Here is a 72,089-nt window from a genome sequence, read left to right on the forward strand (position 1 = left end):
CTGGGGAAGATTGGGTGGATTATAGTAGGGTAGATTAGAGTGAAGTGAGTAGATAGGAATGGAGTGGGGTAAATTTGAGTGAAATAGATTGGAGTAGGGTAGTTTGAGTGAGGTAGATTGGAGTGGAGTGGGATTGATTTGAGTGGAGTAGGTAGGAATGGATAGAGTGGTGTGGGGTAAATTGGTAGATTGAGTGGGGCAGATTGGGTAAGGGTGGGATGGAATGGAGTGGATAGATTGGAGTGGGGCAGATTGGATGGGGTAGGTTGGAGTAAGGTAGTTTTTGCAGTGGAGTAAAGTGGGGTAGGGTAGCTTGGACTAGTGTTGAATGGGGTGGATTAAGGTGGAGTGGGTTAGATTGGACTGGAGTAGGGTAGATTTGAGCAGCATGTGGTAGTATGGATTGAAGTGGAGTGGGGTAGATTGGGTAGAGTAGAATGGAGTGTGATAGCTAGAGGTAGAGGGGATTGACCCACCACAGCTGCCAGGGAACCTCTATTCACTGGCGGTGTTGCAGCAGTCAGGAGGCATCAATGTGCCTGGCAGGACTGCCGCGGTCCGTCCTAGCATATTAGGTGTTTCCTCTCCACCATGGTTTTCATGGCGGTTCCCACTCCATGAAAACCTTGGCGGAATGGAAATAGAAGTGGCCCTACAGGGCCTTCTTATGCCTCTGCACGCTGGGGTCCATGCAGAGGAGCACAACATGTACCCCCTGTGTGCATGCACCTCAGTTCCTGCACAACATGGACCTTTCAGTCCATGCCATGCACAAATTGATTTTGGCGATCCCATTGTTAGAGGCACCGCTGTGTGAACGACAATAAAAAAGTCCGCCAGACAGAAAGAAACTCCTAATCTGGCAGGTTGCCCGACCACAGCTTTGGAGGTGTGGTGGCAGGTAGGACCTAGAGTCGCACCGCCAAAGTCAGAATCAGGCCCAAACGCATGGCTGTTAAGAGTGGTAAGCATGTGCGTGTCATGGTTAGTGAGATGGTTTGGGCTCACCGCACCACTGTAAATTCTGTCATCGGTGTCACACCTTGTGAAAGGATGTGTGGAAGGAAACCTGGTACCAAACTTGTTCCATCTTGGTTGGCTTCTCCCAAGTCACAAAACCTCCAGGTGAAACGAGACAAACTCAACCTTGGGGGTGTGCTTGCAGGAAATTGGGTGAAAGTGAGGCATGGAAGACCTTGTAAAGGGTTATCAAAGTTCTGGGGTCCTTTTAGGGTCAAGCAGGTTTTCGACACCTATGTGCTTCTGGACAATGGTAACAAGTGGAACAAACGTAAGAATGCTTTGTATCGCAGGTGTGACGTTATGAATCCGGTCACACGGAAACCTGTCACTGTCAACTCTGAAGTACATTTAAATGGTTTTATGTTATTAGTGATGCAGAATTTGCGTCTCCTGGTTCTGTGATTTGAAGAGAGAGAGGTTCTGGGGATGCCTCTTGTTCCTTTTCTTCTGATCTTCCATCTGACGGTAAGAAGGGGTTGTTTCCCGACCTTCTCGTTTGAGGAGGGCTCCTCGTTATTTGGAGGATTTTGTTCAGTCATGATTTTTTCATATCTTCTGTTCTCAATATGTTTAGGGTTTACTTATTTATTTATTTGTTTATTTATTTTGATGTTCGTTTTCTTTGTCTTTTGGGTAGAAGGGAGGGGGGTTGTTGTCATGTGGCACTTGCCTTTAGCAGTGCTTCTTGGACCTTCTCTTAGGGTTCTGTTTCTGTGTCCTATGTGGATTCCATGTGGCTGGCGTTGAAGGGACCATGCTCCTGTGAGCCCTGTCTTTACCAATAAAGACGTGTTATCTCCTAATCTGACTCCCATGTCATTCACCACATTTTGCCAGCTGTGAAGAGCCATTTTTCATAAAGATAAAGATCAAGATTTAAATTTCTTTAGGGATGCGCTGAACAATTTTTTAAAGATAGCCACCAAAGAAAATGCTCTACTTCATCTTCCTACAGATATTTTGTGAAAAAAATGAGGACCCTACTATTCGATGCTGAGGGTGCTTTAACTAAAATCTGAATCAAATTAGTCAGTCTACACCTGAATTCAGACGTGTATTGACATTGTAATTATTTTGTTTCAATTGCAATATTCCTATGTGTTTACTAGTGTTTTTCTTGACTCAGGCTAAGCATGACTCAATTAGGGTTCAACGCCATATTTGCTTAAAATGGATGCCTCATCATGACGTACATTCTCTGTTTATATGTTCTCTGCTGACGCTACATGCAGCAAGATGTGTGGTGTTTATTCTGCATAGCATGTTGTTCTTGAAGAGCTTGCTGTCAGAAGCCTTTTGCTACATTCCAAGGTTTTCCTAATTGCACACTGTACTGCATTCATTCACAACTACTTTCTGTTGTTTATGTAACTAGTTTGTTTTAACATATTCAGATGACTTTAGGTCAGAAGGAGCGGATCAATATTCATGTAGTGGGTTAGAGCTAAAATGCTGGGATTATATGACGTTTAGAAATAACAAACTTTGATTTGTTGAAAGATGTTCACACCATGCTGACTTTGCAGTTTATCTTGTGTTCTTTGCTATTAGCTATGTAAATCCTCGGATTTGGGGGTGAACCAGGTTTCTTTGGATCTCTACTAGGGATGCTGCCAAATTTCTTATTGATTTTGTTGCAAACTTGAGACTTTGAGCCTCACAGAAGTGCATTTTGCAGCATATGAGGGCAATAAAGAATAAAGATGGGACATACCCTGTAGCCTGAGATTTCGAAACTGTGCACTAGGAAGACTCTAGACTTTTGATATGCAATTGTATTGCTTAGGCCACATGAGAAGTTACATCTACATGGCTCACCATGAAAGATGTTTTTTTCGATGCAAAAAAATGTAAAGCTTGCAAGAATGGCAAATATTGAAATGTGTTGAAGACCCCCTTTAAGAACACTATTAGGTGCACTGTACATTCTTAAATGCCCAAGTAAGAAAGTCTGAATGGGCAGTACAACGTTGCCTGATTATAAACGCATCGTGCAGCATATCAGGGCGATTCACAACAATGACAGAAACTACCCAGTAGCACGCCATTTTGAGAAAGTATACCAGAGCGACCACTCTTTGATGAAATATAGCTGTATAGCTCAAATTCCTAGGCGCAGGAATGGTGGGGGGGAGAGACAAAGAAAGAGAACTTAGAAAGCTTGAAACATATTACATTCTCACGTTTAATAGTAAGGAGCCAAATGGATTTAATGTGGAGTTAGAGCTTTTTATGACCTTATACTAGACCAACACATCTACCCCCCTCAGTGCACAGTCTCGGGATGTTGTTTTTTCATACAATAATAGTTAGGAACAAGTAAGAACCCACACATAATTAGGGCTCGCCTGCTGATGCGCTTGCGCATAGCTGGAGCTATATTGTGGCTTAAACAGAGCTTAACCATCCAGGCGATTTGTTGCAGTGCCCGAGAAAAAAAGCTCAACGCGCAAGCGCATTGGCAAAAAGCGCGTGCACATCAAGGCCACCAGCACATCAAAGCCTCCATCCCACAGGCATCTCAGCTTCCCCCAGCCCGCATTTCTCCTCCCCTAATTATTCACTGCACGGCCGGCGGCAACATCAAAGGCTGCTGCCGTGACACGTATTTCTCCTCCCTCCTCCCCTTTCACTGCCCAGACTGGCCGTACTTTTACTTTACCGTGTCTCGCGTTTATTTTAACCTGGCAGCTTTTATGTTTGTATAGTCAGAAATGTTTTTGTCATTTATTTCCATCAAAACCTAAACAAGAATACTGAACTTAAAAGTAGCCTTTAATTGGTGCATTAGCTAGTATCTAGTCTCTCTGAAATCATATAATTGCAGGAAACACCTCTAGTAACCAACTCCGTAGTCAGATACCAGGACACCGAGGTACCCACGACACAGCTCCACCAATGCACCCACCACTCAGCTCCACCGACACAGCTCCACCGATGCACCGACCACACAGCTCCACCGATGCACCCACCACACAGCTCCACTGATGCCCCCACTACACAACTCCACCGATGCACACAGCTCCACAGAGGCACCCACCACACAGCTCCACCGATGCACCCACCACACAGCTCCACCAATGCACCCACCACACATCTCCACCGATGCACCCACCACACAGCTCCACCGATGCACCCACCACACAGCTCCACCGATGCACCCACCACACAGCTCCACTGATGCTCCAACTAAGCTCCACCAATGTACCCACCCCACAGCTCCACCTATGCACCCACCACACAGCTCAACAGATGCACCCACCACACAGCTCCACCTATGCACCCACCACACAGCTCCACCGATGCACCAACCACACAGCTCCACCGATCCACCCAGCTCCACCGATGCACCCAGCACACAGCTCCGCCGACACAGCTCCACTGATGCACCCACCACACAGCTCCACTGATGCACCCACCATACAGCTCCACCGATGCACCCACCATACAGCTCCACCGATGCACCCACCACACAGCTCCACCGATGCTCCAACCAAGCTCCACCAATGCACCCACCACACAGCTCCACCAATACACCCACTAAGCGCCACCGATGCACCCACCACACAGCTTCACCGATGCACCCACCACAGAGCTCCACCGAGGCACCCACCACACAGCTCCACCGATTTACCCACCACACAGCTCCACCAATACACCCATCACACAGCTCCACTGATGCACCCACCACACACCTCCACTTACACAGCTCCACCAATGCACCCACCACACAGCTCCACTGATGCACCCACCACACAGCTCCACCAAGGCACCCACCAAACAGCTCCACCGAACGACCCACCACACAGCTCCACCGATGCACCCACCAGACAGCTCCACCAATGCAGCCACCACACAGCTCCACCAACACAGCTCCACCGATGCACCTACCACCCAGCTCCACCAATGCACCCACCACATAGCTCCACCGACAAAACTCCACCGATGCACCCACCACACAGCTCCACCGAGGCACTCACCATATAGCTCCACCAAGGCACCCACCACACAGCTCCACCAATGCACCCACCACACAGCTCCACTGATTCACCCATCACACAGCTCCACTGATGCACCCACCACACAGATCCACCAATGCACCCACCACACAGCTCCACCGATGCACCCTTCACACAGCTCCACCGGTGCTCCAACTTAGCTCCATCAATGCACCCACCACACAGCTCCACCAATGGACCCACTAAGCTCCACCGATTCACCCACCACACAGCTTCACTGATGTACCCACCACAGAGCTCCACTGAGGTACCCACCACACAGCTCCACCTATGCACCCACCACACAGCTCCACCAATGCACCCACCAACCAGCTTCACCAATGCACCCACCACACAGCTCCACCTACACAGCTCCACTGATGCACCCACCACACAGCTCCACCAACACAGCTCCACTGATGCACCCACCACACAGCTCTACTGATGCACCCACCACACACCTCCACCGCTGCACCCACCACACAGCTTCACTGATGCACCCACCACAGAGCTCCAATGATGCACCCACCACACAGATCCACCTACACAGCTCCACTGATGCACCCACCACACAGCTCCACCGATGCACCCACCACACAGCTCCACTGATGCACCCACCACACAGCTCCACCGTTGCACCCACCACACAGCTCCACCGATGCTCCAACTAAGCTCCACCAATGCACCCACCACACAGCTCCACCAATGGACCCACTAAGCTCCACCGATGCACCCACCACATAGCTTCACCGATGCACCCACCACAGAGCTCCACAGAGGCACCCACCACACAGCTCCACTGATGCACCCACCACACAGCTCCACCAATGCACCCACCATACAGCTCCACCGAAGCACCCACAACACAGCTCCACCGAGGCACCCACCACACAGCTCCACTGATGCACCCACCACACAGCTCCACCGAGGCACCCACCACAAAGCTCCACTGATGCACCCACCACACAGCTCCACCGAGGCACCCACCACACAGCTCCACCAAACGACCCACCACACAGCTCCACCGATGCACCCACCACACAGTTCCATTGATGCTCCAACTAAGCTCCACCAATGCACCCACCACACAGCTCCACCAATTCACCCACTAAGCTCCACCGATGTACCCACCACACAGCTTCACCGATGCACCCACCACAGAGCTCCACAGAGGCACAAACCACACAGCTCTACCGATGCACCCGCCACACAGCTCCACCAATGCACCCACCACACAGCTCCACCGATGCACCCACCACACAGCTCCACCTACACAGCTCCACCGATGCACCCACCACACTGCTCCACCGATGCACCCACCACACAGCTCCCCCAATGCACCCACCACAAAGCTCCACCTATGCACCCACCACACAGCTCCACCTATGCACCCACCACACAGCTCCACCTATGCACCCAACACACAGCTCCACCGATGCACGCAGCACACAGCTCCACCGACACAGCTCCACTTATGCACCCACAACTCAGCTCCACCAATGCACCCGCCACACAGCTCCACCAATGCACCCACCACACAGCTCCACCAATGCACCCACCACACTGCTCCACCAATGCACCAACCACACAGCTCCACCAATGCACCCACCACACAGCTCCACCTATGCACCCACCACACAGCTCCACCTATGCACCCACCACACAGCTCCACCTATGCACCCACCGCACAGCTCCACCGATGCACCCACCACCCACCTCCACAGATGCACGCAGCACACAGCTCCACCGACACAGCTCCACTTATGCACCCACAACACAGCTCCACTGATGCACCCACCACACAGCTCCACTGATTCACCCACCACACAGCTCCACCGATGCTCCAACTAAGCTCCACCAATGCACCTACCACACAGCTCCACCAATGGACCCACTAAGCTCCACCACTGCACCCACCACACAGCTTCACCAATTCACCCACCACAGAGCTCCACCGAGGTACCCACCACACAGCTCCACCAATGCACCCACCACACAGCTCCACCGATGCACCCACCACACAGCTACACCAATGCATCCAACACACAGCTCCACCGATGCACCCACCACACAGTTCTACCTACACAGCTCCACCGATGCACCCACCACACAGCTCCACCAATGCACCCATCACATAGCTTCACCGAGGCACCCACCACACAGCTCCACCAAACAACCCACTACACAGCTCCACCGATGCACCGACCACACAGCTCCACCGATGCAGCCACCACACAGCTCCACCGACACAGCTCCACCGATGCACCCACCACACAGCTCCACCGATGCACCCACCACACAGCTCCACTGATGCACCCACCACACAGATCCACCGATGCACCCACCACACAGTTCCACCGATGCACCCACCACACAGCTCCACCGATGCACCCACCACACAGCTGTACAGAGGCACCCACCACACAGCTCCACCGATGCACCCACCACACAGCTCCACCAATGCACCCACCACAGAGCTCCACCGATGCACCCACCACACACCTCCACCGATGCACCCACCAAACAGCTCCACCGAGGTACCCACCACACCGCTCCACCGAGGCACCCACCACACAGCTCCAGCGAACGACCCACCACACAGCTCCATCGATGCACCCACCACCCAGCTCCACCAATGCACCCACCACACAGCTCCACCAACAAAGCTCCACCGATGCACCCACCACACAGCTCTACCGAGGTACCCACCATACAGCTCCACCAAGGCACCCACCACACAGCTCCACCGATGCACCCTCCACACCACTCCACAGACACAGCTCCACCGATGCACCCACCACACAGCTACATGGATGCACCCACCACACAGCTCCACCGATGCACCCACCACACAGCTCCACCGAGGCACCCACCACACAGCTCCACAGATGCACCTACCACACAGTTCAACAGATGCACCCACCACACAGTTACACCTACACAGCTCCACCGATGCACCCACCACACAGCTCCACCGATGCACCCACCACCCAGCTTCACCAATGCCTCCAGCACCCAGCTCCACCGACACAGCTCCACCGATGCACCCACTACACAGCTCCACTGATGCACCCACCACACAGCTCCACTGATGCACCCACCACACAGCTCCACTGATGCTCCAACTAAGCTCCACCAATGTACCCACCACACAGCTCCACAAATACACCCACTAAGCTCCACCGATGCACCCACCACAAAGCTTCACCGATGCACCCACCACAGAGCTCCACCGAGGCACCCACCACAAAGCTCCACCGATTTACCCACCACACAGCTCCACCAATACACCCATCACACAGCTCCACTGATGCACCCACCACACACCTCCACTTACACAGCTCCACCAATGCACCCACCACACAGCTCCACTGATGCACCCACCACACAGCTCCACCAAGGCACCCACCACACTGCTCCACCGAGGCACCCATCACACAGCTCCACCAAACGACCCACCACACAGCTCCACTGAGGCACCCACCACACAGCTCCACCGATGCACCCACCACCCAGCTCCACCAACACAGCTCCACCAATGCACCCACCACACAGCTCCACCAATGCACCCACCACACAGCTCCACCGAGGCACCCACCACACAGCTCCACCAATGCACCCACCACACAGCTCCACCAATGCACCCACCAACCAGCTGCACTGATGCACCCACCACACAGCTCCACCAAACAGCTCCACCAATGTACCCACCACACAGCTCCACCGATGCACCCACCACACAGCTCCACTGATGCACCCACCACACAGCTCCACCGATGCACCCACCACACAGTTCCACCGATGCACCCACCACACAGCTCCACCAATGCACCCACCACACAGCTGTACAGAGGCACCCACCACACAGCTCCACCGATGCACCCACCACACAGCTCCACCAATGCACCCACCACAGAGCTCCACCGATAAACCCACCACACAGCTCCACCTACACAGCTCCACCGATACACCCACCACACAGCTCCACCGATGCACCCACCACACAGCTCCACCGAGGTACCCACCACACAGCTCCACCAAGGCACCCACCACACAGCTAAACCGAACGACCCAACACACAGCTCCATCGATGCACCCACCACCCAGCTCCACCAACAAAGCTCCACCGATGCACCCACCACACAGCTCCACCGAGGTACCCACCATACAGCTCCACCAAGGCACCCACCACACAGCTCCACCGATGCACCCTCCACACCACTCCACCGACACAGCTCCACCGATGCACCCACCACACAGCTCCATGGATGCACCCACCACACAGCTCCACCGATGCACCCACCACACAGCTCCACCGATGCACCCACCACACAGCTCCACAGATGCACTCACCACAGAGATCAACAGATGCACCCACCACACAAGTACACCTACACAGCTCCACCGATGCACCCACCACACAGCTCCACCGATGCACCCACCACCCAGCTTCACCGACACAGCTCCACCGATGCACCCACCACACAGCTCCACTGATGCACCCACCACACAGCTCCACTGATGCTCCAACTAAGCTCCACCAATGTACCCACCACACAGCTCCACAAATACACCCACTAAGCTCCACCGATGCACCCACCACAAAGCTTCACCGATGCACCCACCACAGAGCTCCACCGAGGCACCCACCACACAGCTCCACCGAGGCACCCACCACACAGCTCCACCAAACGACCCACCACACAGCTCCACTGAGGCACCCACCACACAGCTCCACCGATGCACCCACCACCCAGCTCCACTGACACAGCTCCTCCAATGCACCCACCACACAGCTCCACCGATGCACCCACCACACAGCTCCACCAAGGCACCCACCATACAGCTCCACCAAGGCACCCACCACACAGCTCCACCAATGCACCCACCACACAGCTCCACCGAGGCACCCACCACACAGCTCCACCTATGCACCCACCATAAAGCTCCACCTATGCACCCACCACACAGCTCAACAGATGCACCCACCACACAGCTCCATCTATGCACCCACCACACAGCTCCACCGATGCACCCACCACACAGCTCCACGATACACCCACCACCCAGCTCCACCGATGAACCCAGCACACAGCTCCGCCGACACAGCTCCACTGATGCACCCACCACAAAGCTCTACTGATGCACCCACCACACAGCACCACCGATGCTCCAACTAAGCTCCACCAATGCACCCACCACACAGTTCCACCAATGGACCCACTAAGGTCCACCGATGCACCCACGACACAGCTTCACCGATGCACCCACCACAGAGCTCCACCGAGGCACCCACCACATAGATCCACTGATTTAACAACCACACAGCTTCACCAATGCACCCATCACACAGCTCCACCGATGCACCGACCACACAGCTCTACCTACACAGCTCCACCGATGCACCCACCACACAGCTCCACCGATGCACCCACCACACAGCTCCACCGAGGCACCCACCACACAGCTCCACCGAACGACCCACCACACAGCTCCACTGATGTTCCACCACACAGCTCCACCGATGCAGCTACCACACTGCTCCACCGACACAGCTCCACTGATGCACCCACCACCACCAATACACCCACCACACCGCTCCACGGACACAGCTCGACTGATGCACCCACCACACAGCTCCACCGAGGCACCCACCACACAGCTCCACCAAGGCACCCACCATACAGCTCCACCAAGGCACCCACCACACAGCTCCACCGATGCACCCACCACACAGCTACACCAATGCATCCACCACACAGCTCCACCGATGCACCCACCACACAGTTCTACCTACACAGCTCCACCGATGCACCCACCACACAGCTCCACCAATGCACCCATCACATAGCTCCACCGAGGCACCCACCACACAGCTCCACCAAACAACCCACTACACAGCTCCACCGATGCACCGACCACACAGCTCCACCGATGCAGCCACCACACAGCTCCACCGACACAGCTCCACCGATGCACCCACCACACAGCTCCACCGATGCACCCACCACACAGCTCCACTGATGCACCCACCACACAGATCCACCGATGCACCCACCACACAATTCCACCGATGCACCCACCACACAGCTCCACCGATGCACCCACCACACAGCTGTACAGAGGCACCCACCACACAGCTCCACCGATGCACCCACCACACAGCTCCACCAATGCACCCACCACAGAGCTCCACCGATAAACCCACCACACAGCTCCACCTACACAGCTCCACCGATGCACCCACCACACACCTCCACCGATGCACCCACCAAACAGCTCCACCGAGGTACCCACCACACCGCTCCACCGAGGCACCCACCACACAGCTCCAGCGAACAACCCACCACACAGCTCCATCGATGCACCCACCGCCCAGCTCCACCAATGCACCCACCACACAGCTCCACCAACAAAGCTCCACCGATGCACCCACCACACAGCTCTACCGAGGTACCCACCATACAGCTCCACCAAGGCACCCACCACACAGCTCCACCGATGCACCCTCCACACCACTCCACAGACACAGCTCCACCGATGCACCCACCACACAGCTACATGGATGCACCCACCACACAGCTCCACCGAGGCACCCACCACACAGCTCCACAGATGCACCTACCACACAGTTCAACAGATGCACCCACCACACAGTTACACCTACACAGCTCCACTGATGCACCCACCACACAGCTCCACCGATGCACCCACCACCGAGCTTCACCAATGCCTCCAGCACCCAGCTCCACCGACACAGCTCCACCGATGCACCCACCACACAGCTCCACTGATGCACCCACCACACAGCTCCACTGATGCACCCACCACACAGCTCCACTGATGCTCCAACTAAGCTCCACCAATGTACCCACCACACAGCTCCACAAATACACCCACTAAGCTCCACCGATGCACCCACCACAAAGCTTCACCGATGCACCCACCACAGAGCTCCACCGAGGCACCCACCACACAGCTCCACCGAGGCACCCACCACACAGCTCCTCGAAACGACCCACCACACAGCTCCACTGAGGCACCCACCACACAGCTCACCGATGCACCCACCAACCAGCTCCACCGACACAGCTCCACCAATGCACCCACCACACAGCTCCACCAATGCACCCACCACACAGCTCCACCGAGGCACCCACCACACAGCTCCACCAATGCACCTACCACACAGCTCCACCAATGCACCCACCAACCAGCTCCACTGATGCACCCACCACACAGCTCCACCAAACAGCTCCACCAATGTACCCACCACACAGCTCCACCGATGCACCCACCACACAGCTCCACTGATGCACCCACCACACAGCTCCACCGATGCACCCACCACACAGTTCCACCGATGCACCCACCACACAGCTCCACCAATGCACCCACCACACAGCTGTACAGAGGCACCCACCACACAGCTCCACCGATGCACCCACCACACAGCTCCACCAATGCACCCACCACAGAGCTCCACCGATAAACCCACCACACAGCTCCACCTACACAGCTCCACCGATACACCCACCACACATCTCCACCGATGCACCCACCACACAGCTCCACCAAGGCACCCACCACACAGCTAAACCGAACGACCCAACACACAGCTCCATCGATGCACCCACCACCCAGCTCCACCAATGCACCCACCACACAGCTCCACCAACAAAGCTCCACCGATGCACCCACCACACAGCTCCACCGAGGTACCCACCATACAGCTCCACCAAGGCACCCACCACACAGCTCCACCGATGCACCCTCCACACCACTCCACCGACACAGCTCCACCGATGCACCCACCACACAGCTCCATGGATGCACCAACCACACAGCTCCACCGATGCACCCACCACACAGCTCCACCGATGCACCCACCACACAGCTCCACAGATGCACTCACCACAGAGATCAACAGATGCACCCACCACACAAGTACACCTACACAGCTCCACCGATGCACCCACCACACAGCTCCACCGATGCACCCACCACCCAGCTTCACCGACACAGCTCCACCGATGCACCCACCACACAGCTCCACTGATGCACCCACCACACAGCTCCACAGATGCTCCAACTAAGCTCCACCAATGTACCCACCACACAGCTCCACAAATACACCCACTAAGCTCCACCGATGCACCCACCACAAAGCTTCACCGATGCACCCACCACAGAGCTCCACCGAGGCACCCACCACACAGCTCCACCGAGGCACCCACCACACAGCTCCACCAAACGACCCACCACACAGCTCCACTGAGGCACCCACCACACAGCTCCACCGATGCACCCACCACCCAGCTCCACTGACACAGCTCCACCAATGCACCCACCACACAGCTCCACCGATGCACCCACCACACAGCTCCACCAAGGCACCCACCATACAGCTCCACCAAGGCACCCACCACACAGCTCCACCAATGCACCCACCACACAGCTCCACCGAGGCACCCACCACACAGCTCCACCTATGCACCCACCATAAAGCTCCACCTATGCACCCACCACACAGCTCAACAGATGCACCCACCACACAGCTCCACCTATGCACCCACCACACAGCTCCACCGATGCACCCACCACACAGCTCCACGATACACCCACCACCCAGCTCCACCGATGAACCCAGCACACAGCTCCGCCGACACAGCTCCACTGATGCACCCACCACAAAGCTCTACTGATGCACCCACCACACAGCACCACCGATGCTCCAACTAAGCTCCACCAATGCACCCACCACACAGTTCCACCAATGGACCCACTAAGGTCCACCGATGCACCCACGACACAGCTTCACCGATGCACCCACCACAGAGCTCCACCGAGGCACCCACCACATAGATCCACTGATTTAACAACCACACAGCTTCACCAATGCACCCATCACACAGCTCCACCGATGCACCGACCACACAGCTCTACCTACACAGCTCCACCGATGCACCCACCACACAGCTCCACCGATGCACCCACCACACAGCTCCACCGAGGCACCCACCACACAGCTCCACCGAACGACCCACCACACAGCTCCACTGATGTTCCACCACACAGCTCCACCGATGCAGCTACCACACTGCTCCACCGACACAGCTCCACTGATGCACCCACCACCACCAATACACCCACCACACCGCTCCACGGACACAGCTCGACTGATGCACCCACCACACAGCTCCACCGAGGCACCCACCACACAGCTCCACCAAGGCACCCACCATACAGCTCCACCAAGGCACCCACCACACAGCTCCACCGATGCACCCACCACACAGCTCCACCGATGCACCCATCACATAGCTCCACTGATGCACCCACCACACAGCTCCACCGATGCACCCACCACATAGCTCCACCAATGGACCCACTAAGCTCCACCGATGCACCCACCACACAGCTTCACTGATGCACCCACCACAGAGCTCCACCAAGGTATCCACCACACAGCTCCACCAATGCACCCACCAACCAGCTCCACTGATGCAACCACCACACAGCTCCACCTACACAGCTCCACCAATGCACCCACCACACAGCTCCACCAACACAGCTCCACTGATGCACCCACCACACAGCTCCACTGCTGCACCCACCACACAGCTTCACTGATGCACCCACCACAGAGCTCCACCGATGCACCCACCACAGAGCTCCACCGATGCACCCACCAAACAGCTCCACCTACACAGCTCCACCGATGCACCCACCACACACCTCCACCGATGCACCCACCACACAGCTCCACTGATGCACCCACCACACAGCTCCACCGATGCACCCACCACACAGCTCCGCCGATGATCCAACTAAGCTCCACCAATGCACCCACCACACAGCTCCACCAATGGACCCACTAAGCTCCACCGATGCACCCACCACACAGCTTCACCGATGCACCCACCACAGAGCTCCACCGAGGCACTCACCACACAGCTCCACCGATGCACCCACCACAGAGCTCCACCGAGGCACCCACCACACAGCTCCACCGATGCACCCACCACACAGCTCCACCAAGGCACCCACCACACAGCTCCACAAAGGCACCCACCACACAGCTCCACCGATCCACCCACCACCCAGCTCCATCGATGCACCCAGCACACCGTTCCGCCAACACAGCTCCACTGATGCACCCACCATACAGCTCCACCGATGCACCCACCATACAGCTCCACCGATGCACCCACCACACAGCTCCACCGATGCTCCAACTAAGCTCCACCAATGCACCCACCACACAGCTCCACCAATGGACCCACTAAGGTCCACCGATGCACCCACCACACAGCTTCACCGATGCACCCACCACTGAGCTCCAACGAGGCACCCACCCCACAGCTCCACTGATTTACCCACCACACAGCTCCACCAATGCACCCATCACACAGCTCCACCGATGCACCCACCACACAGCTCCACCTACACAGCTCCACTGATGCACCCACCACACAGCTCCACTGACACAGCTCCACTGATGCACCCACCACCCAGCTCCACCAATGCACCCACCATACAGCTTAACCGACACAGCTCCACTGATGCACCCACCACACAGCGCCACCGATGCACCCACCACACAGCTCCACTGAGGCACGCACCATACAGCTCCACCGATGCACCCACCACACAGCTCCACCGATGCACCCACCACACAGCTCAACCGATGCAGCCACCACACAGCTCCTCCGATGAAGCCACCACACAGCTCCACCGACACAGCTCCACTGATGCACCCACCACACAGCTCCACTGTTAGACGGGACCTGGAGGATCGGCCGAGGACAAGGGGAGAGGCCTCCGGGGAGAGCCGTCTCCAGCGATCGTACAGACAAGTAACTTCCCCCCCACAGATGGACACCACACAAAGATAAGGTTTAACGTTCTTTATAAGCAAATCTTGAAGTACGGTAGTATGGTACAAGGAGGTCAGAACACAGGGGTCCCCTCGATTCTAGTCTCTTTGAAGGAAAAGGGGGTAGTGGGACAGTCTTGTTACCGAACTGGTAGTTGAGATGGAATGATGGTTAGCTCACAATCCTCGAGCTCGGCGTTCTAGGAGGTCGGGCCGCGGCAGCGCCAGCAGGTCCCGAGGAGATCGTAGGTGGCAACGGGCCGCGGCAGCGCCAGCAGGTCCCGACGAAGATGGTGGTTGCAACGGGCCGCAGCAGCGCCAGCAGGTCCCGACGAGGATGGTGGTTGCAAGGGGCCGCGCCAGCAGGTCCCGATGAGGATTTAGGTTGCAGAAGGCTGCGGCAGCGCCAGCAGGCAGGACAACAGTTCACAAGGCAGGGCTGCGGCAGCGCCAGCAGTCCGTCAAGGATGAGTTCTTCACAGTGTCTCTCGACTCCAGGATACAACTGCCTTCCTGCTCTGGAGCTGCCCCAGTTATAGGTCTGGTGCCCTTTGATGTCCGGACCATCACACTTGGAGGTCGGGAGGTCCGGGATGAGGGAGTCCAGACACCCAGCAGGGGGGTGGAGCCAGCACCCGGGGAGGCTGGGGGCGATTGGCACCTGGCGGGGGAGAGCCATCGAAACTCCTCTCTCCCATTGACCAGCCAAGTGGTCCGCTCACCTCCTGGGTGGATGGTGGTGCCGGGATGTCGGGCCTGGTCAGGCCCAGGGTTAGGGTCGAGCTGAGGCCACGCGGCCTCGTGGTGCAGTGTCCAAGATGGCGGCTGGGCCCGGGCAATGGTGCTGGCGGTGGCCCGGGCCAGTGATACAGAGATGTTCGGGGGCAGGCGTCCCGTGTGGGACGGGTTACGGGTTGCTTCTGTGGGTAGCTTCTGGAGAGTCGGTGTCCTGGCTCTGTCATGCGGGGAGGGAGCGAGCCCTTTTCTGGGGCCTGTCCAACATCCACCTACACAGCTCCACCGATGCACCCACCACACAGCTCCACTGACACAGCTCCACTGATGCACCCACCACCCAGCTCCACCAATGTGACCACCACACAGCTCCACCCACACAGCTCCACCGATGCACCCACCACACAGCTCCACGATGCACCCACCACACAGCTCCACTGAGGCACGCACCATACAGCTCCACGAAGGCACCCACCACACAGCTCCACCGATGCACCCACCACACAGCTCCACCGATGCACCCATCACACAGCTCCACTGATGCACCCACCACACAGCTCCACCGATGCACCCACCACACAGCTCCACCGATGCTCCAACTTAGCTCCATCAATGCACCCACCACACAGCCCCACCAATGGACCCACTAAGCTCCATCGATGCACCCACCACAGAGCTCCACCGAGGTACCCACCACACAGCTCCACCAATGCACCCACCACACAGCTCCACCAATTGACCCACCACACAGCTCCACCAATGCACCCACCAACCAGCTCCACCGATGCACCCACCACACAGCTCCACCTACACAGCTACACCAATGCACCAACCACACAGCTCCACCTACACAGCTCCACCGATGCACCCACCACACAGCTCCACTGATGCACCCACCACACAGCTCAGCCGATGCACCCACCACACAGCTCCACCGATGCTCCAACTAAGCTCCACCAATGCACGCACCACACAGCTCCACCAATGGACCCACTAAGCTCCACCGATGCACCCACCACAGAGATCCACATAGGCACCCACCACACAGCTCCACCTGCCACACAGCTCCACCAATGCACCCACCACACAGCTCCAATGATTCACCCACCACACAGCTCCACCTACACAGCTCCACTGATGCACTGCCACACAGCTGCACCGATTCAACCACCACACAGTTCCACCTACACAGCTCCACCGAGGCACCCACCACACAGCTCCACCGATGCACCCACCACACAGCTCCACCAATGCACCCACCGCACAGCTCCACCGATGCACCTACCACAAAGCTCCACCTACACAGCTCCACCGATGCACCCACCACACAGCTCCACCGATGCACCCACCACACAGCTCCACCGATGCACCCACCACACAGCTCCACCAATGCACCCACTGCACAGCTCCACCGATGCACCTACCACACAGCTCCACCGATGCACCCATCACACAGCTCCACCGAGGCACCCACCACACAGCTCCACCGAGGCAGCCACCACACAGCTCCACCGATGCACCCACCACCCAGCTCCACTGATGCACCCACCACACATCTCTGCCGATGATCCAACTAAGCTCCACCAATGCACCCACCACACAGCTCCACCAAAGGACCCACTAAGCTCCAGCAATGGATGCACTAAGCTCCACCTATGCACCCACCACACAGCTCCACCGATGCACCCACCACACAGCTCCACCTACACAGCTCCACCGATGCACCCACAACACAGCTCCACCGATGCACCCACCACACAGCTCCACTGATGCACCCACCACACAGCTCCACCAATGCACCCACTGCACAGCTCCACCGATGCACCTACCACACAGCTCCACCGATGCACCCATCACACAGCTCCACCGAGGCACCCACCACACAGCTCCACCGAGGCAGCCACCACACAGCTCCACCGATGCACCCAGCTCCACTGATGCACCCACCACACATCTCTGCCGATGATCCATCTAAGCTCCACCAATGCACCCACCACACAGCTCCACCAAAGGACCCACTAAGCTCCAGCAATGGATGCACTAAGCTCCACCTATGCACCCACCACACAGCTCCACCGATGCACCCACCACACAGCTCCACCTACACAGCTCCACCGATGCACCCACAACACAGCTCCACCGATGCACCCATCAACCAGCTCCACCGAGGCACCCACCACACAGCTCCACCGATGCAGCCACCACAGAGCTCTACCAATGCACCCACCACACAGCTCCACAGACACAGCTCCACTGATGCACCCACCACACAGCTCCACTGATGCACCCACCACTCAGCTCCACTGACACAGCTCCACCGATGCACCCACCACACAGCTCCACCAATGCACCCACCACACAGCTCCACTGATGCACCCATCACACAGCTCCACCGATGCACCCACCACACAGCTCCACCGATGCACCCACCACCTAGCTCCACCGAGGCACCCACCACACAGCTCCACCAATGCACCCACCACACAGCTCCACCAATGCACCCACCACAGAGCTCTACCAATGCACCCACCACACAGCCCCACCTACACAGCTCCATTGATGCACCCACCACACAGCTCCACCAAAGCACCCACCACACAGCTCCACCGATGCACCCACCACATAGCTCCACCGAGGCACCCACCACACAGCTCCACCGAGGCACCCACCACACAGCTCCACTGAACGACACACCACACAGCTCCACTGATGCACCCACCACACAGCTCCACTGATGCAGCCACCACACAGCTCCACCGATGCTCCAACTAAGCTCCACCAATGCACCCACCACACAGCTCCAACAATGGACCCACTAAGCTCCAACGATGCACCCACCACACAGCTTCACCGATGCACCCACCACAGAGCTCCACCGAGGCACCCACCACACAGCTCCACTGATGAACCCACCACACAGCTCCACCAATGCACCCACCACACAGCTCCACCGATGCACCTACCACACAGCTCCACCTACACAGCTCCACCGATGCACCCACCACACAGCTCCACCGATGCACCCATCACACAGCTCCACCGAGGCACCCACCACACAGCTCCACCGATGCACCCATCACACAGCTCCACCGAGGCACCCACCACACAGCTCCACCGATGCACCCACAACCCAGCTCCACTGATGCACCCACCACTCAGCTCCACCGACACAGCTCCACTGATGCACCCACCACACAGCTCCACCGATGCACCCACCACACATCTCTGCCGATGATCCAACTAAGCTTCACCAATGCACCCACCACACTGCTCTACCAATGGACCCACTAAGCTCCACCGATGCACCCACCACACAGCTCCACCGATGCACCCACCACACAGCTCCACCTACACAGCCCCACTGAGGCACCCACCACACAGCTCCACCAATGCAGCCACCACACAGCTCCACCGACACAGCTCCACCGATGTACCCACCGCACAGCTCCACTGATGCACCCACCACACAGCTCCACTGATGCACCCACCACACAGCTCCACCGATGCACCCACCACACAGCTCCACCGATGCACCCACCACCCAGGTCCACTGAGGCACCCACCACACAGCTACACCGATGCACCCACCACACAGCTCTACCAATGCACCCACCACCCAGCTCCACTGATGCACCCATTACTCAGCTCCACCTGCACAGCTCAATTGATGCACCCACCACACAGCTCCACCGATGCACCCACCACACTGCTCCACCGAGGCACCCACCACACAGTTCCACTGAATGACCCACCACACAGCTCCACTGATGCACCCACCACACAGCTCCACCGATGCAGCCACCACACAGCTCCACCAATGCAGCCACCACACAGCTCTACCGATGCTCCAACTAAGCTCCACCAATGTACCCACCACACAGCTCCACCGATGCACCCACCACCCAGCTCCACTGATGCACCCACCACTCAGCTCCTCCGACACAGCTCCACCGATGCACCCACCACACATCTCTGCTGATGATCCAACTAAGCTCCACCAATGCACCCACCACACTGCTCCACCAATGGACCCACTAAGCTCCACCGATGCACCCACCACACAGCTCCACCTACACAGCCCCACCGAGGCACCCACCACACAGCTCCACCGATGCAGCCACCACACAGCTCCACCGACACAGCTCCACCGATGCACCCACCACACAGCTCCACTGATGCACCCACCACACAGCTCCACTGATGCACCCACCACACAGCTCCACCGATGCACCCACCACACAGCTCCACCGATACACCCACCACCCAGCTCCACCGAGGCACCCACCACACAGCTCCACCGATGCACCCACCACACAGCTCCACTGAGGCACCCACCACACAGCTCCACCGAGGCACCCACCACACAGCTCCACCGATGCACCCACCACACAGCTCCACCTACACAGCTCCACCGATGCACCCACAACACAGCTCCACCGATGCACCTACCACACAGCTCCACCGATGCACCCACCACACAGCTCCACCAATGCACCCACTGCACAGCTCCACCGATGCACCTACCACACAGCTCCACCGATGCACCCATCACACAGCTCCACCGAGGCACCCACCACACAGCTCCATCGAGGCAGCCACCACACAGCTCCACCGATGCACCCACCACCCAGCTCCACTGATGCACCCACCACACATCTCTGCCGATGATCCAACTAAGCTCCACCAATGCACCCACCACACAGCTCCACCAAAGGACCCACTAAGCTCCAGCAATGGATGCACTAAGCTCCACCTATGCACCCACCACACAGCTCCACCGATGCACCCACCACACAGCTCCACCTACACAGCTCCACCGATGCACCCACAACACAGCTCCACCGATGCACCCATCAACCAGCTCTACCGAGGCACCCACCACACAGCTCCACCGATGCAGCCACCACAGAGCTCTACCAATGCACCCACCACACAGCTCCACAGACACAGCTCCACTGATGCACCCACCACACAGCTCCACTGATGCACCCACCACTCAGCTCCACTGACACAGCTCCACCGATGCACCCACCACACAGCTCCACCAATGCACCCACCACACAGCTCCACTGATGCACCCATCACACAGCTCCACCGATGCACCCACCACACAGCTCCACCGATGCACCCACCACCTAGCTCCACCGAGGCACCCACCACACAGCTCCACCAATGCACCCACCACACAGCTCCACCAATGCACCCACCACAGAGCTCTACCAATGCACCCACCACACTGCCCCACCTACACAGCTCCATTGATGCACCCACCACACAGCTCCACCGAAGCACCCACCACACAGCTCCACCGATGCACCCACCACATAGCTCCACCGAGGCACCCACCACACAGCTCCACCGAGGCACCCACCACACAGCTCCACTGAACGACACACCACACAGCTCCACTGATGCACCCACCACACAGCTCCACTGATGCAGCCACCACACAGCTCCACCGATGCTCCAACTAAGCTCCACCAATGCACCCACCACACAGCTCCAACAATGGACCCACTAAGCTCCACCGATGCACCCACCACACAGCTTCACCGATGCACCCACCACAGAGCTCCACCGAGGCACCCACCACACAGCTCCACTGATGCACCCACCACACAGCTCCACCAATGCACCCACCACACAGCTCCACCGATGCACCTACCACACAGCTCCACCTACACAGCTCCACCGATGCACCCACCACACAGCTCCACCGATGCACCCATCACACAGCTCCACCGAGGCACCCACCACACAGCTCCACCGATGCACCCATCACACAGCTCCACCGAGGCACCCACCACACAGCTCCACCGATGCACCCACCACCCAGCTCCACTGATGCACCCACCACTCAGCTCCACCGACACAGCTCCACTGATGCACCCACCACACAGCTCCACCGATGCACCCACCACACATCTCTGCCGATGATCCAACTAAGCTCCACCAATGCACCCACCACACTGCTCCACCAATGGACCCACTAAGCTCCACCGATGCACCCACCACACAGCTCCACCGATGCACCCACCACACAGCTCCACCTACACAGCCCCACTGAGGCACCCACCACACAGCTCCACCAATGCAGCCACCACACAGCTCCACCGACACAGCTCCACCGATGTACCCACCGCACAGCTCCACTGATGCACCCACCACACAGCTCCACTGATGCACCCACCACACAGCTCCACCGATGCACCCACCACACAGCTCCACCGATGCACCCACCACCCAGCTCCACTGAGGCACACACCACACAGCTCCACCGATGCACCCACCACACAGCTCTACCAATGCACCCACCACCCAGCTCCACTGATGCACCCATTACTCAGCTCCACCTGCACAGCTCAATTGATGCACCCACCACACATCTCCACCGATGCACCCACCACACAGCTCAGCCGATGCACCCACCACACAGCTCCACCGATGCTCCAACTAAGCTCCACCAATGCACGCACCACACAGCTCCACCAATGGACCCACTAAGCTCCACCGATGCACCCACCACAGAGCTCCACATAGGCACCCACCACACAGCTCCACCTGCCACACAGCTCCACCAATGCACCCACCACACAGCTCCAATGATTCACCCACCACACAGCTCCACCTACACAGCTCCACTGATGCACTGCCACACAGCTGCACCGATTCAACCACCACACAGTTCCACCTACACAGCTCCACCGAGGCACCCACCACACAGCTCCACCGATGCACCCACCACACAGCTCCACCAATGCACCCACCGCACAGCTCCACCGATGCACCTACCACAAAGCTCCACCTACACAGCTCCACTGATGCACCCACCACACAGCTCCACCGATGCACCCACCACACAGCTCCACCGATGCACCCACCACACAGCTCCACCAATGCACCCACTGCACAGCTCCACCGATGCACCTACCACACAGCTCCACCGATGCACCCATCACACAGCTCCACCGAGGCACCCACCACACAGCTCCACCGAGGCAGCCACCACACAGCTCCACCGATGCACCCACCACCCAGCTCCACTGATGCACCCACCACACATCTCTGCCGATGATCCAACTAAGCTCCACCAATGCACCCACCACACAGCTCCACCAAAGGACCCACTAAGCTCCAGCAATGGATGCACTAAGCTCCACCTATGCACCCACCACACAGCTCCACCGATGCACCCACCACACAGCTCCACCTACACAGCTCCACCGATGCACCCACAACACAGCTCCACCGATGCACCCACCACACAGCTCCACTGATGCACCCAGCACACAGCTCCACCAATGCACCCACTGCACAGCTCCACCGATGCACCTACCACACAGCTCCACCGATGCACCCATCACACAGCTCCACCGAGGCACCCACCACACAGCTCCACCGAGGCAGCCACCACACAGCTCCACCGATGCACCCAGCTCCACTGATGCACCCACCACACATCTCTGCCGATGATCCATCTAAGCTCCACCAATGCACCCACCACACAGCTCCACCAAAGGACCCACTAAGCTCCAGCAATGGATGCACTAAGCTCCACCTATGCACCCACCACACAGCTCCACCGATGCACCCACCACACAGCTCCACCTACACAGCTCCACCGATGCACCCACAACACAGCTCCACCGATGCACCCATGAACCAGCTCCACCGAGGCACCCACCACACAGCTCCACCGATGCAGCCACCACAGAGATCTACCAATGCACCCACCACACAGCTCCACAGACACAGCTCCACTGATGCACCCACCACACAGCTCCACTGATGCACCCACCACTCAGCTCCACTGACACAGCTCCACCGATGCACCCACCACACAGCTCCACCAATGCACCCACCACACAGCTCCACTGATGCACCCATCACACAGCTCCACCGATGCACCCACCACACAGCTCCACCGATGCACCCACCACCTAGCTCCACCGAGGCACCCACCACACAGCTCCACCAATGCACCCACCACACAGCTCCACCAATGCACCCACCACAGAGCTCTACCAATGCACCCACCACACAGCCCCACCTACACAGCTCCATTGATGCACCCACCACACAGCTCCACCGAAGCACCCACCACACAGCTCCACCGATGCACCCACCACATAGCTCCACCGAGGCACCCACCACACAGCTCCACCGAGGCACCCACCACACAGCTCCACTGAACGACACACCACACAGCTCCACTGATGCACCCACCACACAGCTCCACTGATGCAGCCACCACACAGCTCCACCGATGCTCCAACTAAGCTCCACCAATGCACCCACCACACAGCTCCAACAATGGACCCACTAAGCTCCAACGATGCACCCACCACACAGCTTCACCGATGCACCCACCACAGAGCTCCACCGAGGCACCCACCACACAGCTCCACTGATGCACCCACCACACAGCTCCACCAATGCACCCACCACACAGCTCCACCGATGCACCTACCACACAGCTCCACCTACACAGCTCCACCGATGCACCCACCACACAGCTCCACCGATGCACCCATCACACAGCTCCACCGAGGCACCCACCACACAGCTCCACCGATGCACCCATCACACAGCTCCACCGAGGCACCCACCACACAGCTCCACCGATGCACCCACAACCCAGCTCCACTGATGCACCCACCACTCAGCTCCACCGACACACAGCTCCACTGATGCACCCACCACACAGCTCCACCGATGCACCCACCACACATCTCTGCCGATGATCCAACTAAGCTTCACCAATGCACCCACCACACTGCTCTACCAATGGACCCACTAAGCTCCACCGATGCACCCACCACACAGCTCCACCGATGCACCCACCACACAGCTCCACCTACACAGCCCCACTGAGGCACCCACCACACAGCTCCACCAATGCAGCCACCACACAGCTCCACCGACACAGCTCCACCGATGTACCCACCGCACAGCTCCACTGATGCACCCACCACACAGCTCCACTGATGCACCCACCACACAGCTCCACTGATGCACCCACCACACAGCTCCACCGATGCACCCACCACCCAGCTCCACTGAGGCACCCACCACACAGCTACACCGATGCACCCACCACACAGCTCTACCAATGCACCCACCACCCAGCTCCACTGATGCACCCAATACTCAGCTCCACCTGCACAGCTCAATTGATGCACCCACCACACAGCTCCACCGATGCACCCACCACACTGCTCCACCGAGGCACCCACCACACAGTTCCACTGAATGACCCACCACACAGCTCCACTGATGCACCCACCACACAGCTCCACCGATGCAGCCACCACACAGCTCCACCAATGCAGCCACCACACAGCTCCACCGATGCTCCAACTAAGCTCCACCAATGTACCCACCACACAGCTCCACCGATGCACCCACCACCCAGCTCCACTGATGCACCCACCACTCAGCTCCTCCGACACAGCTCCACCGATGCACCCACCACACATCTCTGCTGATGATCCAACTAAGCTCCACCAATGCACCCACCACACTGCTCCACCAATGGACCCACTAAGCTCCACCGATGCACCCACCACACAGCTCCACCTACACAGCCCCACCGAGGCACCCACCACACAGCTCCACCGATGCAGCCACCACACAGCTCCACCGACACAGCTCCACCGATGCACCCACCACACAGCTCCACTGATGCACCCACCACACAGCTCCACTGATGCACCCACCACACAGCTCCACCGATGCACCCACCACACAGCTCCACCGATACACCCACCACCCAGCTCCACCGAGGCACCCACCACACAGCTCCACCGATGCACCCACCACACAGCTCCACTGAGGCACCCACCACACAGCTCCACCGAGGCACCCACCACACAGCTCCACCGATGCACCCACCACACAGCTCCACCTACACAGCTCCACCGATGCACCCACAACACAGCTCCACCGATGCACCCACCACACAGCTCCACCGATGCACCCACCACACAGCTCCACCAATGCACCCACTGCACAGCTCCACCGATGCACCTACCACACAGCTCCACCGATGCACCCATCACACAGCTCCACCGAGGCACCCACCACACAGCTCCACCGAGGCAGCCACCACACAGCTCCACCGATGCACCCACCACCCAGCTCCACTGATGCACCCACCACACATCTCTGCCGATGATCCAACTAAGCTCCACCAATGCACCCACCACACAGCTCCACCAAAGGACCCACTAAGCTCCAGCAATGGATGCACTAAGCTCCACCTATGCACCCACCACCCAGCTCCACCGATGCACCCACCACACAGCTCCACCTACACAGCTCCACCGATGCACCCACAACACAGCTCCACCGATGCACCCATCAACTAGCTCTACCGAGGCACCCACCACACAGCTCCACCGATGCAACCACCACAGAGCTCTACCAATGCACCCACCACACAGCTCCACAGACACAGCTCCACTGATGCACCCACCACACAGCTCCACTGATGCACCCACCACTCAGCTCCACTGACACAGCTCCACCGATGCACCCACCACACAGCTCCACCAATGCACCCACCACACAGCTCCACTGATGCACCCATCACACAGCTCCACCGATGCACCCACCACACAGCTCCACCGATGCACCCACCACCTAGCTCCACCGAGGCACCCACCACACAGCTCCACCAATGCACCCACCACACAGCTCCACCAATGCACCCACCACAGAGCTCTACCAATGCACCCACCACACAGCCCCACCTACACAGCTCCATTGATGCACCCACCACACAGCTCCACCGAAGCACCCACCACACAGCTCCACCGATGCACCCACCACATAGCTCCACCGAGGCACCCACCACACAGCTCCACCGAGGCACCCACCACACAGCTCCACTGAACGACACACCACACAGCTCCACTGATGCACCCACCACACAGCTCCACTGATGCAGCCACCACACAGCTCCACCGATGCTCCAACTAAGCTCCACCAATGCACCCACCACACAGCTCCAACAATGGACCCACTAAGCTCCACCGATGCACCCACCACACAGCTTCACCGATGCACCCACCACAGAGCTCCACCGAGGCACCCACCACACAGCTCCACTGATGCACCCACCACACAGCTCCACCAATGCACCCACCACACAGCTCCACCGATGCACCTACCACACAGCTCCACCTACACAGCTCCACCGATGCACCCACCACACAGCTCCACCGATGCACCCATCACACAGCTCCACCGAGGCACCCACCACACAGCTCCACCGATGCACCCATCACACAGCTCCACCGAGGCACCCACCACACAGCTCCACCGATGCACCCACCACCCAGCTCCACTGATGCACCCACCACTCAGCTCCACCGACACAGCTCCACTGATGCACCCACCACACAGCTCCACCGATGCACCCACCACACATCTCTGCCGATGATCCAACTAAGCTCCACCAATGCACCCACCACACTGCTCCACCAATGGACCCACTAAGCTCCACCGATGCACCCACCACACAGCTCCACCGATGCACCCACCACACAGCTCCACCTACACAGCCCCACTGAGGCACCCACCACACAGCTCCACCAATGCAGCCACCACACAGCTCCACCGACACAGCTCCACCGATGTACCCACCGCACAGCTCCACTGATGCACCCACCACACAGCTCCACTGATGCACCCACCACACAGCTCCACCGATGCACCCACCACACAGCTCCACCGATGCACCCACCACCCAGCTCCACTGAGGCACACACCACACAGCTCCACCGATGCACCCACCACACAGCTCTACCAATGCACCCACCACCCAGCTCCACTGATGCACCCATTACTCAGCTCCACCTGCACAGCTCAATTGATGCACCCACCACACATCTCCACCGATGCACCCACCACACTGCTCCACCGAGGCACCCACCACACAGCTCCACTGAATGACCCACCACACAGCTCCACTGATGCACCTACCACACAGCTCCACCGATGCAGCCACCACACAGCTCCACCAATGCAGCCACCACACAGCTCCACCGATGCTCCAACTAAGCTCCACCAATGTACCCACCACACAGCTCCACCGATGCACCCACCACCCAGCTCCACTGATGCACCGACCACTCAGCTCCTCCGACACAGCTCCACCGATGCACCCACCACACATCTCTGCTGATGATCCAACTAAGCTCCACCAATGCACCCACCACACTGCTCCACCAATGGACCCACTAAGCTCCACCGATGCACCCACCACACAGCTCCACCTACACAGCCCCACCGAGGCACCCACCACACAGCTCCAACAATGCAGCCACCACACAGCTCCACCGACACAGCTCCACCGATGCACCCACCACACAGCTCCACTGATGCACCCACCACACAGCTCCACTGATGCACCCACCACACAGCTCCACCGATGCACCCACCACACAGCTCCACCGATACACCCACCACCCAGCTCCACCGAGGCACCCACCACACAGCTCCACCGATGCACCCACCACACAGCTCCACTGAGGCACCCACCACACAGCTCCACCGAGGCACCCACCAAACAGGTCCACTGAACGACCCACCACACAGCTCCACTGATGCACCCACCACAAAGCTCCACCGATGCAGCCACCACACAGCTCCACCGATGCAGCCACCACAGCTCTACCGACACAGCTCCACCGATGCACCCACCACCCAGCTCCACCGATGCACCCACCACACAGCTTCACCAATGCACCCACCACAGAGCTCCACTGAGGCACCCACCACACAGCTCCACCTACACAACTCCACCGATGCACCCACCACCACCGATGCACCCACCACACAGCTTCACTGATGCACCCACCACAGCTCCACCGATGCACCCACCACACAGCTCCACCGATGCACCCACCACAGAGCTCCACCTACACAGCTCCACCGATGCACCCACCATACAGCTCCACCGACAAAGCTATACCGATGTACCCACCACACAGCTCCACCGATGCACCCACCACACAGCTCCACTGAGGCACCCACCATACAGCTCCACCAAGGCACCCACCACACAGCTCCACTGATGCACCCACCACACAACTCCACTGACACAGCTCCACCGATGCACCCACCACACAGCTCCACCAATGCACCCACCACACAGCTCCACCGAGGCACCCACCATACAGCTCCACGAGGCACCCACCATACAGCTCCACCGATGCACCCACCACACAGCTCCATCGATGCACCCACCACACAGCTCCACCGAGGCACCCACCATACAGCTCCATGGATGCACCCACCACACAGCTCCACCGATGCACCCACCATACAGCTCCACTGAGGCACCCACCACACAGCTCATCAGATGCACCCACCACACAGTTCCACCTACACAGCTCCACCGATGCACCCACCACCCAGCTTCACCGATGCACCCAGCACACAGCTCCACTGATGCAACCACCACCCAGCTTCACCGATGCACCCACCACACAGCTCCACTGATGCACCCACCACACAGCTCCACTGATGCACCCACCACACAGCTCCATTGATGCTCCAACTAAGCTCGACCAATGTACCCACCACACAGCTCCACCAATGCACCCACTAAGCTCCACCGATGCAACCACCACACAGCTTCACCGATGCACCCACCACACAGCTCCACCGAGGCACCCACCACACAGCTCCACCGAGGCACCCACCACACAGCTCCACCAAACGACCACCACTCAGCTTCACCAAGGCACCCACCACACAGCTCCACCGATGCAGCCACCACACAGCTCCACCGACACAGCTCTACCGATGCACCCACCACCCAGCTCCACTGACACAGCTCCACCAATTCACCCACCACACAGCTCCACCGATGCACCCACCACACAGCTCCACCAAGGCACCCACCATACAGCTCCACTAAGGCACCCACCAAACAGCTCCACCGATGCACCCACCACACAGCTCCACCGAGGCACCCACCACACAGCTCCACCTATGCACCCACCACACAGCTCAACAGATGGACCCACCACACAGCTCCACCGATGCACCCAACAGACAGCTCCACCGATTCACCCACCACCCAGCTCCACTGATGCAGCCAGCACACAGCTCCACCGACAGCTCCACTGATGCACCCAGCACACTGCTCCACTGATGCACCCACCACACAGCTCCACCAATGGACCCACTAAGCTCCAACAATGCACCCACCACACAGCTTCACTGATGCACCCACCACAGAGCTCCACCGAGGCACCCACCACACAGCTTCACCGATGCACCCACCACAGCTCCACCAATGCACCTACCACACAACTTTACCTACACAGCTCCACCGATGCACCCACCACACAGCTCCACCGATGCACCCACCACACAGCTCCACCGAGGCACCCACAACACAGATCCACCAAACAACCCACCACACAGCTCCACCAATGCAGCTCCACCGATGCACCCACCACACAACTCCACCAAGACACCCACCATACAGCTCCACCAAGGCACCGACCACACAGCTCCACCGATGCACCCACCACACAGCTCCACTGATGCACCCACCACACAGCTCCACCAAGGCACCCACCACACAGCTCCACCTATGCACCCACCACACAGCTCCACCGATGCACCCACCACAGAGCTCCACCTACACAGCTCCACCGATGCACCCACCACACAGCTCCACCGACAAAGCTATACCGATGTACCCACCACACAGCTCCACCGAGGCACCCACCACACAGCTCCACCTATGCACCCACCACACAGCTCCACCGATGCACCCACCACAGAGCTCCACCTACACAGTTCCACCTATGCACCCACCACACAGCTCCACCTATGCGCCCAGCACACAGTTCAACAGATGCACCCACCACACAGCTCCACCTATGCACCCACCAGACAGCTCCACCGATCCACCCACCACCCAGCTCCACTGATGCACCCAGCACACAGCTCCACCAACACAGCTCCACTGATGCACCCAGCACATAGCTCCACTGATGCACCCACCACACAGCTCCACCGATGCACCCATCACACAGCTCCACCGATGCTCCAACTAAGCTCCACCAATCCACCCACCACACAGCGCCACCAATGGACCCACTAAGCTCCACTGATGCACCCACCACACAGCTTCACCGATGCACCCACCACAGAGCTCCACCGAGGCACCCACCACACAGCTCCACCGATGCACCCACCACACAGCTCCACCAATGCACCCACCACACAGCTCCACCAATGCACCCACCACACAGCTCTACCTACACAGCTCCACTGATGCACCCACCACACAGCTCCACCGATGCACCCACCACACAGCTCCGCTGATAATCCAACTAAGCTCCACCCACCACACAGCTCCACCACTTGACCCACTAAGCTCCACCGATGCACCCACCACACAGCTCCACCGATGCACCCACCACACAGCTCCACCTACACAGCTCCACCGATGCACCCACCACACAGCTCCACCGATGCACCCATCACACAGCTCCACCGAGGCACCCACCACACAGCTCCACCGATGCAGCCACCACACAGTTCCACCGACACAGCTCCACCGATGCACCACCACACAGCTCCACTGATGCACCCACCACTCAGCTCCACTGACACAGCTCCACCGATGTACCCACCACACAGCTCCACTGATGCACCCACCACACAGCTCCACTGATGCACCTACCACACAGCTCCACCGATGCACCCACCACACAGCTCCACCAATGCACCCACCAACCAGCTGCACTGATGCACCCACCACACAGCTCCACCAAACAGCTCCACCAATGTACCCACCACACAGCTCCACCGATGCACCCACCACACAGCTCCACTGATGCACCCACCACACAGCTCCACCGATGCACCCACCACACAGTTCCACCGATGCACCCACCACACAGCTCCACCAATGCACCCACCACACAGCTGTACAGAGGCACCCACCACACAGCTCCACCGATGCACCCACCACACAGCTCCACCAATGCACCCACCACAGAGCTCCACCGATAAACCCACCACACAGCTCCACCTACACAGCTCCACCGATACACCCACCACACAGCTCCACCGATGCACCCACCACACAGCTCCACCGAGGTACCCACCACACAGCTCCACCAAGGCACCCACCACACAGCTAAACCGAACGACCCAACACACAGCTCCATCGATGCACCCACCACCCAGCTCCACCAACAAAGCTCCACCGATGCACCCACCACACAGCTCCACCGAGGTACCCACCATACAGCTCCACCAAGGCACCCACCACACAGCTCCACCGATGCACCCTCCACACCACTCCACCGACACAGCTCCACCGATGCACCCACCACACAGCTCCATGGATGCACCCACCACACAGCTCCACCGATGCACCCACCACACAGCTCCACCGATGCACCCACCACACAGCTCCACAGATGCACTCACCACAGAGATCAACAGATGCACCCACCACACAAGTACACCTACACAGCTCCACCGATGCACCCACCACACAGCTCCACCGATGCACCCACCACCCAGCTTCACCGACACAGCTCCACCGATGCACCCACCACACAGCTCCACTGATGCACCCACCACACAGCTCCACTGATGCTCCAACTAAGCTCCACCAATGTACCCACCACACAGCTCCACAAATACACCCACTAAGCTCCACCGATGCACCCACCACAAAGCTTCACCGATGCACCCACCACAGAGCTCCACCGAGGCACCCACCACACAGCTCCACCGAGGCACCCACCACACAGCTCCACCAAACGACCCACCACACAGCTCCACTGAGGCACCCACCACACAGCTCCACCGATGCACCCACCACCCAGCTCCACTGACACAGCTCCTCCAATGCACCCACCACACAGCTCCACCGATGCACCCACCACACAGCTCCACCAAGGCACCCACCATACAGCTCCACCAAGGCACCCACCACACAGCTCCACCAATGCACCAACCACACAGCTCCACCGAGGCACCCACCACACAGCTCCACCTATGCACCCACCATAAAGCTCCACCTATGCACCCACCACACAGCTCAACAGATGCACCCACCACACAGCTCCATCTATGCACCCACCACACAGCTCCACCGATGCACCCACCACACAGCTCCACGATACACCCACCACCCAGCTCCACCGATGAACCCAGCACACAGCTCCGCCGACACAGCTCCACTGATGCACCCACCACAAAGCTCTACTGATGCACCCACCACACAGCACCACCGATGCTCCAACTAAGCTCCACCAATGCACCCACCACACAGTTCCACCAATGGACCCACTAAGGTCCACCGATGCACCCACGACACAGCTTCACCGATGCACCCACCACAGAGCTCCACCGAGGCACCCACCACATAGATCCACTGATTTAACAACCACACAGCTTCACCAATGCACCCATCACACAGCTCCACCGATGCACCGACCACACAGCTCTACCTACACAGCTCCACCGATGCACCCACCACACAGCTCCACCGATGCACCCACCACACAGCTCCACCGAGGCACCCACCACACAGCTCCACCGAACGACCCACCACACAGCTCCACTGATGTTCCACCACACAGCTCCACCGATGCAGCTACCACACTGCTCCACCGACACAGCTCCACTGATGCACCCACCACCACCAATACACCCACCACACCGCTCCACGGACACAGCTCGACTGATGCACCCACCACACAGCTCCACCGAGGCACCCACCACACAGCTCCACCAAGGCACCCACCATACAGCTCCACCAAGGCACCCACCACACAGCTCCACCGATGCACCCACCACACAGCTACACCAATGCATCCACCACACAGCTCCACCGATGCACCCACCACACAGTTCTACCTACACAGCTCCACCGATGCACCCACCACACAGCTCCACCAATGCACCCATCACATAGCTCCACCGAGGCACCCACCACACAGCTCCACCAAACAACCCACTACACAGCTCCACCGATGCACCGACCACACAGCTCCACCGATGCAGCCACCACACAGCTCCACCGACACAGCTCCACCGATGCACCCACCACACAGCTCCACCGATGCACCCACCACACAGCTCCACTGATGCACCCACCACACAGATCCACCGATGCACCCACCACACAATTCCACCGATGCACCCACCACACAGCTCCACCGATGCACCCACCACACAGCTGTACAGAGGCACCCACCACACAGCTCCACCGATGCACCCACCACACAGCTCCACCAATGCACCCACCACAGAGCTCCACCGATAAACCCACCACACAGCTCCACCTACACAGCTCCACCGATGCACCCACCACACACCTCCACCGATGCACCCACCAAACAGCTCCACCGAGGTACCCACCACACCGCTCCACCGAGGCACCCACCACACAGCTCCAGCGAACAACCCACCACACAGCTCCATCGATGCACCCACCGCCCAGCTCCACCAATGCACCCACCACACAGCTCCACCAACAAAGCTCCACCGATGCACCCACCACACAGCTCTACCGAGGTACCCACCATACAGCTCCACCAAGGCACCCACCACACAGCTCCACCGATGCACCCTCCACACCACTCCACAGACACAGCTCCACCGATGCACCCACCACACAGCTACATGGATGCACCCACCACACAGCTCCACCGATGCACCCACCACACAGCTCCACCGAGGCACCCACCACACAGCTCCACAGATGCACCTACCACACAGTTCAACAGATGCACCCACCACACAGTTACACCTACACAGCTCCACTGATGCACCCACCACACAGCTCCACCGATGCACCCACCACCGAGCTTCACCAATGCCTCCAGCACCCAGCTCCACCGACACAGCTCCACCGATGCACCCACCACACAGCTCCACTGATGCACCCACCACACAGCTCCACTGATGCACCCACCACACAGCTCCACTGATGCTCCAACTAAGCTCCACCAATGTACCCACCACACAGCTCCACAAATACACCCACTAAGCTCCACCGATGCACCCACCACAAAGCTTCACCGATGCACCCACCACAGAGCTCCACCGAGGCACCCACCACACAGCTCCACCGAGGCACCCACCACACAGCTCCTCGAAACGACCCACCACACATCTCCACTGAGGCACCCACCACACAGCTCACCGATGCACCCACCAACCAGCTCCACCGACACAGCTCCACCAATGCACCCACCACACAGCTCCACCAATGCACCCACCACACAGCTCCACCGAGGCACCCACCACACAGCTCCACCAATGCACCTACCACACAGCTCCACCAATGCACCCACCAACCAGCTCCACTGATGCACCCACCACACAGCTCCACCAAACAGCTCCACCAATGTACCCACCACACAGCTCCACCGATGCACCCACCACACAGCTCCACTGATGCACCCACCACACAGCTCCACCGATGCACCCACCACACAGTTCCACCGATGCACCCACCACACAGCTCCACCAATGCACCCACCACACAGCTGTACAGAGGCACCCACCACACAGCTCCACCGATGCACCCACCACACAGCTCCACCAATGCACCCACCACAGAGCTCCACCGATAAACCCACCACACAGCTCCACCTACACAGCTCCACCGATACACCCACCACACATCTCCACCGATGCACCCACCACACAGCTCCACCAAGGCACCCACCACACAGCTAAACCGAACGACCCAACACACAGCTCCATCGATGCACCCACCACCCAGCTCCACCAATGCACCCACCACACAGCTCCACCAACAAAGCTCCACCGATGCACCCACCACACAGCTCCACCGAGGTACCCACCATACAGCTCCACCAAGGCACCCACCACACAGCTCCACCGATGCACCCTCCACACCACTCCACCGACACAGCTCCACCGATGCACCCACCACACAGCTCCATGGATGCACCAACCACACAGCTCCACCGATGCACCCACCACACAGCTCCACCGATGCACCCACCACACAGCTCCACAGATGCACTCACCACAGAGATCAACAGATGCACCCACCACACAAGTACACCTACACAGCTCCACCGATGCACCCACCACACAGCTCCACCGATGCACCCACCACCCAGCTTCACCGACACAGCTCCACCGATGCACCCACCACACAGCTCCACTGATGCACCCACCACACAGCTCCACAGATGCTCCAACTAAGCTCCACCAATGTACCCACCACACAGCTCCACAAATACACCCACTAAGCTCCACCGATGCACCCACCACAAAGCTTCACCGATGCACCCACCACAGAGCTCCACCGAGGCACCCACCACACAGCTCCACCGAGGCACCCACCACACAGCTCCACCAAACGACCCACCACACAGCTCCACTGAGGCACCCACCACACAGCTCCACCGATGCACCCACCACCCAGCTCCACTGACACAGCTCCACCAATGCACCCACCACACAGCTCCACCGATGCACCCACCACACAGCTCCACCAAGGCACCCACCATACAGCTCCACCAAGGCACCCACCACACAGCTCCACCAATGCACCCACCACACAGCTCCACCGAGGCACCCACCACACAGCTCCACCTATGCACCCACCACACAGCTCAACAGATGCACCCACCACACAGCTCCACCTATGCACCCACCACACAGCTCCACCGATGCACCCACCACACAGCTCCACGATACACCCACCACCCAGCTCCACCGATGAACCCAGCACACAGCTCCGCCGACACAGCTCCACTGATGCACCCACCACAAAGCTCTACTGATGCACCCACCACACAGCACCACCGATGCTCCAACTAAGCTCCACCAATGCACCCACCACACAGTTCCACCAATGGACCCACTAAGGTCCACCGATGCACCCACGACACAGCTTCACCGATGCACCCACCACAGAGCTCCACCGAGGCACCCACCACATAGATCCACTGATTTAACAACCACACAGCTTCACCAATGCACCCATCACACAGCTCCACCGATGCACCGACCACACAGCTCTACCTACACAGCTCCACCGATGCACCCACCACACAGCTCCACCGATGCACCCACCACACAGCTCCACCGAGGCACCCACCACACAGCTCCACCGAACGACCCACCACACAGCTCCACTGATGTTCCACCACACAGCTCCACCGATGCAGCTACCACACTGCTCCACCGACACAGCTCCACTGATGCACCCACCACCACCAATACACCCACCACACCGCTCCACGGACACAGCTCGACTGATGCACCCACCACACAGCTCCACCGAGGCACCCACCACACAGCTCCACCAAGGCACCCACCATACAGCTCCACCAAGGCACCCACCACACAGCTCCACCGATGCACCCACCACACAGCTCCACCGATGCACCCATCACATAGCTCCACTGATGCACCCACCACACAGCTCCACCGATGCACCCACCACATAGCTCCACCAATGGACCCACTAAGCTCCACCGATGCACCCACCACACAGCTTCACTGATGCACCCACCACAGAGCTCCACCAAGGTATCCACCACACAGCTCCACCAATGCACCCACCAACCAGCTCCACTGATGCAACCACCACACAGCTCCACCTACACAGCTCCACCAATGCACCCACCACACAGCTCCACCAACACAGCTCCACTGATGCACCCACCACACAGCTCCACTGCTGCACCCACCACACAGCTTCACTGATGCACCCACCACAGAGCTCCACCGATGCACCCACCACAGAGCTCCACCGATGCACCCACCAAACAGCTCCACCTACACAGCTCCACCGATGCACCCACCACACACCTCCACCGATGCACCCACCACACAGCTCCACTGATGCACCCACCACACAGCTCCACCGATGCACCCACCACACAGCTCCGCCGATGATCCAACTAAGCTCCACCAATGCACCCACCACACAGCTCCACCAATGGACCCACTAAGCTCCACCGATGCACCCACCACACAGCTTCACCGATGCACCCACCACAGAGCTCCACCGAGGCACTCACCACACAGCTCCACCGATGCACCCACCACAGAGCTCCACCGAGGCACCCACCACACAGCTCCACCGATGCACCCACCACACAGCTCCACCAAGGCACCCACCACACAGCTCCACAAAGGCACCCACCACACAGCTCCACCGATCCACCCACCACCCAGCTCCATCGATGCACCCAGCACACCGTTCCGCCAACACAGCTCCACTGATGCACCCACCATACAGCTCCACCGATGCACCCACCACACAGCTCCACCGATGCTCCAACTAAGCTCCACCAATGCACCCACCACACAGCTCCACCAATGGACCCACTAAGGTCCACCGATGCACCCACCACACAGCTTCACCGATGCACCCACCACTGAGCTCCAACGAGGCACCCACCCCACAGCTCCACTGATTTACCCACCACACAGCTCCACCAATGCACCCATCACACAGCTCCACCGATGCACCCACCACACAGCTCCACCTACACAGCTCCACTGATGCACCCACCACACAGCTCCACTGACACAGCTCCACTGATGCACCCACCACCCAGCTCCACCAATGCACCCACCATACAGCTTAACCGACACAGCTCCACTGATGCACCCACCACACAGCGCCACCGATGCACCCACCACACAGCTCCACTGAGGCACGCACCATACAGCTCCACCAAGGCACCCACCACACAGCTCCACCGATGCACCCACCACACAGCTCAACCGATGCAGCCACCACACAGCTCCTCCGATGAAGCCACCACACAGCTCCACCAACACAGCTCCACTGATGCACCCACCACACAGCTCCACTGTTAGACGGGACCTGGAGGATCGGCCGAGGACAAGGGGAGAGGCCTCCGGGGAGAGCCGTCTCCAGCGATCGTACAGACAAGTAACTTCCCCCCCACAGATGGACACCACACAAAGATAAGGTTTAACGTTCTTTATAAGCAAATCTTGAAGTACGGTAGTATGGTACAAGGAGGTCAGAACACAGGGGTCCCCTCGATTCTAGTCTCTTTGAAGGAAAAGGGGGTAGTGGGACAGTCTTGTTACCGAACTGGTAGTTGAGATGGAATGATGGTTAGCTCACAATCCTCGAGCTCGGCGTTCTAGGAGGTCGGGCCGCGGCAGCGCCAGCAGGTCCCGAGGAGATCGTAGGTGGCAACGGGCCGCGGCAGCGCCAGCAGGTCCCGACGAAGATGGTGGTTGCAACGGGCCGCAGCAGCGCCAGCAGGTCCCGACGAGGATGGTGGTTGCAAGGGGCCGCGCCAGCAGGTCCCGATGAGGATTTAGGTTGCAGAAGGCTGCGGCAGCGCCAGCAGGCAGGACAACAGTTCACAAGGCAGGGCTGCGGCAGCGCCAGCAGTCCGTCAAGGATGAGTTCTTCACAGTGTCTCTCGACTCCAGGATACAACTGCCTTCCTGCTCTGGAGCTGCCCCAGTTATAGGTCTGGTGCCCTTTGATGTCCGGACCATCACACTTGGAGGTCGGGAGGTCCGGGATGAGGGAGTCCAGACACCCAGCAGGGGGGTGGAGCCAGCACCCGGGGAGGCTGGGGGCGATTGGCACCTGGCGGGGGAGAGCCATCGAAACTCCTCTCTCCCATTGACCAGCCAAGTGGTCCGCTCACCTCCTGGGTGGATGGTGGTGCCGGGATGTCGGGCCTGGTCAGGCCCAGGGTTAGGGTCGAGCTGAGGCCACGCGGCCTCGTGGTGCAGTGTCCAAGATGGCGGCTGGGCCCGGGCAATGGTGCTGGCGGTGGCCCGGGCCAGTGATACAGAGATGTTCGGGGGCAGGCGTCCCGTGTGGGACGGGTTACGGGTTGCTTCTGTGGGTAGCTTCTGGAGAGTCGGTGTCCTGGCTCTGTCATGCGGGGAGGGAGCGAGCCCTTTTCTGGGGCCTGTCCAACATCCACCTACACAGCTCCACCGATGCACCCACCACACAGCTCCACTGACACAGCTCCACTGATGCACCCACCACCCAGCTCCACCAATGTGACCACCACACAGCTCCACCCACACAGCTCCACCGATGCACCCACCACACAGCTCCACGATGCACCCACCACACAGCTCCACTGAGGCACGCACCATACAGCTCCACGAAGGCACCCACCACACAGCTCCACCGATGCACCCACCACACAGCTCCACCGATGCACCCATCACACAGCTCCACTGATGCACCCACCACACAGCTCCACCGATGCACCCACCACACAGCTCCACCGATGCTCCAACTTAGCTCCATCAATGCACCCACCACACAGCCCCACCAATGGACCCACTAAGCTCCATCGATGCACCCACCACAGAGCTCCACCGAGGTACCCACCACACAGCTCCACCAATGCACCCACCACACAGCTCCACCAATTGACCCACCACACAGCTCCACCAATGCACCCACCAACCAGCTCCACCGATGCACCCACCACACAGCTCCACCTACACAGCTACACCAATGCACCAACCACACAGCTCCACCTACACAGCTCCACCGATGCACCCACCACACAGCTCCACTGATGCACCCACCACACAGCTCAGCCGATGCACCCACCACACAGCTCCACCGATGCTCCAACTAAGCTCCACCAATGCACGCACCACACAGCTCCACCAATGGACCCACTAAGCTCCACCGATGCACCCACCACAGAGCTCCACATAGGCACCCACCACACAGCTCCACCTGCCACACAGCTCCACCAATGCACCCACCACACAGCTCCAATGATTCACCCACCACACAGCTCCACCTACACAGCTCCACTGATGCACTGCCACACAGCTGCACCGATTCAACCACCACACAGTTCCACCTACACAGCTCCACCGAGGCACCCACCACACAGCTCCACCGATGCACCCACCACACAGCTCCACCAATGCACCCACCGCACAGCTCCACCGATGCACCTACCACAAAGCTCCACCTACACAGCTCCACCGATGCACCCACCACACAGCTCCACCGATGCACCCACCACACAGCTCCACCGATGCACCCACCACACAGCTCCACCAATGCACCCACTGCACAGCTCCACCGATGCACCTACCACACAGCTCCACCGATGCACCCATCACACAGCTCCACCGAGGCACCCACCACACAGCTCCACCGAGGCAGCCACCACACAGCTCCACCGATGCACCCACCACCCAGCTCCACTGATGCACCCACCACACATCTCTGCCGATGATCCAACTAAGCTCCACCAATGCACCCACCACACAGCTCCACCAAAGGACCCACTAAGCTCCAGCAATGGATGCACTAAGCTCCACCTATGCACCCACCACACAGCTCCACCGATGCACCCACCACACAGCTCCACCTACACAGCTCCACCGATGCACCCACAACACAGCTCCACCGATGCACCCACCACACAGCTCCACTGATGCACCCACCACACAGCTCCACCAATGCACCCACTGCACAGCTCCACCGATGCACCTACCACACAGCTCCACCGATGCACCCATCACACAGCTCCACCGAGGCACCCACCACACAGCTCCACCGAGGCAGCCACCACACAGCTCCACCGATGCACCCAGCTCCACTGATGCACCCACCACACATCTCTGCCGATGATCCATCTAAGCTCCACCAATGCACCCACCACACAGCTCCACCAAAGGACCCACTAAGCTCCAGCAATGGATGCACTAAGCTCCACCTATGCACCCACCACACAGCTCCACCGATGCACCCACCACACAGCTCCACCTACACAGCTCCACCGATGCACCCACAACACAGCTCCACCGATGCACCCATCAACCAGCTCCACCGAGGCACCCACCACACAGCTCCACCGATGCAGCCACCACAGAGCTCTACCAATGCACCCACCACACAGCTCCACAGACACAGCTCCACTGATGCACCCACCACACAGCTCCACTGATGCACCCACCACTCAGCTCCACTGACACAGCTCAACCGATGCACCCACCACACAGCTCCACCAATGCACCCACCACACAGCTCCACTGATGCACCCATCACACAGCTCCACCGATGCACCCACCACACAGCTCCACCGATGCACCCACCACCTAGCTCCACCGAGGCACCCACCACACAGCTCCACCAATGCACCCACCACACAGCTCCACCAATGCACCCACCACAGAGCTCTACCAATGCACCCACCACACAGCCCCACCTACACAGCTCCATTGATGCACCCACCACACAGCTCCACCAAAGCACCCACCACACAGCTCCACCGATGCACCCACCACATAGCTCCACCGAGGCACCCACCACACAGCTCCACCGAGGCACCCACCACACAGCTCCACTGAACGACACACCACACAGCTCCACTGATGCACCCACCACACAGCTCCACTGATGCAGCCACCACACAGCTCCACCGATGCTCCAACTAAGCTCCACCAATGCACCCACCACACAGCTCCAACAATGGACCCACTAAGCTCCAACGATGCACCCACCACACAGCTTCACCGATGCACCCACCACAGAGCTCCACCGAGGCACCCACCACACAGCTCCACTGATGAACCCACCACACAGCTCCACCAATGCACCCACCACACAGCTCCACCGATGCACCTACCACACAGCTCCACCTACACAGCTCCACCGATGCACCCACCACACAGCTCCACCGATGCACCCATCACACAGCTCCACCGAGGCACCCACCACACAGCTCCACCGATGCACCCATCACACAGCTCCACCGAGGCACCCACCACACAGCTCCACCGATGCACCCACAACCCAGCTCCACTGATGCACCCACCACTCAGCTCCACCGACACAGCTCCACTGATGCACCCACCACACAGCTCCACCGATGCACCCACCACACATCTCTGCCGATGATCCAACTAAGCTTCACCAATGCACCCACCACACTGCTCTACCAATGGACCCACTAAGCTCCACCGATGCACCCACCACACAGCTCCACCGATGCACCCACCACACAGCTCCACCTACACAGCCCCACTGAGGCACCCACCACACAGCTCCACCAATGCAGCCACCACACAGCTCCACCGACACAGCTCCACCGATGTACCCACCGCACAGCTCCACTGATGCACCCACCACACAGCTCCACTGATGCACCCACCACACAGCTCCACCGATGCACCCACCACACAGCTCCACCGATGCACCCACCACCCAGCTCCACTGAGGCACCCACCACACAGCTACACCGATGCACCCACCACACAGCTCTACCAATGCACCCACCACCCAGCTCCACTGATGCACCCATTACTCAGCTCCACCTGCACAGCTCAATTGATGCACCCACCACACAGCTCCACCGATGCACCCACCACACTGCTCCACCGAGGCACCCACCACACAGTTCCACTGAATGACCCACCACACAGCTCCACTGATGCACCCACCACACAGCTCCACCGATGCAGCCACCACACAGCTCCACCAATGCAGCCACCACACAGCTCTACCGATGCTCCAACTAAGCTCCACCAATGTACCCACCACACAGCTCCACCGATGCACCCACCACCCAGCTCCACTGATGCACCCACCACTCAGCTCCTCCGACACAGCTCCACCGATGCACCCACCACACATCTCTGCTGATGATCCAACTAAGCTCCACCAATGCACCCACCACACTGCTCCACCAATGGACCCACTAAGCTCCACCGATGCACCCACCACACAGCTCCACCTACACAGCCCCACCGAGGCACCCACCACACAGCTCCACCGATGCAGCCACCACACAGCTCCACTGACACAGCTCCACCGATGCACCCACCACACAGCTCCACTGATGCACCCACCACACAGCTCCACTGATGCACCCACCACACAGCTCCACCGATGCACCCACCACACAGCTCCACCGATACACCCACCACCCAGCTCCACCGAGGCACCCACCACACAGCTCCACCGATGCACCCACCACACAGCTCCACTGAGGCACCCACCACACAGCTCCACCGAGGCACCCACCACACAGCTCCACCGATGCACCCACCACACAGCTCCACCTACACAGCTCCACCGATGCACCCACAACACAGCTCCACCGATGCACCTACCACACAGCTCCACCGATGCACCCACCACACAGCTCCACCAATGCACCCACTGCACAGCTCCACCGATGCACCTACCACACAGCTCCACCGATGCACCCATCACACAGCTCCACCGAGGCACCCACCACACAGCTCCATCGAGGCAGCCACCACACAGCTCCACCGATGCACCCACCACCCAGCTCCACTGATGCACCCACCACACATCTCTGCCGATGATCCAACTAAGCTCCACCAATGCACCCACCACACAGCTCCACCAAAGGACCCACTAAGCTCCAGCAATGGATGCACTAAGCTCCACCTATGCACCCACCACACAGCTCCACCGATGCACCCACCACACAGCTCCACCTACACAGCTCCACCGATGCACCCACAACACAGCTCCACCGATGCACCCATCAACCAGCTCTACCGAGGCACCCACCACACAGCTCCACCGATGCAGCCACCACAGAGCTCTACCAATGCACCCACCACACAGCTCCACAGACACAGCTCCACTGATGCACCCACCACACAGCTCCACTGATGCACCCACCACTCAGCTCCACTGACACAGCTCCACCGATGCACCCACCACACAGCTCCACCAATGCACCCACCACACAGCTCCACTGATGCACCCATCACACAGCTCCACCGATGCACCCACCACACAGCTCCACCGATGCACCCACCACCTAGCTCCACCGAGGCACCCACCACACAGCTCCACCAATGCACCCACCACACAGCTCCACCAATGCACCCACCACAGAGCTCTACCAATGCACCCACCACACTGCCCCACCTACACAGCTCCATTGATGCACCCACCACACAGCTCCACCGAAGCACCCACCACACAGCTCCACCGATGCACCCACCACATAGCTCCACCGAGGCACCCACCACACAGCTCCACCGAGGCACCCACCACACAGCTCCACTGAACGACACACCACACAGCTCCACTGATGCACCCACCACACAGCTCCACTGATGCAGCCACCACACAGCTCCACCGATGCTCCAACTAAGCTCCACCAATGCACCCACCACACAGCTCCAACAATGGACCCACTAAGCTCCACCGATGCACCCACCACACAGCTTCACCGATGCACCCACCACAGAGCTCCACCGAGGCACCCACCACACAGCTCCACTGATGCACCCACCACACAGCTCCACCAATGCACCCACCACACAGCTCCACCGATGCACCTACCACACAGCTCCACCTACACAGCTCCACCGATGCACCCACCACACAGCTCCACCGATGCACCCATCACACAGCTCCACCGAGGCACCCACCACACAGCTCCACCGATGCACCCATCACACAGCTCCACCGAGGCACCCACCACACAGCTCCACCGATGCACCCACCACCCAGCTCCACTGATGCACCCACCACTCAGCTCCACCGACACAGCTCCACTGATGCACCCACCACACAGCTCCACCGATGCACCCACCACACATCTCTGCCGATGATCCAACTAAGCTCCACCAATGCACCCACCACACTGCTCCACCAATGGACCCACTAAGCTCCACCGATGCACCCACCACACAGCTCCACCGATGCACCCACCACACAGCTCCACCTACACAGCCCCACTGAGGCACCCACCACACAGCTCCACCAATGCAGCCACCACACAGCTCCACCGACACAGCTCCACCGATGTACCCACCGCACAGCTCCACTGATGCACCCACCACACAGCTCCACTGATGCACCCACCACACAGCTCCACCGATGCACCCACCACACAGCTCCACCGATGCACCCACCACCCAGCTCCACTGAGGCACACACCACACAGCTCCACCGATGCACCCACCACACAGCTCTACCAATGCACCCACCACCCAGCTCCACTGATGCACCCATTACTCAGCTCCACCTGCACAGCTCAATTGATGCACCCACCACACATCTCCACCGATGCACCCACCACACAGCTCAGCCGATGCACCCACCACACAGCTCCACCGATGCTCCAACTAAGCTCCACCAATGCACGCACCACACAGCTCCACCAATGGACCCACTAAGCTCCACCGATGCACCCACCACAGAGCTCCACATAGGCACCCACCACACAGCTCCACCTGCCACACAGCTCCACCAATGCACCCACCACACAGCTCCAATGATTCACCCACCACACAGCTCCACCTACACAGCTCCACTGATGCACTGCCACACAGCTGCACCGATTCAACCACCACACAGTTCCACCTACACAGCTCCACCGAGGCACCCACCACACAGCTCCACCGATGCACCCACCACACAGCTCCACCAATGCACCCACCGCACAGCTCCACCGATGCACCTACCACAAAGCTCCACCTACACAGCTCCACTGATGCACCCACCACACAGCTCCACCGATGCACCCACCACACAGCTCCACCAATGCACCCACTGCACAGCTCCACCGATGCACCTACCACACAGCTCCACCGATGCACCCATCACACAGCTCCACCGAGGCACCCACCACACAGCTCCACCGAGGCAGCCACCACACAGCTCCACCGATGCACCCACCACCCAGCTCCACTGATGCACCCACCACACATCTCTGCCGATGATCCAACTAAGCTCCACCAATGCACCCACCACACAGCTCCACCAAAGGACCCACTAAGCTCCAGCAATGGATGCACTAAGCTCCACCTATGCACCCACCACACAGCTCCACCGATGCACCCACCACACAGCTCCACCTACACAGCTCCACCGATGCACCCACAACACAGCTCCACCGATGCACCCACCACACAGCTCCACTGATGCACCCACCACACAGCTCCACCAATGCACCCACTGCACAGCTCCACCGATGCACCTACCACACAGCTCCACCGATGCACCCATCACACAGCTCCACCGAGGCACCCACCACACAGCTCCACCGAGGCAGCCACCACACAGCTCCACCGATGCACCCAGCTCCACTGATGCACCCACCACACATCTCTGCCGATGATCCATCTAAGCTCCACCAATGCACCCACCACACAGCTCCACCAAAGGACCCACTAAGCTCCAGCAATGGATGCACTAAGCTCCACCTATGCACCCACCACACAGCTCCACCGATGCACCCACCACACAGCTCCACCTACACAGCTCCACCGATGCACCCACAACACAGCTCCACCGATGCACCCATGAACCAGCTCCACCGAGGCACCCACCACACAGCTCCACCGATGCAGCCACCACAGAGATCTACCAATGCACCCACCACACAGCTCCACAGACACAGCTCCACTGATGCACCCACCACACAGCTCCACTGATGCACCCACCACTCAGCTCCACTGACACAGCTCCACCGATGCACCCACCACACAGCTCCACCAATGCACCCACCACACAGCTCCACTGATGCACCCATCACACAGCTCCACCGATGCACCCACCACACAGCTCCACCGATGCACCCACCACCTAGCTCCACCGAGGCACCCACCACACAGCTCCACCAATGCACCCACCACACAGCTCCACCAATGCACCCACCACAGAGCTCTACCAATGCACCCACCACACAGCCCCACCTACACAGCTCCATTGATGCACCCACCACACAGCTCCACCGAAGCACCCACCACACAGCTCCACCGATGCACCCACCACATAGCTCCACCGAGGCACCCACCACACAGCTCCACCGAGGCACCCACCACACAGCTCCACTGAACGACACACCACACAGCTCCACTGATGCACCCACCACACAGCTCCACTGATGCAGCCACCACACAGCTCCACCGATGCTCCAACTAAGCTCCACCAATGCACCCACCACACAGCTCCAACAATGGACCCACTAAGCTCCAACGATGCACCCACCACACAGCTTCACCGATGCACCCACCACAGAGCTCCACCGAGGCACCCACCACACAGCTCCACTGATGCACCCACCACACAGCTCCACCAATGCACCCACCACACAGCTCCACCGATGCACCTACCACACAGCTCCACCTACACAGCTCCACCGATGCACCCACCACACAGCTCCACCGATGCACCCATCACACAGCTCCACCGAGGCACCCACCACACAGCTCCACCGATGCACCCATCACACAGCTCCACCGAGGCACCCACCACACAGCTCCACCGATGCACCCACAACCCAGCTCCACTGATGCACCCACCACTCAGCTCCACCGACACACAGCTCCACTGATGCACCCACCACACAGCTCCACCGATGCACCCACCACACATCTCTGCCGATGATCCAACTAAGCTTCACCAATGCACCCACCACACTGCTCTACCAATGGACCCACTAAGCTCCACCGATGCACCCACCACACAGCTCCACCGATGCACCCACCACACAGCTCCACCTACACAGCCCCACTGAGGCACCCACCACACAGCTCCACCAATGCAGCCACCACACAGCTCCACCGACACAGCTCCACCGATGTACCCACCGCACAGCTCCACTGATGCACCCACCACACAGCTCCACTGATGCACCCACCACACAGCTCCACTGATGCACCCACCACACAGCTCCACCGATGCACCCACCACCCAGCTCCACTGAGGCACCCACCACACAGCTACACCGATGCACCCACCACACAGCTCTACCAATGCACCCACCACCCAGCTCCACTGATGCACCCAATACTCAGCTCCACCTGCACAGCTCAATTGATGCACCCACCACACAGCTCCACCGATGCACCCACCACACTGCTCCACCGAGGCACCCACCACACAGTTCCACTGAATGACCCACCACACAGCTCCACTGATGCACCCACCACACAGCTCCACCGATGCAGCCACCACACAGCTCCACCAATGCAGCCACCACACAGCTCCACCGATGCTCCAACTAAGCTCCACCAATGTACCCACCACACAGCTCCACCGATGCACCCACCACCCAGCTCCACTGATGCACCCACCACTCAGCTCCTCCGACACAGCTCCACCGATGCACCCACCACACATCTCTGCTGATGATCCAACTAAGCTCCACCAATGCACCCACCACACTGCTCCACCAATGGACCCACTAAGCTCCACCGATGCACCCACCACACAGCTCCACCTACACAGCCCCACCGAGGCACCCACCACACAGCTCCACCGATGCAGCCACCACACAGCTCCACCGACACAGCTCCACCGATGCACCCACCACACAGCTCCACTGATGCACCCACCACACAGCTCCACTGATGCACCCACCACACAGCTCCACCGATGCACCCACCACACAGCTCCACCGATACACCCACCACCCAGCTCCACCGAGGCACCCACCACACAGCTCCACCGATGCACCCACCACACAGCTCCACTGAGGCACCCACCACACAGCTCCACCGAGGCACCCACCACACAGCTCCACCGATGCACCCACCACACAGCTCCACCTACACAGCTCCACCGATGCACCCACAACACAGCTCCACCGATGCACCCACCACACAGCTCCACCGATGCACCCACCACACAGCTCCACCAATGCACCCACTGCACAGCTCCACCGATGCACCTACCACACAGCTCCACCGATGCACCCATCACACAGCTCCACCGAGGCACCCACCACACAGCTCCACCGAGGCAGCCACCACACAGCTCCACCGATGCACCCACCACCCAGCTCCACTGATGCACCCACCACACATCTCTGCCGATGATCCAACTAAGCTCCACCAATGCACCCACCACACAGCTCCACCAAAGGACCCACTAAGCTCCAGCAATGGATGCACTAAGCTCCACCTATGCACCCACCACCCAGCTCCACCGATGCACCCACCACACAGCTCCACCTACACAGCTCCACCGATGCACCCACAACACAGCTCCACCGATGCACCCATCAACTAGCTCTACCGAGGCACCCACCACACAGCTCCACCGATGCAACCACCACAGAGCTCTACCAATGCACCCACCACACAGCTCCACAGACACAGCTCCACTGATGCACCCACCACACAGCTCCACTGATGCACCCACCACTCAGCTCCACTGACACAGCTCCACCGATGCACCCACCACACAGCTCCACCAATGCACCCACCACACAGCTCCACTGATGCACCCATCACACAGCTCCACCGATGCACCCACCACACAGCTCCACCGATGCACCCACCACCTAGCTCCACCGAGGCACCCACCACACAGCTCCACCAATGCACCCACCACACAGCTCCACCAATGCACCCACCACAGAGCTCTACCAATGCACCCACCACACAGCCCCACCTACACAGCTCCATTGATGCACCCACCACACAGCTCCACCGAAGCACCCACCACACAGCTCCACCGATGCACCCACCACATAGCTCCACCGAGGCACCCACCACACAGCTCCACCGAGGCACCCACCACACAGCTCCACTGAACGACACACCACACAGCTCCACTGATGCACCCACCACACAGCTCCACTGATGCAGCCACCACACAGCTCCACCGATGCTCCAACTAAGCTCCACCAATGCACCCACCACACAGCTCCAACAATGGACCCACTAAGCTCCACCGATGCACCCACCACACAGCTTCACCGATGCACCCACCACAGAGCTCCACCGAGGCACCCACCACACAGCTCCACTGATGCACCCACCACACAGCTCCACCAATGCACCCACCACACAGCTCCACCGATGCACCTACCACACAGCTCCACCTACACAGCTCCACCGATGCACCCACCACACAGCTCCACCGATGCACCCATCACACAGCTCCACCGAGGCACCCACCACACAGCTCCACCGATGCACCCATCACACAGCTCCACCGAGGCACCCACCACACAGCTCCACCGATGCACCCACCACCCAGCTCCACTGATGCACCCACCACTCAGCTCCACCGACACAGCTCCACTGATGCACCCACCACACAGCTCCACCGATGCACCCACCACACATCTCTGCCGATGATCCAACTAAGCTCCACCAATGCACCCACCACACTGCTCCACCAATGGACCCACTAAGCTCCACCGATGCACCCACCACACAGCTCCACCGATGCACCCACCACACAGCTCCACCTACACAGCCCCACTGAGGCACCCACCACACAGCTCCACCAATGCAGCCACCACACAGCTCCACCGACACAGCTCCACCGATGTACCCACCGCACAGCTCCACTGATGCACCCACCACACAGCTCCACTGATGCACCCACCACACAGCTCCACCGATGCACCCACCACACAGCTCCACCGATGCACCCACCACCCAGCTCCACTGAGGCACACACCACACAGCTCCACCGATGCACCCACCACACAGCTCTACCAATGCACCCACCACCCAGCTCCACTGATGCACCCATTACTCAGCTCCACCTGCACAGCTCAATTGATGCACCCACCACACATCTCCACCGATGCACCCACCACACTGCTCCACCGAGGCACCCACCACACAGCTCCACTGAATGACCCACCACACAGCTCCACTGATGCACCTACCACACAGCTCCACCGATGCAGCCACCACACAGCTCCACCAATGCAGCCACCACACAGCTCCACCGATGCTCCAACTAAGCTCCACCAATGTACCCACCACACAGCTCCACCGATGCACCCACCACCCAGCTCCACTGATGCACCGACCACTCAGCTCCTCCGACACAGCTCCACCGATGCACCCACCACACATCTCTGCTGATGATCCAACTAAGCTCCACCAATGCACCCACCACACTGCTCCACCAATGGACCCACTAAGCTCCACCGATGCACCCACCACACAGCTCCACCTACACAGCCCCACCGAGGCACCCACCACACAGCTCCAACAATGCAGCCACCACACAGCTCCACCGACACAGCTCCACCGATGCACCCACCACACAGCTCCACTGATGCACCCACCACACAGCTCCACTGATGCACCCACCACACAGCTCCACCGATGCACCCACCACACAGCTCCACCGATACACCCACCACCCAGCTCCACCGAGGCACCCACCACACAGCTCCACCGATGCACCCACCACACAGCTCCACTGAGGCACCCACCACACAGCTCCACCGAGGCACCCACCACACAGCTCCACTGAACGACCCACCACACAGCTCCACTGATGCACCCACCACAAAGCTCCACCGATGCAGCCACCACACAGCTCCACCGATGCAGCCACCACAGCTCTACCGACACAGCTCCACCGATGCACCCACCACCCAGCTCCACCGATGCACCCACCACACAGCTTCACCAATGCACCCACCACAGAGCTCCACTGAGGCACCCACCACACAGCTCCACCTACACAACTCCACCGATGCACCCACCACCACCGATGCACCCACCACACAGCTTCACTGATGCACCCACCACAGCTCCACCGATGCACCCACCACACAGCTCCACCGATGCACCCACCACAGAGCTCCACCTACACAGCTCCACCGATGCACCCACCATACAGCTCCACCGACAAAGCTATACCGATGTACCCACCACACAGCTCCACCGATGCACCCACCACACAGCTCCACTGAGGCACCCACCATACAGCTCCACCAAGGCACCCACCACACAGCTCCACTGATGCACCCACCACACAACTCCACTGACACAGCTCCACCGATGCACCCACCACACAGCTCCACCAATGCACCCACCACACAGCTCCACCGAGGCACCCACCATACAGCTCCACGAGGCACCCACCATACAGCTCCACCGATGCACCCACCACACAGCTCCATCGATGCACCCACCACACAGCTCCACCGAGGCACCCACCATACAGCTCCATGGATGCACCCACCACACAGCTCCACCGATGCACCCACCATACAGCTCCACTGAGGCACCCACCACACAGCTCATCAGATGCACCCACCACACAGTTCCACCTACACAGCTCCACCGATGCACCCACCACCCAGCTTCACCGATGCACCCAGCACACAGCTCCACTGATGCAACCACCACCCAGCTTCACCGATGCACCCACCACACAGCTCCACTGATGCACCCACCACACAGCTCCACTGATGCACCCACCACACAGCTCCATTGATGCTCCAACTAAGCTCGACCAATGTACCCACCACACAGCTCCACCAATGCACCCACTAAGCTCCACCGATGCAACCACCACACAGCTTCACCGATGCACCCACCACACAGCTCCACCGAGGCACCCACCACACAGCTCCACCGAGGCACCCACCACACAGCTCCACCAAACGACCACCACTCAGCTTCACCAAGGCACCCACCACACAGCTCCACCGATGCAGCCACCACACAGCTCCACCGACACAGCTCTACCGATGCACCCACCACCCAGCTCCACTGACACAGCTCCACCAATTCACCCACCACACAGCTCCACCGATGCACCCACCACACAGCTCCACCAAGGCACCCACCATACAGCTCCACTAAGGCACCCACCAAACAGCTCCACCGATGCACCCACCACACAGCTCCACCGAGGCACCCACCACACAGCTCCACCTATGCACCCACCACACAGCTCAACAGATGGACCCACCACACAGCTCCACCGATGCACCCAACAGACAGCTCCACCGATTCACCCACCACCCAGCTCCACTGATGCAGCCAGCACACAGCTCCACCGACAGCTCCACTGATGCACCCAGCACACTGCTCCACTGATGCACCCACCACACAGCTCCACCAATGGACCCACTAAGCTCCAACAATGCACCCACCACACAGCTTCACTGATGCACCCACCACAGAGCTCCACCGAGGCACCCACCACACAGCTTCACCGATGCACCCACCACAGCTCCACCAATGCACCTACCACACAACTTTACCTACACAGCTCCACCGATGCACCCACCACACAGCTCCACCGATGCACCCACCACACAGCTCCACCGAGGCACCCACAACACAGATCCACCAAACAACCCACCACACAGCTCCACCAATGCAGCTCCACCGATGCACCCACCACACAACTCCACCAAGACACCCACCATACAGCTCCACCAAGGCACCGACCACACAGCTCCACCGATGCACCCACCACACAGCTCCACTGATGCACCCACCACACAGCTCCACCAAGGCACCCACCACACAGCTCCACCTATGCACCCACCACACAGCTCCACCGATGCACCCACCACAGAGCTCCACCTACACAGCTCCACCGATGCACCCACCACACAGCTCCACCGACAAAGCTATACCGATGTACCCACCACACAGCTCCACCGAGGCACCCACCACACAGCTCCACCTATGCACCCACCACACAGCTCCACCGATGCACCCACCACAGAGCTCCACCTACACAGTTCCACCTATGCACCCACCACACAGCTCCACCTATGCGCCCAGCACACAGTTCAACAGATGCACCCACCACACAGCTCCACCTATGCACCCACCAGACAGCTCCACCGATCCACCCACCACCCAGCTCCACTGATGCACCCAGCACACAGCTCCACCAACACAGCTCCACTGATGCACCCAGCACATAGCTCCACTGATGCACCCACCACACAGCTCCACCGATGCACCCATCACACAGCTCCACCGATGCTCCAACTAAGCTCCACCAATCCACCCACCACACAGCGCCACCAATGGACCCACTAAGCTCCACTGATGCACCCACCACACAGCTTCACCGATGCACCCACCACAGAGCTCCACCGAGGCACCCACCACACAGCTCCACCGATGCACCCACCACACAGCTCCACCAATGCACCCACCACACAGCTCCACCAATGCACCCACCACACAGCTCTACCTACACAGCTCCACTGATGCACCCACCACACAGCTCCACCGATGCACCCACCACACAGCTCCGCTGATAATCCAACTAAGCTCCACCCACCACACAGCTCCACCACTTGACCCACTAAGCTCCACCGATGCACCCACCACACAGCTCCACCGATGCACCCACCACACAGCTCCACCTACACAGCTCCACCGATGCACCCACCACACAGCTCCACCGATGCACCCATCACACAGCTCCACCGAGGCACCCACCACACAGCTCCACCGATGCAGCCACCACACAGTTCCACCGACACAGCTCCACCGATGCACCACCACACAGCTCCACTGATGCACCCACCACTCAGCTCCACTGACACAGCTCCACCGATGTACCCACCACACAGCTCCACTGATGCACCCACCACACAGCTCCACTGATGCACCTACCACACAGCTCCACCGATGCACCCACCACACAGCTCCACCAATGCACCCACCAACCAGCTGCACTGATGCACCCACCACACAGCTCCACCAAACAGCTCCACCAATGTACCCACCACACAGCTCCACCGATGCACCCACCACACAGCTCCACTGATGCACCCACCACACAGCTCCACCGATGCACCCACCACACAGTTCCACCGATGCACCCACCACACAGCTCCACCAATGCACCCACCACACAGCTGTACAGAGGCACCCACCACACAGCTCCACCGATGCACCCACCACACAGCTCCACCAATGCACCCACCACAGAGCTCCACCGATAAACCCACCACACAGCTCCACCTACACAGCTCCACCGATACACCCACCACACAGCTCCACCGATGCACCCACCACACAGCTCCACCGAGGTACCCACCACACAGCTCCACCAAGGCACCCACCACACAGCTAAACCGAACGACCCAACACACAGCTCCATCGATGCACCCACCACCCAGCTCCACCAACAAAGCTCCACCGATGCACCCACCACACAGCTCCACCGAGGTACCCACCATACAGCTCCACCAAGGCACCCACCACACAGCTCCACCGATGCACCCTCCACACCACTCCACCGACACAGCTCCACCGATGCACCCACCACACAGCTCCATGGATGCACCCACCACACAGCTCCACCGATGCACCCACCACACAGCTCCACCGATGCACCCACCACACAGCTCCACAGATGCACTCACCACAGAGATCAACAGATGCACCCACCACACAAGTACACCTACACAGCTCCACCGATGCACCCACCACACAGCTCCACCGATGCACCCACCACCCAGCTTCACCGACACAGCTCCACCGATGCACCCACCACACAGCTCCACTGATGCACCCACCACACAGCTCCACTGATGCTCCAACTAAGCTCCACCAATGTACCCACCACACAGCTCCACAAATACACCCACTAAGCTCCACCGATGCACCCACCACAAAGCTTCACCGATGCACCCACCACAGAGCTCCACCGAGGCACCCACCACACAGCTCCACCGAGGCACCCACCACACAGCTCCACCAAACGACCCACCACACAGCTCCACTGAGGCACCCACCACACAGCTCCACCGATGCACCCACCACCCAGCTCCACTGACACAGCTCCTCCAATGCACCCACCACACAGCTCCACCGATGCACCCACCACACAGCTCCACCAAGGCACCCACCATACAGCTCCACCAAGGCACCCACCACACAGCTCCACCAATGCACCAACCACACAGCTCCACCGAGGCACCCACCACACAGCTCCACCTATGCACCCACCATAAAGCTCCACCTATGCACCCACCACACAGCTCAACAGATGCACCCACCACACAGCTCCATCTATGCACCCACCACACAGCTCCACCGATGCACCCACCACACAGCTCCACGATACACCCACCACCCAGCTCCACCGATGAACCCAGCACACAGCTCCGCCGACACAGCTCCACTGATGCACCCACCACAAAGCTCTACTGATGCACCCACCACACAGCACCACCGATGCTCCAACTAAGCTCCACCAATGCACCCACCACACAGTTCCACCAATGGACCCACTAAGGTCCACCGATGCACCCACGACACAGCTTCACCGATGCACCCACCACAGAGCTCCACCGAGGCACCCACCACATAGATCCACTGATTTAACAACCACACAGCTTCACCAATGCACCCATCACACAGCTCCACCGATGCACCGACCACACAGCTCTACCTACACAGCTCCACCGATGCACCCACCACACAGCTCCACCGATGCACCCACCACACAGCTCCACCGAGGCACCCACCACACAGCTCCACCGAACGACCCACCACACAGCTCCACTGATGTTCCACCACACAGCTCCACCGATGCAGCTACCACACTGCTCCACCGACACAGCTCCACTGATGCACCCACCACCACCAATACACCCACCACACCGCTCCACGGACACAGCTCGACTGATGCACCCACCACACAGCTCCACCGAGGCACCCACCACACAGCTCCACCAAGGCACCCACCATACAGCTCCACCAAGGCACCCACCACACAGCTCCACCGATGCACCCACCACACAGCTACACCAATGCATCCACCACACAGCTCCACCGATGCACCCACCACACAGTTCTACCTACACAGCTCCACCGATGCACCCACCACACAGCTCCACCAATGCACCCATCACATAGCTCCACCGAGGCACCCACCACACAGCTCCACCAAACAACCCACTACACAGCTCCACCGATGCACCGACCACACAGCTCCACCGATGCAGCCACCACACAGCTCCACCGACACAGCTCCACCGATGCACCCACCACACAGCTCCACCGATGCACCCACCACACAGCTCCACTGATGCACCCACCACACAGATCCACCGATGCACCCACCACACAATTCCACCGATGCACCCACCACACAGCTCCACCGATGCACCCACCACACAGCTGTACAGAGGCACCCACCACACAGCTCCACCGATGCACCCACCACACAGCTCCACCAATGCACCCACCACAGAGCTCCACCGATAAACCCACCACACAGCTCCACCTACACAGCTCCACCGATGCACCCACCACACACCTCCACCGATGCACCCACCAAACAGCTCCACCGAGGTACCCACCACACCGCTCCACCGAGGCACCCACCACACAGCTCCAGCGAACAACCCACCACACAGCTCCATCGATGCACCCACCGCCCAGCTCCACCAATGCACCCACCACACAGCTCCACCAACAAAGCTCCACCGATGCACCCACCACACAGCTCTACCGAGGTACCCACCATACAGCTCCACCAAGGCACCCACCACACAGCTCCACCGATGCACCCTCCACACCACTCCACAGACACAGCTCCACCGATGCACCCACCACACAGCTACATGGATGCACCCACCACACAGCTCCACCGATGCACCCACCACACAGCTCCACCGAGGCACCCACCACACAGCTCCACAGATGCACCTACCACACAGTTCAACAGATGCACCCACCACACAGTTACACCTACACAGCTCCACTGATGCACCCACCACACAGCTCCACCGATGCACCCACCACCGAGCTTCACCAATGCCTCCAGCACCCAGCTCCACCGACACAGCTCCACCGATGCACCCACCACACAGCTCCACTGATGCACCCACCACACAGCTCCACTGATGCACCCACCACACAGCTCCACTGATGCTCCAACTAAGCTCCACCAATGTACCCACCACACAGCTCCACAAATACACCCACTAAGCTCCACCGATGCACCCACCACAAAGCTTCACCGATGCACCCACCACAGAGCTCCACCGAGGCACCCACCACACAGCTCCACCGAGGCACCCACCACACAGCTCCTCGAAACGACCCACCACACATCTCCACTGAGGCACCCACCACACAGCTCACCGATGCACCCACCAACCAGCTCCACCGACACAGCTCCACCAATGCACCCACCACACAGCTCCACCAATGCACCCACCACACAGCTCCACCGAGGCACCCACCACACAGCTCCACCAATGCACCTACCACACAGCTCCACCAATGCACCCACCAACCAGCTCCACTGATGCACCCACCACACAGCTCCACCAAACAGCTCCACCAATGTACCCACCACACAGCTCCACCGATGCACCCACCACACAGCTCCACTGATGCACCCACCACACAGCTCCACCGATGCACCCACCACACAGTTCCACCGATGCACCCACCACACAGCTCCACCAATGCACCCACCACACAGCTGTACAGAGGCACCCACCACACAGCTCCACCGATGCACCCACCACACAGCTCCACCAATGCACCCACCACAGAGCTCCACCGATAAACCCACCACACAGCTCCACCTACACAGCTCCACCGATACACCCACCACACATCTCCACCGATGCACCCACCACACAGCTCCACCAAGGCACCCACCACACAGCTAAACCGAACGACCCAACACACAGCTCCATCGATGCACCCACCACCCAGCTCCACCAATGCACCCACCACACAGCTCCACCAACAAAGCTCCACCGATGCACCCACCACACAGCTCCACCGAGGTACCCACCATACAGCTCCACCAAGGCACCCACCACACAGCTCCACCGATGCACCCTCCACACCACTCCACCGACACAGCTCCACCGATGCACCCACCACACAGCTCCATGGATGCACCAACCACACAGCTCCACCGATGCACCCACCACACAGCTCCACCGATGCACCCACCACACAGCTCCACAGATGCACTCACCACAGAGATCAACAGATGCACCCACCACACAAGTACACCTACACAGCTCCACCGATGCACCCACCACACAGCTCCACCGATGCACCCACCACCCAGCTTCACCGACACAGCTCCACCGATGCACCCACCACACAGCTCCACTGATGCACCCACCACACAGCTCCACAGATGCTCCAACTAAGCTCCACCAATGTACCCACCACACAGCTCCACAAATACACCCACTAAGCTCCACCGATGCACCCACCACAAAGCTTCACCGATGCACCCACCACAGAGCTCCACCGAGGCACCCACCACACAGCTCCACCGAGGCACCCACCACACAGCTCCACCAAACGACCCACCACACAGCTCCACTGAGGCACCCACCACACAGCTCCACCGATGCACCCACCACCCAGCTCCACTGACACAGCTCCACCAATGCACCCACCACACAGCTCCACCGATGCACCCACCACACAGCTCCACCAAGGCACCCACCATACAGCTCCACCAAGGCACCCACCACACAGCTCCACCAATGCACCCACCACACAGCTCCACCGAGGCACCCACCACACAGCTCCACCTATGCACCCACCACACAGCTCAACAGATGCACCCACCACACAGCTCCACCTATGCACCCACCACACAGCTCCACCGATGCACCCACCACACAGCTCCACGATACACCCACCACCCAGCTCCACCGATGAACCCAGCACACAGCTCCGCCGACACAGCTCCACTGATGCACCCACCACAAAGCTCTACTGATGCACCCACCACACAGCACCACCGATGCTCCAACTAAGCTCCACCAATGCACCCACCACACAGTTCCACCAATGGACCCACTAAGGTCCACCGATGCACCCACGACACAGCTTCACCGATGCACCCACCACAGAGCTCCACCGAGGCACCCACCACATAGATCCACTGATTTAACAACCACACAGCTTCACCAATGCACCCATCACACAGCTCCACCGATGCACCGACCACACAGCTCTACCTACACAGCTCCACCGATGCACCCACCACACAGCTCCACCGATGCACCCACCACACAGCTCCACCGAGGCACCCACCACACAGCTCCACCGAACGACCCACCACACAGCTCCACTGATGTTCCACCACACAGCTCCACCGATGCAGCTACCACACTGCTCCACCGACACAGCTCCACTGATGCACCCACCACCACCAATACACCCACCACACCGCTCCACGGACACAGCTCGACTGATGCACCCACCACACAGCTCCACCGAGGCACCCACCACACAGCTCCACCAAGGCACCCACCATACAGCTCCACCAAGGCACCCACCACACAGCTCCACCGATGCACCCACCACACAGCTCCACCGATGCACCCATCACATAGCTCCACTGATGCACCCACCACACAGCTCCACCGATGCACCCACCACATAGCTCCACCAATGGACCCACTAAGCTCCACCGATGCACCCACCACACAGCTTCACTGATGCACCCACCACAGAGCTCCACCAAGGTATCCACCACACAGCTCCACCAATGCACCCACCAACCAGCTCCACTGATGCAACCACCACACAGCTCCACCTACACAGCTCCACCAATGCACCCACCACACAGCTCCACCAACACAGCTCCACTGATGCACCCACCACACAGCTCCACTGCTGCACCCACCACACAGCTTCACTGATGCACCCACCACAGAGCTCCACCGATGCACCCACCACAGAGCTCCACCGATGCACCCACCAAACAGCTCCACCTACACAGCTCCACCGATGCACCCACCACACACCTCCACCGATGCACCCACCACACAGCTCCACTGATGCACCCACCACACAGCTCCACCGATGCACCCACCACACAGCTCCGCCGATGATCCAACTAAGCTCCACCAATGCACCCACCACACAGCTCCACCAATGGACCCACTAAGCTCCACCGATGCACCCACCACACAGCTTCACCGATGCACCCACCACAGAGCTCCACCGAGGCACTCACCACACAGCTCCACCGATGCACCCACCACAGAGCTCCACCGAGGCACCCACCACACAGCTCCACCGATGCACCCACCACACAGCTCCACCAAGGCACCCACCACACAGCTCCACAAAGGCACCCACCACACAGCTCCACCGATCCACCCACCACCCAGCTCCATCGATGCACCCAGCACACCGTTCCGCCAACACAGCTCCACTGATGCACCCACCATACAGCTCCACCGATGCACCCACCACACAGCTCCACCGATGCTCCAACTAAGCTCCACCAATGCACCCACCACACAGCTCCACCAATGGACCCACTAAGGTCCACCGATGCACCCACCACACAGCTTCACCGATGCACCCACCACTGAGCTCCAACGAGGCACCCACCCCACAGCTCCACTGATTTACCCACCACACAGCTCCACCAATGCACCCATCACACAGCTCCACCGATGCACCCACCACACAGCTCCACCTACACAGCTCCACTGATGCACCCACCACACAGCTCCACTGACACAGCTCCACTGATGCACCCACCACCCAGCTCCACCAATGCACCCACCATACAGCTTAACCGACACAGCTCCACTGATGCACCCACCACACAGCGCCACCGATGCACCCACCACACAGCTCCACTGAGGCACGCACCATACAGCTCCACCAAGGCACCCACCACACAGCTCCACCGATGCACCCACCACACAGCTCAACCGATGCAGCCACCACACAGCTCCTCCGATGAAGCCACCACACAGCTCCACCAACACAGCTCCACTGATGCACCCACCACACAGCTCCACTGTTAGACGGGACCTGGAGGATCGGCCGAGGACAAGGGGAGAGGCCTCCGGGGAGAGCCGTCTCCAGCGATCGTACAGACAAGTAACTTCCCCCCCACAGATGGACACCACACAAAGATAAGGTTTAACGTTCTTTATAAGCAAATCTTGAAGTACGGTAGTATGGTACAAGGAGGTCAGAACACAGGGGTCCCCTCGATTCTAGTCTCTTTGAAGGAAAAGGGGGTAGTGGGACAGTCTTGTTACCGAACTGGTAGTTGAGATGGAATGATGGTTAGCTCACAATCCTCGAGCTCGGCGTTCTAGGAGGTCGGGCCGCGGCAGCGCCAGCAGGTCCCGAGGAGATCGTAGGTGGCAACGGGCCGCGGCAGCGCCAGCAGGTCCCGACGAAGATGGTGGTTGCAACGGGCCGCAGCAGCGCCAGCAGGTCCCGACGAGGATGGTGGTTGCAAGGGGCCGCGCCAGCAGGTCCCGATGAGGATTTAGGTTGCAGAAGGCTGCGGCAGCGCCAGCAGGCAGGACAACAGTTCACAAGGCAGGGCTGCGGCAGCGCCAGCAGTCCGTCAAGGATGAGTTCTTCACAGTGTCTCTCGACTCCAGGATACAACTGCCTTCCTGCTCTGGAGCTGCCCCAGTTATAGGTCTGGTGCCCTTTGATGTCCGGACCATCACACTTGGAGGTCGGGAGGTCCGGGATGAGGGAGTCCAGACACCCAGCAGGGGGGTGGAGCCAGCACCCGGGGAGGCTGGGGGCGATTGGCACCTGGCGGGGGAGAGCCATCGAAACTCCTCTCTCCCATTGACCAGCCAAGTGGTCCGCTCACCTCCTGGGTGGATGGTGGTGCCGGGATGTCGGGCCTGGTCAGGCCCAGGGTTAGGGTCGAGCTGAGGCCACGCGGCCTCGTGGTGCAGTGTCCAAGATGGCGGCTGGGCCCGGGCAATGGTGCTGGCGGTGGCCCGGGCCAGTGATACAGAGATGTTCGGGGGCAGGCGTCCCGTGTGGGACGGGTTACGGGTTGCTTCTGTGGGTAGCTTCTGGAGAGTCGGTGTCCTGGCTCTGTCATGCGGGGAGGGAGCGAGCCCTTTTCTGGGGCCTGTCCAACATCCACCTACACAGCTCCACCGATGCACCCACCACACAGCTCCACTGACACAGCTCCACTGATGCACCCACCACCCAGCTCCACCAATGTGACCACCACACAGCTCCACCCACACAGCTCCACCGATGCACCCACCACACAGCTCCACGATGCACCCACCACACAGCTCCACTGAGGCACGCACCATACAGCTCCACGAAGGCACCCACCACACAGCTCCACCGATGCACCCACCACACAGCTCCACCGATGCACCCATCACACAGCTCCACTGATGCACCCACCACACAGCTCCACCGATGCACCCACCACACAGCTCCACCGATGCTCCAACTTAGCTCCATCAATGCACCCACCACACAGCCCCACCAATGGACCCACTAAGCTCCATCGATGCACCCACCACAGAGCTCCACCGAGGTACCCACCACACAGCTCCACCAATGCACCCACCACACAGCTCCACCAATTGACCCACCACACAGCTCCACCAATGCACCCACCAACCAGCTCCACCGATGCACCCACCACACAGCTCCACCTACACAGCTACACCAATGCACCAACCACACAGCTCCACCTACACAGCTCCACCGATGCACCCACCACACAGCTCCACTGATGCACCCACCACACAGCTCAGCCGATGCACCCACCACACAGCTCCACCGATGCTCCAACTAAGCTCCACCAATGCACGCACCACACAGCTCCACCAATGGACCCACTAAGCTCCACCGATGCACCCACCACAGAGCTCCACATAGGCACCCACCACACAGCTCCACCTGCCACACAGCTCCACCAATGCACCCACCACACAGCTCCAATGATTCACCCACCACACAGCTCCACCTACACAGCTCCACTGATGCACTGCCACACAGCTGCACCGATTCAACCACCACACAGTTCCACCTACACAGCTCCACCGAGGCACCCACCACACAGCTCCACCGATGCACCCACCACACAGCTCCACCAATGCACCCACCGCACAGCTCCACCGATGCACCTACCACAAAGCTCCACCTACACAGCTCCACCGATGCACCCACCACACAGCTCCACCGATGCACCCACCACACAGCTCCACCGATGCACCCACCACACAGCTCCACCAATGCACCCACTGCACAGCTCCACCGATGCACCTACCACACAGCTCCACCGATGCACCCATCACACAGCTCCACCGAGGCACCCACCACACAGCTCCACCGAGGCAGCCACCACACAGCTCCACCGATGCACCCACCACCCAGCTCCACTGATGCACCCACCACACATCTCTGCCGATGATCCAACTAAGCTCCACCAATGCACCCACCACACAGCTCCACCAAAGGACCCACTAAGCTCCAGCAATGGATGCACTAAGCTCCACCTATGCACCCACCACACAGCTCCACCGATGCACCCACCACACAGCTCCACCTACACAGCTCCACCGATGCACCCACAACACAGCTCCACCGATGCACCCACCACACAGCTCCACTGATGCACCCACCACACAGCTCCACCAATGCACCCACTGCACAGCTCCACCGATGCACCTACCACACAGCTCCACCGATGCACCCATCACACAGCTCCACCGAGGCACCCACCACACAGCTCCACCGAGGCAGCCACCACACAGCTCCACCGATGCACCCAGCTCCACTGATGCACCCACCACACATCTCTGCCGATGATCCATCTAAGCTCCACCAATGCACCCACCACACAGCTCCACCAAAGGACCCACTAAGCTCCAGCAATGGATGCACTAAGCTCCACCTATGCACCCACCACACAGCTCCACCGATGCACCCACCACACAGCTCCACCTACACAGCTCCACCGATGCACCCACAACACAGCTCCACCGATGCACCCATCAACCAGCTCCACCGAGGCACCCACCACACAGCTCCACCGATGCAGCCACCACAGAGCTCTACCAATGCACCCACCACACAGCTCCACAGACACAGCTCCACTGATGCACCCACCACACAGCTCCACTGATGCACCCACCACTCAGCTCCACTGACACAGCTCAACCGATGCACCCACCACACAGCTCCACCAATGCACCCACCACACAGCTCCACTGATGCACCCATCACACAGCTCCACCGATGCACCCACCACACAGCTCCACCGATGCACCCACCACCTAGCTCCACCGAGGCACCCACCACACAGCTCCACCAATGCACCCACCACACAGCTCCACCAATGCACCCACCACAGAGCTCTACCAATGCACCCACCACACAGCCCCACCTACACAGCTCCATTGATGCACCCACCACACAGCTCCACCAAAGCACCCACCACACAGCTCCACCGATGCACCCACCACATAGCTCCACCGAGGCACCCACCACACAGCTCCACCGAGGCACCCACCACACAGCTCCACTGAACGACACACCACACAGCTCCACTGATGCACCCACCACACAGCTCCACTGATGCAGCCACCACACAGCTCCACCGATGCTCCAACTAAGCTCCACCAATGCACCCACCACACAGCTCCAACAATGGACCCACTAAGCTCCAACGATGCACCCACCACACAGCTTCACCGATGCACCCACCACAGAGCTCCACCGAGGCACCCACCACACAGCTCCACTGATGAACCCACCACACAGCTCCACCAATGCACCCACCACACAGCTCCACCGATGCACCTACCACACAGCTCCACCTACACAGCTCCACCGATGCACCCACCACACAGCTCCACCGATGCACCCATCACACAGCTCCACCGAGGCACCCACCACACAGCTCCACCGATGCACCCATCACACAGCTCCACCGAGGCACCCACCACACAGCTCCACCGATGCACCCACAACCCAGCTCCACTGATGCACCCACCACTCAGCTCCACCGACACAGCTCCACTGATGCACCCACCACACAGCTCCACCGATGCACCCACCACACATCTCTGCCGATGATCCAACTAAGCTTCACCAATGCACCCACCACACTGCTCTACCAATGGACCCACTAAGCTCCACCGATGCACCCACCACACAGCTCCACCGATGCACCCACCACACAGCTCCACCTACACAGCCCCACTGAGGCACCCACCACACAGCTCCACCAATGCAGCCACCACACAGCTCCACCGACACAGCTCCACCGATGTACCCACCGCACAGCTCCACTGATGCACCCACCACACAGCTCCACTGATGCACCCACCACACAGCTCCACCGATGCACCCACCACACAGCTCCACCGATGCACCCACCACCCAGCTCCACTGAGGCACCCACCACACAGCTACACCGATGCACCCACCACACAGCTCTACCAATGCACCCACCACCCAGCTCCACTGATGCACCCATTACTCAGCTCCACCTGCACAGCTCAATTGATGCACCCACCACACAGCTCCACCGATGCACCCACCACACTGCTCCACCGAGGCACCCACCACACAGTTCCACTGAATGACCCACCACACAGCTCCACTGATGCACCCACCACACAGCTCCACCGATGCAGCCACCACACAGCTCCACCAATGCAGCCACCACACAGCTCTACCGATGCTCCAACTAAGCTCCACCAATGTACCCACCACACAGCTCCACCGATGCACCCACCACCCAGCTCCACTGATGCACCCACCACTCAGCTCCTCCGACACAGCTCCACCGATGCACCCACCACACATCTCTGCTGATGATCCAACTAAGCTCCACCAATGCACCCACCACACTGCTCCACCAATGGACCCACTAAGCTCCACCGATGCACCCACCACACAGCTCCACCTACACAGCCCCACCGAGGCACCCACCACACAGCTCCACCGATGCAGCCACCACACAGCTCCACTGACACAGCTCCACCGATGCACCCACCACACAGCTCCACTGATGCACCCACCACACAGCTCCACTGATGCACCCACCACACAGCTCCACCGATGCACCCACCACACAGCTCCACCGATACACCCACCACCCAGCTCCACCGAGGCACCCACCACACAGCTCCACCGATGCACCCACCACACAGCTCCACTGAGGCACCCACCACACAGCTCCACCGAGGCACCCACCACACAGCTCCACCGATGCACCCACCACACAGCTCCACCTACACAGCTCCACCGATGCACCCACAACACAGCTCCACCGATGCACCTACCACACAGCTCCACCGATGCACCCACCACACAGCTCCACCAATGCACCCACTGCACAGCTCCACCGATGCACCTACCACACAGCTCCACCGATGCACCCATCACACAGCTCCACCGAGGCACCCACCACACAGCTCCATCGAGGCAGCCACCACACAGCTCCACCGATGCACCCACCACCCAGCTCCACTGATGCACCCACCACACATCTCTGCCGATGATCCAACTAAGCTCCACCAATGCACCCACCACACAGCTCCACCAAAGGACCCACTAAGCTCCAGCAATGGATGCACTAAGCTCCACCTATGCACCCACCACACAGCTCCACCGATGCACCCACCACACAGCTCCACCTACACAGCTCCACCGATGCACCCACAACACAGCTCCACCGATGCACCCATCAACCAGCTCTACCGAGGCACCCACCACACAGCTCCACCGATGCAGCCACCACAGAGCTCTACCAATGCACCCACCACACAGCTCCACAGACACAGCTCCACTGATGCACCCACCACACAGCTCCACTGATGCACCCACCACTCAGCTCCACTGACACAGCTCCACCGATGCACCCACCACACAGCTCCACCAATGCACCCACCACACAGCTCCACTGATGCACCCATCACACAGCTCCACCGATGCACCCACCACACAGCTCCACCGATGCACCCACCACCTAGCTCCACCGAGGCACCCACCACACAGCTCCACCAATGCACCCACCACACAGCTCCACCAATGCACCCACCACAGAGCTCTACCAATGCACCCACCACACTGCCCCACCTACACAGCTCCATTGATGCACCCACCACACAGCTCCACCGAAGCACCCACCACACAGCTCCACCGATGCACCCACCACATAGCTCCACCGAGGCACCCACCACACAGCTCCACCGAGGCACCCACCACACAGCTCCACTGAACGACACACCACACAGCTCCACTGATGCACCCACCACACAGCTCCACTGATGCAGCCACCACACAGCTCCACCGATGCTCCAACTAAGCTCCACCAATGCACCCACCACACAGCTCCAACAATGGACCCACTAAGCTCCACCGATGCACCCACCACACAGCTTCACCGATGCACCCACCACAGAGCTCCACCGAGGCACCCACCACACAGCTCCACTGATGCACCCACCACACAGCTCCACCAATGCACCCACCACACAGCTCCACCGATGCACCTACCACACAGCTCCACCTACACAGCTCCACCGATGCACCCACCACACAGCTCCACCGATGCACCCATCACACAGCTCCACCGAGGCACCCACCACACAGCTCCACCGATGCACCCATCACACAGCTCCACCGAGGCACCCACCACACAGCTCCACCGATGCACCCACCACCCAGCTCCACTGATGCACCCACCACTCAGCTCCACCGACACAGCTCCACTGATGCACCCACCACACAGCTCCACCGATGCACCCACCACACATCTCTGCCGATGATCCAACTAAGCTCCACCAATGCACCCACCACACTGCTCCACCAATGGACCCACTAAGCTCCACCGATGCACCCACCACACAGCTCCACCGATGCACCCACCACACAGCTCCACCTACACAGCCCCACTGAGGCACCCACCACACAGCTCCACCAATGCAGCCACCACACAGCTCCACCGACACAGCTCCACCGATGTACCCACCGCACAGCTCCACTGATGCACCCACCACACAGCTCCACTGATGCACCCACCACACAGCTCCACCGATGCACCCACCACACAGCTCCACCGATGCACCCACCACCCAGCTCCACTGAGGCACACACCACACAGCTCCACCGATGCACCCACCACACAGCTCTACCAATGCACCCACCACCCAGCTCCACTGATGCACCCATTACTCAGCTCCACCTGCACAGCTCAATTGATGCACCCACCACACATCTCCACCGATGCACCCACCACACAGCTCAGCCGATGCACCCACCACACAGCTCCACCGATGCTCCAACTAAGCTCCACCAATGCACGCACCACACAGCTCCACCAATGGACCCACTAAGCTCCACCGATGCACCCACCACAGAGCTCCACATAGGCACCCACCACACAGCTCCACCTGCCACACAGCTCCACCAATGCACCCACCACACAGCTCCAATGATTCACCCACCACACAGCTCCACCTACACAGCTCCACTGATGCACTGCCACACAGCTGCACCGATTCAACCACCACACAGTTCCACCTACACAGCTCCACCGAGGCACCCACCACACAGCTCCACCGATGCACCCACCACACAGCTCCACCAATGCACCCACCGCACAGCTCCACCGATGCACCTACCACAAAGCTCCACCTACACAGCTCCACTGATGCACCCACCACACAGCTCCACCGATGCACCCACCACACAGCTCCACCAATGCACCCACTGCACAGCTCCACCGATGCACCTACCACACAGCTCCACCGATGCACCCATCACACAGCTCCACCGAGGCACCCACCACACAGCTCCACCGAGGCAGCCACCACACAGCTCCACCGATGCACCCACCACCCAGCTCCACTGATGCACCCACCACACATCTCTGCCGATGATCCAACTAAGCTCCACCAATGCACCCACCACACAGCTCCACCAAAGGACCCACTAAGCTCCAGCAATGGATGCACTAAGCTCCACCTATGCACCCACCACACAGCTCCACCGATGCACCCACCACACAGCTCCACCTACACAGCTCCACCGATGCACCCACAACACAGCTCCACCGATGCACCCACCACACAGCTCCACTGATGCACCCACCACACAGCTCCACCAATGCACCCACTGCACAGCTCCACCGATGCACCTACCACACAGCTCCACCGATGCACCCATCACACAGCTCCACCGAGGCACCCACCACACAGCTCCACCGAGGCAGCCACCACACAGCTCCACCGATGCACCCAGCTCCACTGATGCACCCACCACACATCTCTGCCGATGATCCATCTAAGCTCCACCAATGCACCCACCACACAGCTCCACCAAAGGACCCACTAAGCTCCAGCAATGGATGCACTAAGCTCCACCTATGCACCCACCACACAGCTCCACCGATGCACCCACCACACAGCTCCACCTACACAGCTCCACCGATGCACCCACAACACAGCTCCACCGATGCACCCATGAACCAGCTCCACCGAGGCACCCACCACACAGCTCCACCGATGCAGCCACCACAGAGATCTACCAATGCACCCACCACACAGCTCCACAGACACAGCTCCACTGATGCACCCACCACACAGCTCCACTGATGCACCCACCACTCAGCTCCACTGACACAGCTCCACCGATGCACCCACCACACAGCTCCACCAATGCACCCACCACACAGCTCCACTGATGCACCCATCACACAGCTCCACCGATGCACCCACCACACAGCTCCACCGATGCACCCACCACCTAGCTCCACCGAGGCACCCACCACACAGCTCCACCAATGCACCCACCACACAGCTCCACCAATGCACCCACCACAGAGCTCTACCAATGCACCCACCACACAGCCCCACCTACACAGCTCCATTGATGCACCCACCACACAGCTCCACCGA

Source organism: Lissotriton vulgaris, chromosome 10, assembly GCF_964263255.1.
Source record: "Lissotriton vulgaris chromosome 10, aLisVul1.2, whole genome shotgun sequence".
Classification (NCBI taxonomy): domain Eukaryota; kingdom Metazoa; phylum Chordata; class Amphibia; order Caudata; family Salamandridae; genus Lissotriton; species Lissotriton vulgaris.